Raw genomic sequence first — 72,089 nt, forward strand, 5'->3', positions numbered from 1 at the left:
TCCCATGCTCCTCGATTGGCAGGATTAACTTAGAAAAATAGCCATCTTGCCAAAAGCAATCTACAAATTCAATTCAATCCCCATCAAAATTCCAAATCAATTCTTCATAGAGATAGAAAGAGCAATTTGCAAATTCATTTGGAACAACAAAAAACCCAGGATAGAGAGAACAATTCTCAACAATAAAAGAATTTTTTGGGAAAATCACTATCCCTGACCTCAAACTGTACTACAGAGCAATAGTGATAAAAACTGCATGGTATTGGTACAGAGACAGACACAAAGATCAATGGAATAGAATTGAAAATCCAGAAATGAACACTATAGTCACTTGATCTTTAACAAAGTAGCTAAAACCATCCAGTGGAAAAATGACAGCATTTTCAACAAACTGTGCTGGCTCAACTGGAGATCAGCATGTAGAAGAATGCAAATCAATCCATCCCTATCCCCTTGTACAAAGCTCAAGTGCAAGTGGATAAAGGACCTTCACATAAAGCCAGAGGAATGAATAAAAAATGCTGTACATTTACACGATAGAGTACTACTTAGCTATTAAATGTAATGAATTTGAGAAATTCTTATGTAAATGGATGGAACTAGAAAATGTCATCCTGAGTGTGTTAACCCAATCACAAAAGAACACACATGGTATTTACTCATTGATAAGGGCATGTTAGCCCAAAAGATTGGAATAGCAAAGACTCAACCCACAGACCACATGAAGCTCATGAAGAAGGAAGACCAAGAGGGGATGCCTCAGTTCTACTTAGAAAGAGAAACAAAAATACTCAAGGGAGCAAATATGGAAACAAAACATGGGACATAAACTGAAGAAGGGGCCATCTGGAGACCATTCCACCTGAGTATCCATCCCATGTACAGTCACCTAAGCTAGACACTGATGTGGATGGCTGGAAGTGCATGCTGTCAAGAATATGATATAGCTGTCTCCTTAGAGATCTACCAGAGACTTATACATTCAGAGGATGATGCTCAAAGCTAACCACTGATCTGATCAAGGATTTTCCTAAAAGAGAAGATAGAGAAAAGACTCAAGTAGCAGAAAGGGTTTGCGACCCCAGGAGGAAAGCAACAATACCAAACAACCAGAGCCCCCTAGGGTCTAAACTACCAGCGTGGGAGCACACAGGGCAGGACCCATAACTTCAGCGTTATATGTAGGGGAGGATGGCCTTGTCTGGCATAGGTGGGAGAGGAGATTCTTGGTCCCATAAAAAACGATCACATAGTCGGGGGGATGTGAGGGTGGAGAGGGGGTAGTGGGGGCTTGGGGTAGATGGGAGCACAGCATCATACAAGCATGAGGAGGGATGATGGAATAGGAGGTTTCTGGGTGGTGGGAGGACATGGGGTAAGGGAATAAAATCTGAAATGTAAATATAATACCCAATTTTGAAAAAAGATGAAAAAGGGGAAAAAGAAAGAAAAAAGGATGATTTAATAACACAAAGGGAAGGATTTAGAAATTTAGGAGACAGCTTATATTAACGGAAACAGCATCATAGAAACAGGAAAATCACACCCTCATAGAACCAAAAGGAGGGGATAAGGGGTTCATTTGTGGTGGGGGGAATTGGGTAAGGGGATAAAATTTGAAATGTAAATATTATAACTAATTTTATAAAAGGGAAAAAAAGAGAAAAGTTGTTAGAACCAACATCTTTAATAAAATGTCAGCCCTCTAAAAAATTATCTTGATACTGAAACTTGTTTTGAGAAGAGTATATTGCAGAATACACAGCCTTGGTATATCTACTCAACAAGCAAACTGAGCAGACCTGCTCAGAACTCTGATGTCCTGGAATTCCATCTGGAAGCAGTCAAGACACAACCTCAGAGGCCTATCAATTTACTCTTTCATCCACTGCTCTTCTAATATCTCAATGCCCAGAATTAGCTTGAAGAAGTTAAAGATGAGTCAGTGCCCCTATTCCCTGGGCATGGGGACTAAGGTGATTAATATTGGGCAGTCTTTCTAGGAAAAAGTAGTGGTTTTGTTGGAACAGGGAGGATTAGCTAGGAATTATTGCATAGTCATAACCTATTGGTAGAAATCTGTATAATTATTACCAAGACAAAGTTATAATTTTTTAAATAGTACAAAATTTACTTTGATTTTGAATTTAAGGATTTCATTGCTACAAGCTTCTTATTTATATAAAAGTGAGATGAATATTGATACTCTCATGGGCATTGTGCCGGTATAACACATTTAGGAATGCAAGGCTTAGACCCAGTCCTTCTTTAACTTTTTAAAACAGATTTGAGATGGTTAGCCTGTGAGTTAAGAACCTATAGAAAATTTATGGCTCTGAGTTTATTGTTAGGGTGTTTTCTATATTTTCTTTAGAAATAGCTGAGAGGAGAAAACAGACAACATTCCAGATTGCCTTACATGGATAGGTGGTTTTCAAAACGTCAGAAGTCCACAGAATTGACTTTACAAACATTTCTATATTAATGTTCATTTTGATTAGAGACCTGTTTGCTCCTGACAGCTTCCTGTCTTGGATTCTAATAAGAAATTGAGCATCTTTGGAGTTACTCCAGCTGTGGGGAAACAGCCACTAGGCAAAAATTGCCTCTTTCCATCTACAGACAGATTACTGTCCAGAAAAAGACACACTTGCAGAATAGTTGACTGATTATATCTGCCTAGACAGAGTAATCAGCCCTTAATGATTCTGCATCACTAAGGTCTGTCAGATGATTCTGGGCCAGATGGCTGAAAATTGGATGCTCCAATGTTCTGTAGTATAGGGAGTGTCCAAGTGTTCAGTGGTCTCTATAAATTTGCTAAGTTTTATAAGCTATGCTTTGTGCTTCCCATAATTTCAGTTAATTTAGTCATTCTGAATTTCTGATGGGACTGAAAACCTATAGTCTTATAGGCAATCATAACTATTCACTTTGAGAGAAAAGATTTGAGTGGATGATTTTCAGCTGACATTCATTCTAAAGACAAGGAAAAAGCCAGGTTCAGAACTAAGTGTTTTAGTTAGGAGAGACGACAGAGGTTCTGGTTAGTCAACAAAATAATGGACTGTGTATTAGGACTATCTTGTACCTCACTGATACAAATAGGCATGATTATGCTCTAATTGTATTTATAGAGAAAAGTTTTATTTTAACAGGAAGGGTTATATGTTGAAGAAGCCAAGGGGGGAGGAGTACCTAGAGGAAGAGAAGAAGTAAGGAGAAGAAGGAGAAGGAGAAGGAGAAGGAGAAGGAGAAGGAGAAGGAGAAGGAGAAGGAGAAGGAGAAGGAGAAGGAGAAGGAGAAGGAGAAGGAGAAGGAGAAGGAGAAGGAGAAGGAGAAGGAGAAGGAGAAGGAGGAGAAGGAGGAGAAGGAGAAGGAGAAAAGGAGAAGGAGCAGGAGCAGGAGAAGGAAGAAGAAGAAGAAGAAGAAGAAGAAGAAGAAGAAGAAGAAGAAGAAGAAGAAGAAGAAGAAGAAGAAGAAGAAGAGGAGGAGGAGGAGGAGGAGGAGGAGGAGGAGGAGGAGGAGGAGGAGGAGGAGGAGGAGGAGGAAGAGGAAGAGGAAGAAGAAGAGGAAGAAGAAGAGGAGGAGGAGGAGGAAGAGAGGAGGAGGAGGAGGAGGAGGAGGAGGAGGAGGAGGAGAGGGAGAAGCTTGGTGATGAGAGAGAGAAAGAGAGAGAGAGAAAGAGGAGGAGGCATAGAGGCAGATGTTCACATGGCTCCACCAGTCAAAGATAGTTATATATCTAGGTTGGGTATTGGGATACACTTCTGATTGAACAATACCAAACTTATAAAGCATGATTAACATTTTAAAAAATTGTATAAAAGCAAAAAGAAAAAGGGGGCATGGGATAGGGGTTTTTAGGGAGGGGAAATGGGGAAAAGGGATGGCATCTGAAATGTAAATAAAATATCCAAGAAAATAAAAAGGCTGGAAACAAATTTTCAAGCAAATGGTCCCAGGAAAGAAGCTGGAATAGGCATTCTAATACGGAATAAAATCAAGTTTCAACCAGAAGTTATCAAGAAAGAGAAGAATAAATACTTCATACTCATTAAATGAAGAATTAACTGAGATAAAATCTCAGTTCAAAACATCTATGCACAAAATGCAAAGGCACCCACATTCATAAAAGAAACTTTACTAAATCTTAAAGCACACATTGCACCTCACACAATAGTAGTGGGAGACTTCAACACCCCACTCTGAACAATGGACAGATTATGGAAACAGAAACTAAACAGAGATACAGTGAAACTAAAAGAAGTTATAAACCAAATCAATTTAGCAGATATTTGTAGAACATTTCTTTTGAACACAAAAGAATATACCTTCTTCTGATCACCTCATGGTGCACATTCTCCAAAATTGACCATATATTTGGTCACAAAACAGGCCTTAACAGGTACAAGAAATTGAAATAATTCCATGCATCCTATCAGATCACCACACACGAAAGCTGGTCTTCAATAATGATAAAATCAATGGAAAGCCCACATACACATGCAAACTGCATAATGCTCTACTCAATGATAATGTGGTCAGGGAAGAAACAAAGAAATTAAAGACTTTAGAATTTAATGAAAATGAAGACACATCATACCAATACTTGTGGAACACAATCAAAGTAGTGCTAAGAGGAAAACTCAAAGCTCCAAGTGTCTACAAAAGATACTGGAGATAGCACACTGTAGCAGCTTGACAGCACACCTGAAAGCTCTTGAATAAAAAGATCAAATGCACCCAAGAGGAGTAGACAGCAGTAAAAAATCAAACTCTGTAGGTCTAGTAATAGGTAAATTCAACCAAGTAGAAATAAAAAGATATATACAAAGAATCAAAAAACCCAAGAGCTGGGATTTGAGAAAATCAACAAGATAGATAAACCATTAGCCAGACTAACCAGAGGGCACAGAGACAGTATCCAAATTAATAAAATCAGAACTGAAAAGGCAGACATATCAACAGAAATTGAGAAAATGCAAAAAATCATCAGACCCTACTACAAAACTATAGTGAACAAAACTGAATTACTCATTCCATTCACACAAAACAAATAGTTTTATTCAACTTATTTTTTATGGAGAACAAATTCCAAGACTAAGTGGAAAAAGTAGGTAAAAAATTAGTTTTTCCAGGACACACACACACAATCACACACATACACACACACACACACACACACACAATCACACACATACACACACACATACACACACAGAGTAAGAGAAGAGAGAGAGAGACAGAGAGACAGAGACACAGACAGATACAGAGACAGATAATTTAGGTATGTATACTGTATATGTATAATTATATGTATATATAATTGTACAACACATGACATATATGCTTATAAACCTGCAAGATCACATGCATTACCTCCCAATTAAAACACATAAAACTTTTTCTATATAAATTGATAAAATACCATTCTATTGCTAGCTAATAGGAGGTCTGTGCTCACCTCTTTGTTCCTCAAGAAAGTTAATGTATTCTGCTCCTTAGTGCTTCCCCTCCACTAACTATGCCTGAAAGGATGTGGAGAAAGAGGATGGCTCTGCCGTTGTTGGTGGGATTGTAAGCTGGTACAAACACTCTGTAGATCAGGCTTGTGGTTCCACAGAAAATATTACCTGCAGATCCAGCAATACCTCTTTTAGGCATATACTCAAATGATGCTCCAATATCTAGCAAGGATGCATGCTCCACTATGTTCATAGCTGCCTTATTTATAATAGCCAGAAGCTGGAAACAACCCAGATGTTCTTCAACACAGGAATGGATACAGAAAATGTAGTACATTTACACAATGGAGTATTATCCAGCTATTAAACCAATGAATTTGTGAAACCCTTAGGCAAATGGATGGAACTAGAAAATATCATCCTAAGTTAGGTAACCCAATCACAAAAGGACAGACATTGTATGCACTCACTGATAAGTGAATATTAGCTCAAAATCACACAATACCTAAGACATAACTCACAGATCACATGAAGCCCATGAAAAAGAATTCTGAAGTGTCAGTGCTCCTTTAGAAGAAGAACAAAATACTCATAGGATCAAATATGAGACAATCTGTGGGGCAGAACCTGGAAGAGAGACCATTCAGAGACTGTCCCAACTGGAGATCCATTTCAGTTTCAATCACCATATGCAAACACTGTTGTAGATGTCCAGGAGTGCATGGTGACAGGAGCCAGATATACTTGTCTCCTAAGAGCCACTGCCAGAGCCTGCCATATTCAGAGATGTATGCTCAAAGCTAACCATCAAAGTGAACACAGGATTAACTGTGGTGGAGTTAGAGTAAATACAAAAGGAGTTGAAGGGTTTTGTGGTGCCATGGAGAGTGACAGTACCAACCAACTAGAGCTCCTGGGTCTAAAGAGCTATTCTGGGAACACACATGGAGGGACCCATGCCTCTATCTCTATTTGTAGAGGAGGATAGTCTTGTTGAACATCACTGAGAGGGAAGGGCCTTGCAGAAGCAAGAGAATAGTAGGCTAGATTATTGCTGTTATAATAGCTTTAATTACATTAATTGCTAGCACCACTGCTTCTGGAATTGCTGTTACACAAGAAGTTAATACAGCTACTTTTGTTAATCATTTAGCAAAAAAAAGTTATTAAAGTCTTGTATATACAGAGGGTTTAGATAGGCATATGAAAGAATGGATTTATGCTCTTTATCCTATTCAATTTATTGGAAAGAGGTTTAGAATTTAAGGGAAAGGATCCATCTCAAATGTCATCACAAATATCTTTGGAGTAGTGTTACTTCTACAATGATCTACAATGATCTTAGTTATAATTAGAAAAAAGTTTAAAGACATGTAAGGTATTTGGCATAATCCTAACACCTCTCTGAGTGTTTTAAATTTGCATAGTGAGATTAAGATTTAAAGAATGCTGCTCTGTTGACCTTTGATCCTGCAAATAAGGCTATAAAATTATTCATGGTCTGAGGTCAGTATTTCCATTTTGTTCAAGCTTCAAGTGTGGCATATGTAGCTTTACCATGCTAGCTATTTTTGTCCTGGGAAAACTGTTATTTCTGCCCATTGTGTTAAAGCTTGTCTTTAACAACATAAACATTTTGACAGCCAAAGCACATTGCTTGAAACTGAAAGTGGGCAGCAAGAAAGAGTTATTAAATTAACAGGCTGGCAAGCCAAAAACAGGTAAGATGCTGCCCAGAGCCTTACCAACCCAAAACAGAAGTGCATTGCTTTAGATAATGGATATTCCATGATGGATAAGGAAGGCACTCTTGTCAGAATGACCTAAGATTGGCTCATTCTTGTTAATTAAATGAAAAAAAAGGGGTGATGGAGAGCTGTTGGGCCTGCTTGGCAAGATTCTGACATAGCTGAAGGAGAAGGCAATGGGCTGCTTCACATAAATATGACATTGGCCAAGAATAAGGAAGTAGGCTTCAGGGAGGAATCTGACATTAGGCTAGAACAAAGACGTAATTTCAGAAAAAAATCTAAATCTTAGGCTAGAACAGAGAAGTAATCTCAGGCAGGAAACTAAATTATTAGGCTAGAACAAAGAAGTAATTTAGACAGGAATCTAAATTTTAGGCTAGAACAAGGAAGTGGGCTTCAGACATGAAAATGACCTTGGACTAGGACAGGGAATAGGCTCAGATACTTTGGTCATCCTGATAAGCTTCTAGAAGCAGTGAGCATGGAAGTGTTCATGTAATTCTTTTTAATGCCTTGCTGTTTCTTTTAATACTTGTGTTTATTGTATTGCTTGTTTTTTGACTATTTGAAATTATATTGCTAGATCCTCAAGCTAGAACTGACCTTAATACATGTGTGTAATCAAAATTTTATAAAAGCATAAAGGAGGAGGAGTAATGGAATAGGGTGCTCTAGCAAGGGGAAATGGGGTAAAAGGATGACATCTTTATTGTAATTAAATAAAATATCCAATAAAAATAGAAACTGGAGGAGGGAGCAATGAAAGACTATTAGAATGGTGACTGGAAATTTTGACCAAACTGAAAAGTAGATTAAAAAATAATAATTTAATAAAAACATATAAAATACAACCTAAGAAACCAGTATGTTCTTATTTGGCTTCCCAAAAGAAAGTATTCTATTATCTTTCCATGCCTATTATTGTTTATCCTAAATAGTATTATCCTCCAAATATTACCTTCATAGACAATTTATATAATGGTAAATAAAAAATGAGTTAAGCCTATTATAAGGAAGAGGCTATTTATTTTTCATCTTCAACAGAGGCCTGAGAAGGATAAAAAAGATCATCTGACTTTGCAGCTAGAAAAATGAAGAGTCTCCAAAAATGTAGAAGTGACAGATACAACTGTATAATCTCCAAAACTTTTTCTAACATTGTAGTTCCAATATATAGCCTAACAGCCCATAATATGAGACATATATTTTTGAAGCAGGGAAAATTATCAACTTGGTTATTTTGCATTGGCACAGTTTTGCAGTCCACTTTCCTGCATTTCAGGATGACATCATGTCTCCAGAAAAAGTTAAGGCATTGTTTTTTTTTCTGTACAGTATTTAGCTTCTCATAAACAAAGCAACTGTTTATGGAGGCTTTCCTAGGATCATAATATACTTCCAAATCAAATCTGTTTCCAGAACCTGTTGTGTCTCAATGATGAAAAAGACTGTAATTAATAAACTATATCTTTAAATGCCAAATTCTGTAAGTGTGTGAAGATTTGGAAGATATTTATATATTCAGAAAATATCTGAGCAAGCATATATTACCTGTTTCCAGTTATCAGGTCCTGTGAATTCCAGGATACATATTTCAGTGGTATTCCAAATCAGATCTAACATGAACCTGATTTTGTTTTACTGTCTGCTAATAGGTCTTAGTTAATTATCATAAACTGTTTTTACTACCATCCATTAAAAGAACTGCCATTAAGCCTTTTATTTAAAAAAAATGAATAGTCACAATGGCTATCTAAGAGTAACAAAAATAAATCCTAAACATGGTATCAAAGCACAAAGTTTTATACCAATAAAAATTTAATTTTCAAAGTTTTATTTTAACAGGAAGGGTGATATGTAGGAGGATCTAAGGGGGAAGGAGTACCGAGAGGAAGAGATGGAGTAGGAAGAAGAGAAGATGAAGGAGAGGAGAAGCTAGGTGATGAGAGAGAGAAAGAGAGAGAAAGAGAGGGGGTGCAAGAAGGCAGATATTCACAGGTTTCCACCAGTCAAAGATAGTTTATATATCTAGGTTGGGTATTGGGTTACACTTCTGATTGAGCATTATGAAACTTATAAAGCCTTTAACATTAAAAAAATTTGTATAAAAGCAAAAAGGAAAATGGGGCATGGGATAGGGGTTTTCTAGGGAGGGGAAATGTGGAAAGGGGATGGCATTTGAAATATAAAATATCCAATAAAAATTTAATTTTCATTAGAATGCAATATTCTGCATCAATATAAAAATAAAATCTCAACTATGAATCAAAATATTATAATTTATTAAAATGTATTATGGCTATAAAATGGATTTGTTTAAGAATATCACCATTTGTGGTTTAACTTCTTATATTATGATATCACACTTTTTGTCTTTTCATTATCCTTCCCAGAAAGAAAGAAAGAAAGAAAGAAAGGATAGATTTAATAAAAAACAATGTAAATTCTTGATTTTAAGCTCTCTGAATTGTTTTTTCCTCTCTAAGACAATAATTAGTATAAGTTGTTCTTCAAAATAAAAACATACCTATATTATATGACCAAAAAATGATTAGAATTATGTTCTTTTTATAAAGGCTTTTTGATGAATTGATGTGAAGAATTATTTTTAGGGTTCTAAAGGAAATTGGAAAAGATGTTTAAGTCAAAACAAAGCTATTTGGCATTATTTGTTGTCCAGTCTTAATGTTTTCAAAAAGGCCAGGGTTTAACTGAGGTCCTGACTGGAAGGCTAAAGAGGTGGAAGAAGCTTTGTCTTTGGAGATTAGCAATCTTTCCTGGAGCTGTTCTGGTAGCAAGTTTCTTGAAACAGACACTGTTGAGAAATATCATGCAGGAAGATGGACAGCAGTTCATTTCAGCATTCCCAAGGGAGAGTTTTCATAGGACTAAGTTCTTGTTCTTTATTTCTGTACTATATAAACCTTAGAACTAATATTGAAATTTCTAAAGAAATCAGTAATGTGTGTGCAATGTGCACAGCTCAATTAAGAATCATTTTTTTTTCTCTGGGAATTTTTGAATTTTGTTGAAGGGAGTGGCACATGTGTCTTAATTTATTCTATGAACCATATAATTTTACATGCCAAATTAGTGATTATTTTCCATAGTGTAAATCCTGCAAGACTATGAGAAATACCATGCTGTTTCAGCTTCCTCCAAAGCCAGCTTTACTAAGAAAATATTTATCCCATCCTGCTCTTAAAAGAACCAGGTTTTTGTGTCTGTTCCAGATCCTGAAATTATTTATAATGAATCTGAGATGCCAAATAATCTAATGTTGAGGTGCAAACCTGTTGTAGAAAGTTTTATTTCTATTTCAAGTTTTGGACCCTGCCTCATTCATTTAGTTTCCAAAAGAAAGACATATTTATTATTATTTTCAATAAGCCTCAAATGTTAAAGTATTTAGCTATAAATCCTCCCTCTCTGCCATTATTCTTTCCTATTATTAAGGCTTTTCTACAATATCCCAGTGTTACGACTATTTGTTTTTCACCTGGTGTTACCTTATATGTAACTGGACAGCATCAAGTCCACATTCCTTTGAGTTCTAACCCATGGCATCTTTTTCTTCTCTCCCAGAATTTTTGTCCTCTGCTTCTTCAACTGGGTAATTTTAAGCACACATACCTATATGCTGTCAAGTAACTGGCTATAGCCAATTTAATTTAACTAATATTTTAATTAATTAGCAAGATGAACATAACAAAAAATATAAAAGTGTGAATTCTTAGTAAATCTAAACTTGTCATTTGAGTATAGAATTTTACATTATGAACCAATTTATAATTAGTATAAATTGCAAAATAAAACAGCAATAGATCAAACCTCAACATGGATACTTCCTGACTGTTTGTAAGACTGGTTCATTTTGTTGGAGACGAAGAGAACAAGGAGGGATAGCATACCAACCAAAATGTGATGAAATGTCACAGACTTTAAATTCATCTATCATAGATATTTTGAAAAAACTGTTAGTCTGATTTTTCTATTTAAAGATGCTTGCATTTGATGCAAACTCCATCATTCACCTGAAGAAACATACTTAGTGTTTCTCTCTCTCTCTCTCTCTCTCTCTCTCTCTCTCTCTCTCTCTCTCTCTCTCTCTCTCTCTGTGTGTGTGTGTGTGTGTGTGTGTGTGTGTGTGTAAATTATACATGCAATAAAAATCAGAAAGCTCCTTCTTAATGGGCTGAATATATGAAGGTGAATACTCTTTTTGAGAAGAAAAGGTTGATTGAAGGAAAGGGAATGTTGAGAAGGAGTTAAAATGAGCAGGGTATGAATGGAAATACCATGAGTAAACACAAGGAAAACATCATGCCAAATCAAGGCTAAAATTTTAATAACATTAGGCCTTGGCTTGGAAATAGATATGTGGGTTACAATAGATGGATATCTTCACATTAGTAATGCTAACAGCCTATGTCTTTGTGTCAATTTTTGGGACCAACACTATGAACATTTAGTAATATCATCTTTAAATTAATGCTCAAAGGGGAACATTGTGTACAAGCTAGAATTTGAGTACAATGGAAATTCCCAAGAATATATGACTTTGACCTTGATTAATAGTTTTTGAGTGGTGACAAAAGTTTTATCTTCTTTCTGAAATCAAGGTAATGCCTCCACTGGATGAACTGCTAAACCAATTTTTGATATACTTTAAATGACTCTTTGTCATTTTTATAAGATGATTTAGGCTAAATGCAGGTAACATTATGAGAGTGTCAAACCAATAGCTCGTCCAGCTAAAAGGTACATATCTGAAAAATACTATGAACATACCTAAAACTGCCTGTATAGCAATGAACCAGACATGGATTTCCCAATGTTCTTGTTATAACCAAAAAAAAAAAAAAAAAAGCCAGTGAAATGAATCCCATTATTATAATGTTCATTACTCAAACAGGAACCTAGTGTATTTTTCATCAAAGAAGGTATATTAACTTATTAAGAAAATTGATAGAGACTCAAAGTAGAAATGAGGAATTTCTGAAACAGAATGAAAGAAAAAAGCCAGATGTGTGAAGTTCACTGAATGAAAACGCACAGAATAGCTTGAACTTGGCTCTTATTGTCCAACAGAGGCTCAACAGACAATGAGGGAGAAGGTCTCTCTCTCTCTTTCTCTCCTCTTTCACTTTCTCTTTCTCCATCTCTCTCTCTGTAAATATATCTATAACTACATTATGCACACATATTTGGATATATATATTTATAAATATATGTATATATACACATATATACATTTATGTATGTATACATATATGTATACATACATAAGTATATACATATGTGCACATTTACTTATGTATATGTACATATATATAAATGCATAGAGAGACAGAGAGAGAGAGAGAGAGAGAGAGAGAGAGAGAGCAAGACTGAGAGAGGAAGATAATTGAAACTGGTGAAGACAGAGAGACAGAGAGAGACACACAGAGAGATAGAAGCAAGCAATTTAAAAATAGAAACTATAGTAATGTGATGTTTTACATAAATGGTTCAATCTCAAATCATTGAGTCATGGGAAAAGTTGCCACAGCCACTGTGTTGTGGTGAGGCAAATAAGCAATGCTTAATGTAGAAATAGTCAGTAGTTCAGAATACAGAATAAGGTGGTTAGCAGCACAGTATTTGTTACCTACTCTTCAAAAAGCAATGGATACACCCTATTTGCTGAGAATAATAATTGGTAAGTTAAGGAATCTCTTACAAAAAAGGTATAATTTTAAAAGAATACATTACACATAGCTTCAAATCAAGTCATGATTTTTAAAGTTTAAAAGAATTTCATAATAAAATCTCAAAAAATAAAACAAACAACATGAATTATTATATATATTAATATATATATGAATGGACATATGAATAATATATACTACATTAATATTTAATTATTGTATAATTATATACATGAATAACTATATAATTAATATATAATAAATATAAGCATTAATATATAATGAATATATATTCATTCATGTTTGTTTTATTTTTGAGATTTTATTATTACATTAACATATATATACATAAATATAATATATAATAATGCAACAAACAGAAAATAATATATAAAAATTCACCAATGAGGTCATTGGTTGCATTTCATTTATTCTTTTTGTGTAATATTTGAAAGTTATAGATAGACTCCTAAGGTAGAATATAGAAACATAATAAAATTTGAAAATAATACAATTATTTACATTAAAGATAATATAAACCCACAATTCAAATAACATAAATTACACAAGATCTGATTAATATCTGATAAAAAGGATTTCCTAATGAAGCAGGATATAAAATCAGCATTTTTTAGTCTTAAGTCTAAATTTTTAGTAATTTATAATTTATGTATTTATTAGTTTATTTACTTTATTTTAAAAGCATTTTAATATTTATTTAATTTAAGTTTCAGTGTGTGTGTGTGTGTGTGTGTGTGTGTGTGCACGTGTGTGTGTATGTATATATAGTTTGCATGTATTTGTGCAATCCAGAATGGTTGGAGGCACCTCACAATTGCTGATAATAGAACGCTAGACGCATGCAAGAGTTGTCAGTATGTTAAAAACACTCAACAATTCCACCAGCACTCAGCAATACTAATAGCAAACATGCTAGAAAAAAAAATATGTTGTTGTCATTTCTAGTGCTTACAATGTAGGTTTATCTTCAATAGAAGTGTCTTTCCTCTTGCCACAATAAAAGCAACATAATTTTATGGTTGGTGGTCTGGGATCAGCTATAAAAGTTTTGCATGCATCCAGGTAGGTTCCAGTTGTTACTATAAAGGTTAATGAAATTTCTATTAATGTATTTGCTTAGTAAACCCATAAATAGTCATTATTTTTAGGTAATGATAGCTCTAGATGTTCAGCTTTGTTCTAAGAAGCACATCACTTAGTGAAGTATTTCTTTTTTTTTTTCTTTTTTGTTTTTTCTAGACAGGATTTCTCTGTGTAGCCCTGGCTGTCCTGGAACTCACTCTGTAGACCAGGCTGGCCTTGAACTCAGAAATTCACCTGCCTCTGCCTCCCAAGTGCTGGGATTAAAGGTGTGCGCCACCACTGCCCAGCATGAAGTATTTCAAGAATTATACCTGTACTCATTTTGTTATCTATTTCCTGTGTGAAAATGAATACAGAGTTAGCTATATTCTTATTCTTTCCCATCCATTAAAATTTCTATTTTTCTTAAATTGAAAATTTAAGTAACTGTTTTTCTTTATTTCATGTTTGTATATTTGAACACAGGATAATAAAAATATACTAATATAGAAAAAATGCCTAAGAAGTGTATTTCTTACAATAAATTTGAGCAAGTTGATCTGCTGTGGCATGGACACCACTTAACTCTACTGTCTTATCTGTAAAATCTATTCCAAAATGGTTGTTTAAACTGTCAGTCTATACTGGCATGGAGCCAGAATACTGGGTTCCAACAAGGTGTATAAGTTTCTGTTTGAAATATAGCTTTCTGCATCTACAAGCTGAGCAATACCCTATGGTAGTTTCTCAGGGAGGGCCAGAGTTATAATATCTTTTACAGAAAGAAGTGCTTGGTAATGAATTGTGCCCTTCCCCCAGGCCTGAGCAGACCTGCTAGGCATTTACCACAATAGACCAAGCAACAGTAGGTCCTGAGATGCATTGCATTACCAGCCTTGGTGCCTTGGAGTCTGCTACCTGAGCTAAGAAGAATGGACTGCCTGCTTAGTTAGACTTGACACCTTCTGGACTGCCATTTCCTTACCCAGACCCTGGGCTGATCCAAGAAGAGAGGGCTGGGGCTTCCCCTTTATATGTGATAGCAAAATATTAAACTTCGGGCCTTGATCAGAATACTTTGTCTTGGCCCCACGTTTCTCTCACCCTCAATTTCTGTTAATTCCCAGGCTTCCTCTCAGGAGAATCCAGTTATCCATAGCTGCAGGAAGCTACAATGAATGCTTAATTGGCTAAACCTTTCTGTTCTTTAAGTTTTTCATTAATTTGGAGATCATTTTGAGGGTACATGGCCTGTAGTCATTTCCTCTACTTCTTGGAGAGCTAGGGCCATTGTCACCTTATGACAGAATGACACAAATCTATGGAGGCCTCTTGTCAGGAACCATGAGTCTGAGAGCATGGCAAAATACCTGCCATCTGTCAGGGTCACCACATTCATAGGGTTTTCCAGCTTATGTTCCAACTGAAACCGGTCTGCCTCTCCCAATCCTACATATGTAGATGAGTAAAATATGTATGAGTAAATATGTATGAGTAAATATGTATGAGTAAATATGTATGAGTAAAATATGTATGAGCAAGTATGTTTATTAACTGTTTGTATATTGAAGACTATCTCATATCTTGGTACATTTTCTAGGCATCATTGATATGTTCTTCATATAAATGGGCATTTTTTTGGAATTTCAAAAGAGTGAGGTGTCCAAAATTTTTTATATATTCATTCATTCTTTCATTCATTCACTCACACATTTGTTCATGTGCCTTACTTTCCAATAAAAGAATGATTCCTACAGCACATGGCCACTTTCCCTATTTGGCACTTTCACCTATGAGATAGGGGCCCACCTATTTTACAACACACCTTTCATTTGACATCACTGCTTTCCTTGGCACATCATCACAGACTAAAGCCACACAGGCCTTCAAGTTAGAGCTGGAGTACCTACATGCAGACATAAGAGACATAATTCAAACAAAAGGTATTCAGGGGCCAAAACTAAGCTTTACTTTTCTCATATCTTATGGGTACATGGTCATATCTTTGTATGCTTCCTTGTTGTGAATTTAATCTTTGTTTGGAATCAAAGTCTAGATTATTGTATGCTATTTGTTTTTCTTTAAGAGTCTTTCTCTTGGGAGACTTCTGCAACCCTTCACATAACTCTTTATGACTTTATGAAACCGTGCCTTTGGCATTGGCTCTCCAAATATATTTTATACAAGAGCTCAGTGCATACTCACTAAGATCACATTTAAACAAATGAATGTATCCTGTGAGGCTTCAATGAAGGCAGGCAAGCCTCCAGTATGCCTTTATGGTTCCTCTGAGGCAGATGGACATATTTCTTTTAGATTGCACTTTTATAGGGTATTCATATGCTATATGAATGATCTGACACATAGTAAATCATTACAAATATATAATTAATTTGTCTTAATTTGAAACACAGGTACCTTTTTTTACAATGTGACCACAAATGAAGTTAGAAACTCATTTAATTAGATTGAGATGATTAAACACATATATGTATGTATATATATATATATATATATATATATATATCACATATATGTATGTGTATACATATATGTATGTGTAATATATATACATATATATATGTATATATGTATACATATATATATGTATATATATATATGGAGTATCAGAGTAAACTTTGTCTTCTAAATAATACCCATTTACAAAAAAGAAATGGTGTGAGTTAATTCAATATTTTACTGTCTGGTTTTGCTGGCATTGTCTGTTACACAATTTATAGTCTGTATCTCCCAAATCTTAACTTGGCCAAATAGCTTTCTCATAGAAAGAAATAATTTCATTTGAGCCAGTTGCCATTTAATGAAGTGTTGATAAACTAACATGTACTTATATATGACTATTGAATGTGGGAATGCAATCATCATAACATGGTTGAAATCATGGCATATCGTTGTTCTTGTTTGACTGAGGAGTTGTTCTTGGCTTTATAGTAGAGGTAAACTTTGATGGCTTTCATATGAACTTATCTGTAAAATAAATTTTAACTCTATTTTTGGAGCCTAGAATAACTTCCTTCTTATTTCTTCTTTATGATAATGGGAAAAATTACCACAAGCAGTGCAGATGGAATGTGTGGAAGGGTATCACACATATAAAGTGAGAAAACATGGAAACCGTTTTTTTAATGTCTTACCTTGAGAAGTTCAGTGGTATCCTCCAGCAATGTTTGTGATTCTTATGGTAAAGTATCCTCCATTTGCTTTTCAGTTAAAACAAACAAACAAAACATAAATTGACAAGAAAATTTGATTTGCAAATAATTGGAAATAACCCAAATTTCCAAACCATGGTGATAATAAAGTAAAAAAGAAATAGCTCAAATTAGAGTTATAGTTGCCAGAAAAAGGAAACATATATGGAAAGTGACAGATTTTTGAAATGATTTATTATTTGTAATGTGGGCATTTCTGTACATTAAGGTCATTTTTTTTCCAGCAAGGTCAATGTCAATGGAAAATATTTCAAGATTACAATTCTAGAAAGGGCTTCTTAAAACAGAACTCCAATATATTTAGAAAGTACCTCAATCAGAATATAAAACCACTTGATACTATTTTTTTATATATACAAAACAGGGAAATTATCAGGATACACACAACCTACAACTTATGAACAAATCATAAGTATGTTTTAGAGAAGCAAAGATATAAGATAAAATCATGTTTGTTTCCTGGTAAAGCCAAGTTCTGTTTTTCACAAGACCTATTTATATTATCTGCAATTCATCATTGATTCTATTGTGAAATTATTACAATTATGACTTTAAGCCAATATCAAGGAACTCTGTTTTAGATCAAAATCTATCATAGTAAAGAGAGAATTCAAGATAAAATACCCACTTACAACATGATGCACCCTTGGAAAATGGGTATTTTCAGTTCTCATGTTAACTCATGCTGACTGATACATTCCCTAAAGACTTCCACATATTGTTAGTGAGCTATACTTGTTTTCTACCCAAGAACAACTCTTTAAGTCTTAATAAAAAGTTAAATTTTAGTCAAGGAATATATCAGGTGTCAGAAAACTGTAGGGCATGTGGGTACCACATTGAATACATCCAGTAGTTTTTCAAAGTTTCCATAGTCATACAAAACTATACCCACCCATTTACTGTTCTAACATGGCCAGAAATGTAGGTGAGTAAGCTGTACTATGACCCCCTCTTGGAATAATTTGTTACCCACTGGGACTCACAAACTTTTTCAAGGGTACTGGCACAGGACCCTTCATATCTGTGCCTGCACCTGGTGCAGCCCTAAGGCTCCAGCTCTGTACTGAACCCCCCAAAACCCAGAGGAGGCTAGACTTCCAAAAGCTGTAACACATAAGAATATAGAATAATAGTATCACAGGATCTCAGGAACTTAGGCACACCAGGATTTCAGGAGGTAAGAAGTAGCCTGACTCCCAGAAGCTATCACAACCAGGGTCTAGGGATCACAGGATCACAGGATCACAGAGACAGCTGGACTCAGAAGACTTCTGACACAAGCAAGATAACAAGAAAGACAGGCTCCAGTCTGAGATAGTGAGTGAAGGTAGCTGTAGAAATAATCACATGGCAAAAGGCAAGTGCAAGAACATAAGCAACAGAAACCAAGATGACTTGGCATCATCATAACCTAGTTATCCCACAACAGAAGTCCTGAACACCCGGTGACACCAGAAAAACAAGATTCAGGTTTAAAATTACTTCACATGATAATGATGAAAGACATAAAGGACATAAATAAGCACCTCAAAGAAATACAGGAGACCACATGAAAACACGTAGAAACCCTTAAAGAAGAAAGAAAAAAATCGCTTAGAAAATTAGAAGAAAGCACAACCAAACAGGTGAAGGAATTGAACAAAATGGTACAGAACATAAAACCTGAAATATAAACAATAAAGAAATCACAAAGGGAGACTACCCAGAAGATACAAAAACTAGAAAAGAAATCAAAAGTCATGGATGCAAGCATCACCAGCAGAATACAAGAGACAGAAAAGAGAATACTAGGTGCAATAGATATCATGAAAAACAAGGACACAACTATCAAAGAAATACAAAATGCAAAAAACTTCTAACCCAAAACATCCAAAAAACTTAGGACACAATGAAAGACCAAACCTAAGGTTAACCAGAATAGAAGAAAGCAAAGATTCCCAATTTAAAGGGCCAGTAAATATCTTCCACAAAATTATAGAAGAAAAACTTCTTTAACCTAAAGAAAGAAATGCCTATGAACATACAAGAAGCCTTCAGAATGCCAAATAGACCAGATTAAAAAACAAATTTACCCACCACATAATAATCAAAACACCAAATGCACAAAACAAAGAAAAATTATCAAAAGCAATAAAGAGAAAAGTCAAGTCGCATGTAAAAGCAGACCTACCAGAATTACACCGGACTTCTCACAAGAGAGACAAAAAAAGCCAGAAGATATTGGACAGATGTCATGCAGACAATAAGAGAACACAAATGCCAGTTCAGGGCACTATAACCAGCATAACTCTCAATTACCATAGATGAAGAAACCAAGATATTCCATGACAAAGACAAATTTACACAATATCTTTCCACAAATCCAGCCCTATAAAGAATAATAGAGGAAAACTGCCAATACAAGGAGGGAAATTATATACTAAAAAAGCAAGAAAGTAGTCTTCCAAGACACCAAAAAGAAGATAGGGCAACAAACAAAATACTGCAGCTAATAACAAAAATATTAAAAGGCAACAATCACTCATTGTTAATATCTCCTAACATCAATGGACACAATTTCCTAATCAAAAGACAGAGACTAAAGGACTGATTATGAAACCAGAACCCAGCATTTTGCTGCATACAGGAAACACACTTTCATGACAAAGACAGACACTATCTCAGAGTAAAAGGTTGGAAAACAATTTTTCAAGCAAGTGGCATCAAGAAACAAGCTGGAGTAGCCATTCTAATATCAAATGAAACCAATTTTCAACCAGAAGTTATCAAGAAAATTAAGAATAAACACTTCATACACATTAAATGAAGAATCAACCAAGATGAAATCTCAATTCTGAATGTCTATACACCAAATGCAAGGGTACCATATTCAATAAAGCTCAACAGAACACCTTAAAGCTTTAGAATAAAAAGATCAAATGCACCAAAGAGGAGTAGATGGCAGGAAAAAAAATCAAGCTCAGAGCTAAAATCAACCAAGTAGGAACAAAAACATATATATATATATATATATATATATATATATATATATATATATATATATATATATATATATATAAAGAATCAATAAAACCAAGAGTTGGTACTTTAAGAAAATCAACAAAATAGATAAACAATTAGCCAGACTTATTAGAGGGCAGAGACAATATCCAAATTAGTAAATTCAGAACTGAAAATAGAGACATTATAACAAAAACTGAGGAAATTCAAAAAGTCATCAAAACCTACTACAAAACTATAATGAACAAAACTGAAACATATGGATAAAATTGACAATTTCCTAGATTGATAGTAGACACCAAAGTTCAGTCAGAATCAGATAAATCATCTAAATAGTCCTATACCCACTAAAGAAATAGCAGCAGTCATTAAAAGACTCAAAACAACAAAGCCCAGTACCAGATGCTTTTAGTGTAGATTAATATTACATCCTCCAAGAAGACCTTATACCCATTCTCTATAACATATTCCACAAAATAGAAACCAAAGGAACACTACTCAATTCATTTGATGAAACCATAATTACACTCATACCTAAACCACACAGAGACCCAGCAATGAAAGAGAACTTCAGACCACTCTATCTTCTGAATATTGATGCAAAAATACTCAATAAAATTCTTTCAAACCATATCCACAAAAACAAAAAAAAGAGTTGTCCACCATGATCAAGTAGGTTACATCTCAGGCATGCAGAGATGGTTCAATATATGGAAATTCATCAACTTAAACTACTATATAAACAAACTCAAAGGAAAAACACCACATGATTATATCACTAGATTTTGAGAGTGCATTTGATAAAATTCAAAACCCCCTCAGTGTAAAAGTCCTAGCAAGGTCCATACCTAAACATAGTGAAAGCAATATTCAGCAAAGCAGTAGACAACATCAAACAACCAAAACAAACAAACAAACAAAAAAAAAAAAACCTAAGAGACAACTTAATACAAAATCAAATTAGGGCAAAAACTTGAAGGAATCCCACTAAAATTAGGGACTACACAAGGCTGCCCACTCTTTCTGTATCTATTCAATAAAGTACTCAAAGATGTAGTCAGAGCAATTAGACAATAAAAGGAGATCAAAGGGATAAAAATTGTAAAGAAAGAAGTGAAAATAGCACTATTTGCAGATATGATAGTATACTTTAGTGACCGCAAATTTTCCACAAGAGAACTTCTAACCATGATAAACAAATTCAGCAATGTGGTTGGATATAAAATTAACCCAAAGAAATCAGTAGCCATCTTCTACTTAAAGAATAAGTAGGTAGAGAAAGAAATTTGGGAAATGACACCCTCCCAGCACTTGGGAGGCAGAGGCAGGTGGATTTCTGAGTTTGAGGCCAGCCTGGTCTACAGAGTGAGCTCCAGGACAGCCAGGGCTACACAGAGAAATCCTGTCTCAAAAAAAAAAAAAAAAAAAAAAAGCCAAACAAAACAAAACAAAAAAAAAAAACAAAGAAAAAAACAAGAACAACAAAAGAAAAGAAATAAGTCTATAAAATAACTTACTAGCAGTTCAGACACTGAAAAAAAAAAAAAAAAAAAAAAAAGAAAGAAATCCAAGAAGATCTTAAAAGATGGGAAGATCTCCCATGCTCACGGAATGGAAGGATTTATATAGTAAAAATGTTTATTTTGCCAAGAGCAATCTACAGATTTAATGCAATTCCCATTAAAATTACAACTCAATTCTTCACTGAGATTGAAAGAGCAATTCTAAAATTCCTTTGGAATAACAAAAAAACCAACCAACCAACCAAACAACAACAACAACAAAAAACAGGACAGTGAAACCTATTCTCAACAGTAAAAGAACATATGGGGGAATCACCATCCCTGACTTCAAGCTCTACTACAGAGCAGAAGTAATAAAGACTGAAAGGTATTGGTACAGAGATAGGCAAGAAGATCAATGGAGTAGAATAGAAGATCCAGAAATGAACCCATGTACCTACAGTCACTTGATTATTGACAAATGAGCTAATACCATGCAGTGGAAAAAAGACAGCATTTTTAACTGGTGGGCCGATTGAACTGGACATAAAGTACAATATTCAAGTTCAAGTGAATCAAGATCTTCAAAGGAAACTGGACATACTGAAACTAACAAAAAAGAAAGTGCAAAAGAGCCTTCAACATATGAGCACAGGGAAAAAAATCCTGAAAAAGACACCAATGTTTTATGCTCTAAGTCCAAGAATTAACAAATGGGACCTCAGAAAATTTCAAAGCTTCTGTAAGTTGAATGACACTGTCAATAGGACACAATGGCCACCCAAAGACTAGAAAAATATATTTACCAATCCTACACCTAATACAGGGTTAATATCCAATGTTTACAAAGAATTCAAGAAATTAGACTACAGAAAATCAAATGACCCTATTAAAAATGGGTAACAGATCTCAACAAAGAATTTTTACCTGAGGAATGTTGAATGGCTGTGAAACACCTAAAGAAATGTCCAACATCCTTACTCACCAGGGAAATGCAAATCAAAACAACCCTGAAATTCTACCTCACACCAGTCAGAATGAGCAAGTTTAAAATCTCAGAAGACAACTAATGCCTGCAAGGATGTGGAGGAAGAGGAACACTCAACCATTGTTGGTGGGATTGTAAGCTACTACAACCACTCAAAAAATCAGTCGGGCAGTTCCTCAGAATATTGGACATAATATTACTTGCTGATCCAGAAATACCACTTTTTGGCACATACCCAAATGATGCTCCAACACCTAGCAAGGATTTATACTCCACTATGTTCATAGGTGCCTTATATATATTAACCAGAACCTGGAAACAACCCTGATGTTCTTCAATACAGGAATGGATACAGAAAATGTGGAACATTTACACAATGGAGTATTACTCACCTATTGAAACAATGAATTCCTGAATCTCTTAGGCAAATGGATAGAACTCCTAAGTGAGGTTACCCAATCACTACGGACACACATCATATGCACTCATTGATAAGTGACTATTAGCCCAAAATCTCCCAATACCTAAGACATAACTCACAGATCACATGAAGCCCACAAAAAGACCAAAGTGTCAGTTCTCCTTTAGAAGGAGTAACAAAATACTCACAGGATTAAATATTAGACAATATGTGGGGCAGAAACTAGAAAAGATACCACTCAGAGACTGCCCAACCTTGAGATCCCTCCCATTTCTTGTTAAAATCACCATATGAAAACACTCTCGTGGATGTTCAGAAGGGCATGGTGACAGGGGCCTGATATACTTGTCTCCTGAGAGCCACTGCCAGAGCCTGCCATATTCAGAGGCAGATGCTCAAAGGTAACCATTGAAGTGAACATAGGGTTACCTGTGGAGGAGTTAGCCAATAGACTGAAGAAGTTGAAGGGACTTGTGTCCCCTTGAAGAGAGCAACAGTACCAACCAACCAGAGCTCCTGGGTCTGAACAGCTAGCCTGAGTCAACACACATGGAGGAACTCATGCCTCTATATCTATTTGTAGAGGAGGATAGTCTTGTTGGACATCAGTGGGAGGGAAGGGCCTTGCAGAAGCAAGGGGATAGTAGGCATGATTATTCCTGTTATAACAGCTTTAATTACATTAAATGCTAGCAGCACTGCTTCTGCAATTGCTGTGACACAAAAAGTTAAGACAGCTACTTTTGTTACTCATTCAGCCAAAAACAATTATTAATGTGTTGAATACACAGAGATTTTAGATAGGAATTTGGAAGAATGGATTTATGCTTTTTATCCTCTTCAAATTATTGGAAGAAGGTTTAGAATTTAAGGGTAAGGAGCCATCTCAAGTGTCATCACAAATATTGGAGTGTCATTGGAGTAGTGTTACTTGTAAAATCTACAATAACTGTCATTATAATTAGAACAAAGTTTAAAGACACCTGTAAGGCATTTGGCATAATCCTCCCACCTCTTTGACTGTTTTTACTTTGCATAGTGAGATTGTGAATTTAAAGAATGCTGCTTTGTTGAGCTTTGATGCTGCAGATAATGTCAATAAAATTATTCATGGCCTGAGGTCAGTATTTCCATTTTGGTCAAGCTTCAAGAGTGGCATATATAGCTTGATCACGTAACTCATTTTGTCCTGGAAATATTGTTATTCTTGCTTATTGTGGTAAAGATTGTCTTTAACAACATCAACATGTTTGCAGTCAAAGAAAATGGCTTGACACAGAAAATGGACCTCTAGACAGTTATTAAATAAACAGGGTGGCAAGCTAAGGTCAGGTAAAATTCTACGCAGTGCCTTACCAACCTAAGAAAGAAATGCATTGCTTTGGATAATGCATATTCCATGATGGGTAAAAAAGGCATTCTTGTCAGGATGAACTAAGACAGGCTCAGTCTTGTTAATGAAATAAGAAAAGGCAGAAAGTCAGAGAACCTTTGGGGCTGCTTGGCAAGTATCTCACATGGGCCAAGGACAAGGAAATGGGCTGCTTCACGGGAATATGACATTGGCCAAAAATAAAGAAATAGGCTTCAGGGAGGAATCTGACATTAGGCTAGAGCAAAGACGTATTTTTCAGGAAGAAATCCAAATATTACATCAGAACAAAGAGGTAATTTCAGACAGGAATCTAAATTTTAGGCTAGGACAAGGAAGTAGCCTTCAGACATGAAAATGAGGTTGGGCTAGGACAGAAAAGTACGCTCACATACTTTGATAAGCCTCTAGAAACAGTGATCATGGAAATGTTCATGTAATTTTTTTTAATGGTTTGTTGTTTCTTTTACTATTTGTGTTTATTGTATTGCTTGTTCCTTGACTATTTGAAACTGTTGTATTGCTACATCCTCAACCTAGAACTGACCTTAATACATGCATATAATCAAAATGATAGAAAAGCATAAAGAAAAAGGGGTAATGGGATAGGTGGCCCTAGGAGAGGGAAATGGGGAAAAGGATGACATTTCTATTGTAAATAAATATAATATCCATAAAAATACAAATTGGAGGAGGGGCAATGAAGGACTATTAGAATGCTGACTGGGAAGTTGGACCAAACTGAAAAGAAAGTTAAAAAATAATAATTTAATAAAAACATAGAAATTACAACCTAAGAAACCATATGTTCTTATTTGGCTTCCCAAAAGAAAGTATTCTATTATCTTTCCAGCCTGCTAGTGTTTATCCTAAATAGTATTATCCTCCAAATATTACCTTCATAGACTATTTATATAATGATAAATACAAAATGAGTTAAGCCTATAATAAGAAAGAGTATTTACATTACATCTTCAACAGAGGCCTGAGAAGGTTAAAAAAAGATTATCTGACTTTGCAGCATAAATAATAAAGACTTCAAAAAAATTAGAAGTGGCAGATACAGCTGATTACCTGTATACACTCCAAAATTTTTTCTAACATGGAAGCCCCAATATATAGTCCAAAATCCCATAATAAAAGACATATATTTTGTGAAGCAGGGAAAATGATAGACTTGGTTATTTCGCATTGGCATAGTTTTGAAGTCCACTTTCCTGCATTTCAAGATGGCATTATGTCTGCAAAAATATTAAAGCATTGTTTCTTCCTGTCCAGAATTTAGCTTTTCAGAGTCAAAGCAACGGTAAATGGAGGCTTTCCTATGATCATCACATTCTTCCAAATCAAATCTCTGCTTCCAGAACCTGTTATGTGTCAATGATGAAAAAGTGTGAAATTAATATAATATATCTTTAAATGCCATATTCTGTAAGTGTGTGAAGATTTGGAAGACATTATCTATTCATAAATTAGCTAAGAAAGCAAATATTACCTGTTTCTAGTTACTAGGTCCCTGGAAATTCCAGGATAATTATTTCAGTGATCCAACAAGTGATTCCAGTGATTCCAAATCAGATCCAACAAGAACATGATTTTGATTTGCTGCCTAGTAATGATTTTTAGTTAATTATCTTAAACAGTTTTTATTACTATCCATTAAAATGACTTATTAAGCCTTTTATTTTTAAAAGAATTGAATAGTCACAGTAGCTACTTAATAGTAACAAGAATAAATCCTAAACATGTATCAAAACACAAAGTTTTATAACAATAAAAAATTAATTTTCATTAGAATACAAACTTCTGTATCAATATAAAAATATATTTCAAATCTGAATCAAAATATAAATATTTATTAAAATATATTATGGCTATAAAATGGTTTTATTTAAGAATACCACCATTTGTTGTTTAACTTCTCATATTATGATATCACATTTTTAGTCTTTTCAATATCCTTCCCAGAAATAAAGAATGAAAGGATAAATAAAAAATAAACCAATATAAATCCCTGATTCCAAGCTCCCTGAATTATTTCTTTCCTCTTTAAGACAATAATTAGTATAAACTGTTCTTCAAAATAAAAACATATCTATAATTTATAGCCAAAAAGTGGTTGGGATTATGTTCTTCTTATAATGGCTTTTTGATGAATTGGTGTGAAGAATTATTTTCAGAGTTCTAAAGAAAATTGGGAAAAAATGGTCAAGTCAAAACAAAGCTATTTGGCATTATTTCTTGTCCAGTCTTAATGTTTTAAAAAATGTCAGGGTTTAATTGAGGTCCTGAATGCAAGTTTAAAGAGGAGGAGATTAGAAATCTTTCCTGGAGCTGTTCTGGTAGCAAGTCTCTTGAAACAAACACTGTTGAGAAATATCATGCAGGAAGCTTAAACAGCAGGTCATTTCAGCATTCCCAAGGGAGAGTTTTCATAGGCCTAAATTCCTGTTCTTTATTTCTATAGTACATAAACCTTAAAGCCAGTATTGATTTTTTTTAAAGACATTAGTATAGATTATGCAAGGTGCACAGCTCAATTAAGGGTCAATTTTTTTTCTCTGAGATTTTTGTAGGATGGAGTAGCACATGTGTCTTAGTTTATTCTATGAACCCCATAATTTTACATGCCAAATTTGTGATTATTTTCCCTAGTATCAATCCTGCAAAGACAGGAGAAAAGCCCTGCATTGACAGCTTCCTCCAAACCCAGCTTTACTAATAAAATATTTATCCTGACATCCTGATCTTAAAAGAAGCAGGTTTTTGTGTCTGTCCCAGATCCTGAAATTATTTTTAATGAATCTGAGGTGCCAAATAATCTAATGTTGAGGTGCAAACCTGTTGTAGAAAATTTTATGTCCAATTTAAATTTTTGACCCTGTCTGATTCATTCAGTTCCCAGAAGAAAGCCATATTTATTTATATATTTAATAAGCCTCAAAATCATAGGAGCTGGCTATAAATCTACCCACTCTGCCGTTTTCCATTCCTATTATTAAGCATTTTCTATCAATATCCCCAGTGTTATTACTATTTGTCTTTCACCAGGGATTAACTTATACACAACTGGACTGCATCAAATTCACATTCCTTTGAGTTCTAATCCATGCCATCATTCTCTTGCCTCCCAGAATTTTTTTTCTGTTTTCTGCTTTTTTAACTAGGCAATTTTATGCCCACATACCTCTAATCAGTCCAGTAATTGGTTATAGCCAATTTAATTTAACTGATATTTTTAATGAACTGGAAAAATTAAGATAACAAAAATATAAAGGTGTAAATTCGTTAGTAAAACTAGCCTTGCCATTTGAGTATAAAATTTTACATTATAAATCACACCAATAGACCAAACCTCAACATGGATACTTCCTGATTGTAAAACTGGTTCATTTTGTTGAAGACCAAGAGAACAAGGTGGGATGGCATACTAACCAAAAGGTGCTGAAATGCCACAGATTTTACATTCATCCATCAAAGACGTGATATATTAATCTGATTTTTTTCCTTAAAGATGCTTGTGTTTGATGCAAACTCCATCATTCACCTGAAGAAACGTATTGTGTGTGTGTGTGTGTGTGTGTGTGTGTGTGTGTGTGTGTGTGTGTGTAAGTTATACATGCAGTAAATATCAGGATCCTCCTTCTTACTGGGCCGCATGTATGAAGGTGAATAGTCTTCTGAGAAGGAAAGGTTGATTGAAAGAAAGTGAATGTTGAGAAGGAGTTATTATTAGCAGGGTGTGAATGAAAAATACCATGAATCAATACAAGGAAAACTTCATGCCAAAGCAAGGCTAAAATTTCAATAGCCTTAGGATGGGAAATAGATATGTGGGTTACAACAGATATCTGCACAGTTGTAATACTAACAGCCTATGTCTTTGTGTCAATTATTTGGGACCTACACTATGAACATTTAATAATTTCATGTTTAAATTTATGCCCAAAAGGGAACACAGTGGATAAACTAGAATTTGAGTATGATGGAAAACAAGAATATATGAAGGTGACATTGATTAACAGTTTTTGAGTGGTGATAATTGTTTTATCATCCTATCTTCTGAAATCAAGGTAAGGCTTCCACTGAATGAATTGCAAAACCAAATTTTTAATATATTTTAAATTACTCTTTGTCATTTCCATAAGATGACTTAGGCTAAATGCAGGTAATATTATGGGAGTGCCAAACCAATGATTGGTCCAGCTAAAAGGCACATAACTGAAAAAGACTGGAAACGTACCTGAAACTGACTATATAGCCATGAACCAGATATGGGATTGCCCAATGTTCTTGTTATAACGAAAAAAAAAAAAAAAAAAAAAAAAAAAAAAGCCAGTGAAATGAATCCTAATATTATAATGTTCTTCATTCAAACAGGAACCTAGCATATTATTCATTACAGAAGATATATCAAGTTATTAAGAAAACTGATAGAAACTCAAAGTAGAGATCAGAATTTCTGAAAAGAGAAGAATGAGACCAGAGGTGTGAAGTCCACTGAAAGAAAACTCACAGAATCACCTGAACTAGGCTCTTATTGTCCAACAAAGGCTGAACAGACAATGATGGAGAAGCTCTCTCTCTCTCTTTCTCTCTCTCTCTCTCTCTCTCTCTCTCTCTATCTCTATCTCTCTGTCTCTCACTCTCTGTCTCTCTCTTTTTCTCTCTCTTTAACGCTCTTTCTGTCTCTATAAATATATCTATAACTACATTTGGCACACATATTTGTGTATATATGTATACATGTATGAATATATGTGTATGTATACATATCTACACATTTACATATTTATATGTACATAGATATACAAATATGTATATATAATATATAATATATATATATATATATATATATATATATATATATATATAGAGAGAGAGAGAGAGAGAGAGAGAAGTAAAAGAGTTAGAGAAGAAAGGCAGAGACACACAGAGAGATAGAAACAAGCAATTTAAAAATAGAAAATATAGTAATGTGATGATTTATATAAATAATTTAACCTCAAGTCATGGAATCATGGGAAAAGTTGTCACAGCCTCTGTGTTGTGGAGAGGCAAATAAGCAATGCTTAATGTAGAAATAGTAGTTCTGAATACAGATTAAGGTGGTTTAGAGCACAGTATTTGCCACCTGCTCTTCAAATAGCAATGGATACAGTCCATTTGCAAAGAATGATAATTGATAAGTTAAGAAATCTACTACAGAAAAATGGTATAATTTTAAAAGAATACATTACACATAGCTTCAAATCAAGACAAGCTTCATAAAGTTCAAAATAATTTCATAATAAAATCTCAAAAAATAAAACAAACAATATGAATGAATATAAATATATATGAATATATATAAATAATATATTTTACTTAATATATAATGAACATATACATTAATGTTTAATGAATATATACTTTTATAAGATTAATTATATATTAAATATATTATGAATATATATATATACATGGTTGTTTTAGTTTTTGAAACTAAACAAAATATTGAAAATTATTATTTTATTTAAATAATAATTTTAATAATAGTTTATTATTGAAAATAAACTATTTTATTTTGATATATATATTTATTATATATATGACATATATATCATATATTACATACATATTGTATATGATATATATACATACATATTAGTATATATATGTATATGTAAATACATATATATATATATATCACTGACTGTAACTGATAATGAAACAAACTGAAAATAATATATAAAATACACCAATGAGGCTACTGATTCAATTCCATTTATTCTTTTTCTGTAATATTTGAAAGTATAGACTACTAAAGTAGAATATTGAAACTCATAGAAAGTCATAATAAAATTTGAATGTTATACAATAACTTACATTAGAGATGATATAAACCACAATCCAAATAACATAAATTATACAAGATCTGAATAATATCTGTTAAAAAGCATTTCCCAAGGAAGCAGAATGTCAAATCAGCATTCCTTTTTCTTCAGTCTAACTTTTTAGTAATTTATAATCTTTGTATTTATTAGTTCATCTATTTTATTTTAAAAGCATTTTAATATTTATTAAATTAACTTTTACTGTGTGTGTGTGTGTGTGTCTGTGAGTGTATAGTCTTCATGTATACATACATTCCAGAATGGTTGGAGGCACCTCACTATTTCTGATAAAGAACTCTAGACCTATGCAAGAGTTGTCAGTATGCTAAAACACTCAACAATTCCATCTGCACCCAGCAATACTAATACCAAATACACTAGAATAAATACATTGTTGTCATTCCCAGTACTTACAATGTAGGCTTATCTTCAATAGAAGTGTCTTTATATTGCCACATAAGACCATTATAATTCCATAGTTGGTGGCCTATAATCAGCTATAACAGTTTTGCATGCATCCAGGTAGGTCCCAATTGTTACTATAAAGGTGAATGAAATTTCTATTAATGTATTTGCTCAGTAAACCACTAAATAGTCATTATTTTCAGGAAATGTTAGCTCTAGATGTTCAGCTTTGTGCTAAGAAGGACATCACTTAGTGAAGTATTTCAAGAATTATACCTGTACCCATTTTTGTTATCTATTTCCTGTGTGAAAATGAATATAGAATTAGCTATATTCTTATTCTTTCCCATTCATTATAATTTCTATATCTTTTGAATTGAAATTTTAAATAACTTTTTCTCCTTTAAATTATTTTATGTTTGTATATTTTAACACAGGAAAATAAAAATATACTACTATAAAAAATGGCCAAGAAGTGTATTTCTTACAATAAATTTGAGCATGTTGATCTGCTGTGGCATGGACATCCCTTGACTCTCTACATACTTACCTGTAAAATCTATTCCAAAATGGTGGTTGAAAGTGTCAGTCTATACTGGCACAGAGCCAGAATACTGCGTTCCAACAAGATGTATCAGTTTCTGTTTGAAATATAGCTTTCTGTATCTACAAGTTGAGTAAAATCCTAAGCTGGTTTCCCAGGGAGGGCCTAAGTTATAATACCTTTTACAGAGAGGACTGTCTGGTAATGAATGCTTAATTGACTAAACCCTCCTGTCTTTTAAGTGTTTCATTATTTGGAGATCATTTTGAGGCTACATGGCCTGTGGTCATTTCCTCTACCTCTGGAGGGGCTAGGGCCATTGTCACCTTATGACAGAATGACACAAATCTATGGAGGCCTCTTGTCAGGAACCATGAGTCTGAGAGCATGGCAAAATACCTGCCATCTGTCAGGGTCACCACATTCATAGGGTTTTCCAGCTTATGTTCCAACTGAAACCAGGCTGCCTCTCCCAATCCTACATATGTAGATGAGTAAAGTATAAGTATGTTTATTAACTGTTTGTCTACTGAAGAATATTTCATATCTTGGTACATTTTCTTGGTATCATGGATGTTTTCTTTATATAGATGGGCATTTTCTTTTTTTTTTTAATTTCAAAGGAGTGAGGAATCCAATGCTTTTTACACATTCATTCATTTGTTCATTCTTTCACACATTTGTTCACCTGCCTTACTTTCCAATAAAAGAAGGATTTCTCCAGCACATGGCCACTTTTCCCATCTGGCACTTTCACCTATGAGAATAGGGGGCCCACCTATTTCACAACACCCCTTTCCTTTTGAAATCACTACATTTCTTGGCACATCATCACTGACTAAAGCCACACACGGCTATCAAGTTGGAGCAGGAGTACCTACATGCAGACATAAGAGACATATTAATTCCAACAAAAGGTATTCAGGGGCCAAAACCAAGCTTTATTTTTCTCATATATTATGGGTGCATGGTCCTGTCCTTGTATGCTTCCATATTGTAGATTTAATCTTTGTTTGGGCTCAAGGTCTAGATTATTGTACACTATTTGTAGTTTATTAGAGTTCCTCTCTTGGGAGACTTCCACAACCTTTCATATAACTCTTTCCAAAGACATTATGAAACCATGCCTTTGGCATTGGCTCTCTGGATCTATTGATACAAGAGCTCAGTGCATAATCACTAGAATCTCATTTCGACAAATGAATGCATCCTGTGAGGATTCAAGGAAGTTGAAATAAGCAGGCAATCCTTCAGTATGCATTTATGATTTCTCTGAGGCAGATAAATATATTTCACAGAAATTGCACTTTTATAGGCTATTCATATGCTACAGGAATGATTCTGACACATAGTAAATCATTACAAATGCATAACTAATCTGTATTAATTTGACACACGGGTACCTTTTTTCAAAATGTGACCACAAGTGAAGTTACAGACTTGTATATTTAGATTGAGATGATTATATACATATATATGTATGTATGTGTACATGTATATGTGTATACATGTGTATTATGTGTATATGTATATATACATACATGTATATACATGTGTACATACATATATGTGTATATACATATACACATACATACATATATATGTATAAATACACCTATATTATATATTATATATGTGTACATATGTATATATAATATTATGTATCTGTGTATATATAGGTGTATATATAGAGAGAGAGACAGACAGAGAGACTGAGTGACAGAGAGACAAAGAGTAGAAAGAGAGATAGATATATAACCTATTTTTAGAAATTCATTAATTTTATAAAAGGGTAGCTCTTACTAAAAATTCATGGATTAAATATGTTACTTTTTCTAATTAAAAAAGTTCATGTAATTCCTGTCACTTTAATAAACATTGTAGACAGTAATAATTTCATGCTATAATTCTTACATGAAATTTTGAAATTTATATTCAGTGTGATTGTGGCATTTCAGTTATAAAATTTAACTGGATCTAACTGATAAATACTAAACAATTTGAATTGAATTTTTTATTGTGATTTTAAATGTTATTTCATGCAATATGATTTAGCAAATACACATAATTAATTATTTGAATATAATTTACAATATGTATAAGGAGTATCAGAGTGGACTTTGTCTCATAAATAATACTCATTTACAAAAATAATGATTTGAATTAATTCAATATTTTATTGGCTGGTTCTGCTGGTACTGCCTGTTGCAACATTCATAGTCTGTATCTCCCAAATCTTAATGTTGCCAAATAGATTTCTGAAAGACAGGAAATTTTTCATTTGAGGCATTTGCCATTGTATGAGTTCTTGATCAACTAGCATGTGCTTATATATGACTACTGACTGTGGGAATGCAATCATCACAACATGGTTGAAATCATTGACAGAAAGATGCACATCATTGTTCTTGTTTGACTGAGGAGTTGTTCTTAGCTTTATAGTAGATGTAAACTTTGATGGCTTTCATTTGACGTTATCTGCAAAATAAATTTCAACTCTTTACTTTTCTAGAAATTGGAATAACTTCCTCCTTATTTCTTCTTTATGATAATGGGCAAAATTACCACAAGCAATGCTGATGGCATGGTGTGCTAGAGTATCACAGATACAAAGTGAGAAAAAATGAAAACCATTTTTATCGTCTTACCTTGAGAAGCTATGTGGTATCCTCCAGCAGTGTCTGTGATTCTTATGGCAAAGTGTCCTCCATTTGCTTTTCAGTTAAAACAAACAAACAAACAAACAAACAAAACATCAACTCACACAGAAAATTGGATTTGGGAATAATTGAAAATAACCCAAATTTTTCAAATCAAGATGGTCATAAAGTGAAAAATGGCTCAAATTAGAGATATAGCAGGCAGTGAAAGAAGATATAAGTGGAAAAGTGACAGATGTTTAAAATAATTCATTATTTGTAAGGTGGGCATTTCCTGTACATTAAACTCACTTTTTCAGCAAAGTCAATGTCAATGGAAAATATTACAAGATTGCAAGTCTAGAAAGGGCTTCTTAAAACATGACTCTAATATATTTAGAAAGAACCTCAATCAATATAGGAAACCAATTGAGACTATCTATCTCTATCTATATATCATCTATATCTATCATCTATATCTACAGAAAGAGAACGAGACAGACAGAAGGAGAGACAGAGAGAGAGACAGAGAGAGAGACCAGAAATTTTCAGGGAACACACAATCTACAACTTATGAAGAAATCATAAATATATTTTGGAGAGTCAAAGATACAAGATAAAATCATGATTTTTTTTTTTGACAAAGCCAAGTTCTGTTTTTAGCAAGACCTACCTATATTATCTATAATTCATCATTGATTCTATTATATAAACATTTACACTTATGATTTTAGTCCTATAGCAAGGAACTTTGTTTTAGACAAAAAATTATCATAGTAAAGAGAGAATTCAAGAGTAAAATACCCATTTTTAACATGATGTACTGTTGGGAAATGGGTATTTTCATTACTCGTGTTAATTCATGTCAAATGAGAGGTTTGCTAAAGACTTCAACACATTGTTAGTGAACTATATTGTTTTCTAACCAACAGTAACTGTTTAAGCCTTAATAAAATCAAAAAATGTGTCAGGTGTCAGAAATCTGTAGGGCATTAAGGTACCACATTAAATACATCCAGTATCCAGTAGTCTTTTCAGTGTTTCCATAGTCATACAAAACTATACCCACCCATTTACTGTGTCATGTTAATGTTAATACAATCACCTATAGACAACTTACCTGTAATAAAAATTTTATGATGAAGAAAATGAATGCAAACACAATGCTCCCAAGGAGGATAAACTCAAGGTTCATGGCAGCTCACTATTATCTATATTAATTTGAAATCTGGCAAGAGAAGTTAGATCAATCAAACTGGAACAGTCTTTTGTAATATATTTTCTCTACCCTGCCTGATGATAACTGGTGTGAGCTGCTTGCTGCCTGGCCTTATATACCAGACTAGTGAGGTCATAATATACCATTGTGTACACAAGTGTGACCTCGTAATTACCCTAAGACCAACCCTGGTCCACAGGAAGGCAGATGAGTCCTGGTTGTCATCTTAAACAATGTAGGACAGGTTCAATATGATGGAAAGGGAGTAAAGTGTTATGGGATACCATGTGAAAGATGCTTAAAATGGCACAAATCATAAACACATGGATTGAATGTATCATATATAATTACTAAGTCCCTTTTGCTCTTTCAAAATTCTTTTCATTTCTGCAATATCCAGCATTCATTTGAAGAAACAGACACACAAACACAGATCCGTATATATACCAACACCAAACACACACACACACACACACACACACACACATTCACACATGTACACAAACATATTTGGAGTTGGAGTTACAGTTATACTTTTATAGGTATAGATATAGTTATATTTTTAAAGTTATATTCAGGTCCATTTGTTTCCAAGAATCAGTGTTAGTGATTTATGGGTCTGGAGAAAATGATGAATGGATCAGTGTAAATTCAGCTTGTCATAAAAGGAGGCAATTGCAAGCTAACAAGTGACTGAGCTACTTTTGAACTGACCCTGTGCTCAGGGACAAGCTTTCATGTTTTCTCTATGATTCTTTGAGTTCAAATTATTCTTTTAGGGGTTAGAGTATTCTTTGTCATATATAATACATAATCGAATATGGTATTTTTCTTCAAATCCTTTATTTTTCCAAAGAACTTTCAGGAATGTCAATCATCAAGAAAAAAAATGCAAAAAAAAAAAAAAAAAAGTTACAGCTGAGTGTTCTACAAAGGTAAAAACCTGTGTTTACAGAATTTACATGAAAACAGAAATGTGATAAACAGGTTAGGAAAATGATGAGAATTTTCCTTGACTATTTTTAAACAATTTTTTCCTCCTATTTATTGATTTCATCTGAATACGTTTCTATTGTTTTTTTCCAAAACTTTTTTGTGCAATGAGCAGTATTATTTACTTCTGCAGGTTTTTTTTTTTTTTTTTTTTTTTTTTTTTTTTTTTTTTTTTGCCAGTGCTATGCCAAAATCCCTAATTCATTTACATAAAAATTATACACTACATTCCTTTAGTAATGGATTCCAAGTGGTCAAATCTGTATTCTAATCCTCAGACCCCATTGTTGAGTAAAAACTTGTTTACCCTTCCTAATCCAGTAGACACAGCTATTCATCTATTTTGTCCTTTATATTTTTTATATGCATAACCCATTCCTTAGTAGCAAAGACCAGAGTTCCTATACTTTCAACTATTTTAGTCTCTAAAGGAACAAATCTTGAGTTTTTTGAAACTTATGTTTCAAATACATTGTGTAACAAATTAATCATTCTAAACATGCTATAATTTCTAAGCGATCAGTTACTGCATTTTGGCAAAGTATTCCATCATTTGCATTGTATAATGCATTCAGGGAGACTATGTTCTCAAAGTAAAATCTGTGTCATGCAGTAGAGTACACACTTATTTTATATATGACACATTTTTCATTGACATAAAACTACAGAGATGTTTTGTCCTACAATCCTCACTAATTTTATTTTTTCCCCACTGTACACTATTTTCTTGATGAGTTTTATTTTTTCAAATTTAAAACTGCAGTTTATTCCTAAAAACAGAGATGTAGGTCTTAATTACATACTTTGTTCCCCTCCCAGTCATACACATCTCCTTGTTCCGCTTTCATAGTATTTGGTGAGCATCACTTCTTTTGTATTTTTCATCATTTAGATATATATCTTTTAAATAATCATTTTTATTTGTTTACAATTTAAATGATATTCCCCTTTCCAGTTACCCTTCCATAATCCCCCTTCATTCCATGCATGCCTTTCCCCATCCCCTTTGTCTCTTTGAAAGTGTTCTTCCATCCACTCCTACCTCTACTCTATCACCCCTACCATTCTCTGGCATCTAACCACTGCAGACCAAGGGCCTCTTCTAACATTGATGTGAGATACACATTTTTGGCTACATATGTATCTGGAGACATGGAGTTCTCTATGCATACTCTTTGGTTAGTGGGTTTACTCTCTGAGTGCTCTGGGTCTTCTGGTTAGTTAATATTGTTCATTCTATGGAGTTGCAATTCCCTTCAGCTAACACAGTCCTTCCCCTTATACTTCCATTGGGATCCCTATGCTCAGTCAAAGGATGGCTATGCGTATCTGCATGTGTGTTTGTCAGACTCTGGCAGAGATGCTCATGGGACATCTATAACAGACTGTTGACAGGAAGTGCTTCTTGGCATCATCTATATTATCACCACATCAACTGCAGAATTTGTTATCTATTCATCACTACATCTTAGTCATTCTTACTGGGGCAACATAAACTTTTTTGTTAGGTTTCATTTCAGTTTACTTATTATTAAGGGTGTTTATTAATTTTTTGTCTGCAAATGGGATAGATCCCTAAGCGAGGGGGTTCCCTGGATGCCCCTTTCTTCAGTTTCTGTTCCACTTTTCTCCCTGTCTTTCCTTTGTGCATGAACATTTCTGGGTTTAAATTCCTAAGATGAGTTCATAGCCACATCCCTCAACTAGGGGCCATGACTATCTACTAGAAATCGTCTCTTACTGATTCTATTTTTCTTCTATTGTGAATTTTTCTATATTTTTTATTAATTTAAATTTTATTTAATCTATTTTTACAGTCCAGATTCTATCACCTCCTCATCCACTCTGTAACTATTCTACATTCCATACATCTTTATCTCCCCCATCTCCATGATGATGTTTCCATTCCCACCCCTCCACTCACCATACCTCCCCTCTCCCTGAGGCCTCCAATTTCTTCAGGTTTAGGCACAGCTTCTCCACAAAACCAGGACCCAGCAGTCCTCTGCTGTATATGTGTTGGGGTCCTCATATCAGCTGGTGTATGCTGCCTCATTTCTCTAGTGTATAAGAAATCTTTACTTTCCAGGTTAATTGAGACTCTTGATCCTTGTAAATGGTCACCCTCCCCTTCAACTTCTTCCAGGTTTTTCCCAATTCAACCAAAGTGTTCACCATCATTTGTCCATTGGTTGGGTATAAATATCTGCATGTGACTCAGCTGATTGTTGGGCTTTCAGAGCCCAGTCATTATAAGCCCAGTTTTGTGAGCACTCTATAGCCTCAGTAGTAGTGTCAGGCCTGAGGACCTTCCCTTGAGCTAGATCTCACGTTGGAGCTGTTGCTGGACCTCATTTTCCTACTAATATTTATAATTATAGTAGAAATGTAAATGAAAAATATGTTTTTAGTAATTAGTCTGCTCTTTACTCAGTTTATTCCTTGCTGTACATGAGTTTTTCAGTTTCATATTGCAATTATAATCTTTACTAAAGTTGTTATACATATCACTTTCTGGTCTCTATCAATGAGTTTTCTACCAATTTCAAATATTTTTGCCTGAAATGGAAGGTTCCTATGTTGTTTTTTAACTCAATATTTTATTTACATTTCAGATGCCATCTCCCTTCCCCATTCTCCACCTCCAGTTAATCCCCTATCCCATCCCTTCCCCCCCCCCTTTTTGACTTTCTACTGTTTAAATTATATGCAAGGATTAGGGTTGAGGAACTAGCAATTCAGTAAATGCAAATAGTCAAGGAACAAGCATGACAATAAACCCAGAAAGTCCAAGAACATTCATGGCACTAACCAGAATTCTGTGATTATTCCTTTGATCACTATTTCTAATGGCTTATCAGGTATTTTGGTCAAAACATCTGAGCCTAGTTTTCTGTCTTATCCCAGGGTCATTTTCATACCTGAAGCCTGCTTCTTTGTTCTAGCTTAAGATTTAGATTTCTGCCTGAAATTTCATCTTTGTTCTAGGATAGAATTTAGATTTCTGCCTGAAATTTCTTCTTTGTTCTAGGCTAGAATTTATATTTAAGCCTGAAATTATGTCCTTGTTTTAGCCTAATGTCAGATCTCTGTCTGAAGTACATTTCCTTGTACTTGGCCTATGTCAGATTTCTTCTAAGCAGTCTATTTTCCTGTCCTTGGCTAATGTCAGATTATTGCCAGGCAGCCCCAGAAGCTTTCCACATCTCTTCCTTTTTATTGCATAAACCAGACTGAGCTGGTATTAAGTCATTCTGACATGAAAGCTTCCTTTACTTATCATAGAATATACATTATCTAAAGCAACACACTTCTGTCTTAAGTTAATAAGGCTCTGTGTAGACTCTTACCCATCCTTGGCTTGCCAGCCTGTTAAGTTAATAGCTCTGTCTAGAAGTCTATTTTCAATTTCAAGTCATTTACTTTGGCTGCCAGCCTGTTGATGTAGTTAGAGACAACCTTTACCAAGATGGGCAGGAGAAACAGTATTCCCAAGACAAAAAGGGCTAACATGATTAAGCTATATATGCCATTCCTGAAGTTTGACCAAAATGGAAATACTGACCTCAGGCCATGGATAATTTTATCAGCATTATCTGAAGCATCAAAGCTCAACAGAGCAGCATTGCTTAAATTCACAATCTCACTATGCAAAGTTAAAACAGGCAAAGAGGTGTGAGGATTATGCCAAACACCTTACAGGTGTCCTTAAACTTTTTTCTAATTATAATGACAATCATTGTAGATTTTACAAGTAACACTACTCCAATGATATTCATGATAACACTTGAGATGGATTTAAACTCTTGAACCCTGAACAACTTTCAGATAATTTAAACAGGTTATAGACCATCAATCAATATTTCTAGACATGTACATAATTTTTTTGTCTACTCATTACATTAGTAACATTTTAATTTGCTGGATAGTTAACAAAAATAGCTGTCTTAACTCCTTGTGTCAATGCTATTGTAGAAGCAGGGGTGCTAGCAATTAATAAAATTAAAGCTGTTATACCAGCAATACTCAAGCCCACTACCCTCTTGCTTCTGCTTAAAGCCTAATTCACTTCTTCAGCACTTTCAAGCTTTTTTCAGAGAATCAATGTTTTCTAATCCTCAGGGCAGTAAGACAAAAGCTGGTTGATAGACCCCCATAACAGACATGCATTTCTTTAACACACTAACACAATTAGAAATTATACAGTCAATAAAACTTACAATAAATATTATAGAAGGGACAATTTTAACTTGACAATTAAAAGAACATGAAAACATGCACTAACCATTGTTTGAAATCCAGATCATGTCCCAACTTTATGTTGCTATGATAATATCATAGGGAACTGCCACTAAATTCCAGATATGTCTCTGAAAATGTCAAGATCCAGCCTCTCAAATGTAGACTGTTATTGCCAATATTGGATTCATTTCTAGACCAGTACATGATTGAGTCCTATCAATAGATGGTCCCCTTTAAGAAAAATACAAGAGACATTATAATTTCTCTTGTTGATTGTCCGTCCCACAAGGTCTAAAAACTTGAGCCAAGGCAGCTCATCCCATCTGGGATTTAGGAAGGCAAAGGTGGGTCAGGAACATATGTCCAATACAGCTTCCCAATCACGTTTGTCAAGGCAGTCAACTAGGTCACCGGTGAGCATCATTCTTTGTCTCAGCATCACCATATCTCAACAATCATTCTGGCAGCCACCATGTTTCTATAGCATCCTACAAAAAAAAAAAAAATGCCCTCTTCCTCATATTAGATACCTGGTCAAGATCATGCCATTTGTCTGTAAGTGGATCCTTTCTTTTCACCTAGGCAAAGTATGGCTAGATGAATGGTGCCATAGACACTCAGCAGAAAGTTCCTTGGCATTAATCTTTTTAAATTTATTATAAAAAGACTTTGATTTAAAAAATATGTGGTGTTCAGATATTTACCTTCCTCTTTTTTATTTTATGAAGATTGTTTTAAAGTTTTATGGGCCCTTTTCTCAATACCTTGTTTTAGAGTATTATACAAAATCCCCATAATGGATTATTGAAAAAAGTCTCAACTGCTTTACTACAATTGCCAGAACTATTAATTGATTTTTTAAATTTGATATGTTATTTATTTACTTTCAAATGTTGTACCCTCTCCCACTTCCCCCACCCCAAACCCCTTGTATCATCTTCCTCCTTCTCCTACTTTTATGAGTGTGTGCCCCCACCCAAAAACCCATTCACACCTTCCTGCTCTCAAATTGTTTAACACTAGGTAATCTAAAATTTCATGGACCCAGGCTCTGCTCTTCCACTGATTGTTGACATGGCCATCCTCAAATACCAATATAGGTGGAGCTCTGAGTGCCTTCCTTTGGTTTCCAGGCTAGAGGTTTAGACCTGGGAAATCTGGTTAAGTATTTTGTTATTCATTAAAAGTAGGACCACCACACCTACACTTTGGTCTTTCCTTTTTTTTTTTTTCTTCATTTTGAGCTTCATGTTTTCTATGCTTGTTTCTCAGGTATTGTGAGCTTTGGGGCTAATATCCACTTATTACTGAGTACATATCATGTGTGTTATTTTGTAATTTGTTACCTCACTCAGGATGCTATTTTCCCATTCTATCCATTTGCCTAAGAATTTCATGAACTCATCATTTTAATAGGTGGCAATACTCCATTGTGTATATGTACCACATTTTCTGTACCCATTCCTCTCTTGAAGGACATCTGGGTTCTTTACAGATTCTGCCTATTATAAATAAGGCTGCTATGAACATAGTGGAACATACGTCCTTGTTATAATTTGGAGCATCTTCTGGGTATATGCCCCTGAGTGGTACAGCTGGGTCCTCTGGTAATGCTATGTCCAATTTTCTGAGGAGCCATCTCAGCCATTCAAGTTTCCTCACTTGAGAATTCTCTGTTTAGCTCTGTACCCCATTTTTAATAGGGTTATTTGGTTGTTTGGGGTCTAATTTCTTGAGTTCTTTTTATATGTTCGATATTAGTATTATGGGATGTAGAATTGATAATGATCTTTCCCATTCTGTTGGTTGCCATTTTGTCTTATTGACAGTGTCCTTTCCTAATACAAGCTTTGCAATTTGATGAGGTCCCATTTGTCAACTTCTGATCTTAGAGCATAAGCCATTGGTGTTCTGTTCAGAAACTTTTCCCCAGTGCCTAGGTATTCGAGGGTCTTCCCCAACTTTTCTTCTATTAGTTTCAGTGTATCTGGTTTTATGTGAAGGTCCTTTATCTCTTTATCTACTTGGACTTGAGCTTTGTACAAAAGGATAAGAATGGATTAATTTGCATTCTTTTACATGCTGACCATTTGCTGAAAATGGTGACCTTTTTCCACTTGATTGTTTTAGCTCCTTTTTCAAAGCTCAAGTGAACATAGGTATGTGGGTTCATTTCTGGATCTTCAATTCTTTTCCATTGACCTTCCTGCCTGTCTCTGTATCAATACCATGCAGTTTTTATCACTACTGCTCTGTAGTACACTTTGAGGTCAGGGATGGTGATTCCCTTAGAAGTTCTTTTATTATTGAGAATAGTTCTCACTATCCTGGGTTTTTTTGTTATTCCAAATGAATTTGCAAACTGCTCTTTCCATCTCTGTGAAGAATTGATTTGGAATTTTGATGGGGATTTTCTTGAATCTGTAGATTGCTTTTGGCAAGATGGCCATTTTTACTAAGTTAATCCTGCCAATCCAGGAGCATGGGAGATCTTTTCATCTTCTGAGATCTTCTTCAATTTCTTTCTTCAGAGACTTGAAGTTCTTGTCATACAGATCTTTCACTTGCTTGGTTTGATTCACATCCAGTTATTTCATATTATTTGTGACTATTGTGAAGGGTGTCATTTCTCTCATGTTTTTCTTGGCCTGTTTATCTTTTGAGTAGAGGAAGGCTACTGATTTATTTGAGTTGATTTTATAACCAGCCACTTTGCTGAAGTTGTTTATCAGTTTCAGGAGTTCTCGGGTGGAAGGTTTATTGTCACTTATGTATATTATTATATTATCTGCAAATAGTGATATTTTGACTTCTTTCTTTCTTAGTTTTATCCCTCTGACATTCTTTGGTTGTTTAATTGCTCTGGTTAGGACATTCAGTACTATGTTGAATAGGTAGGGTGAGAGCAGGTAGCCTTGTCTAGTCCCTGATCTTAGTGGGATTGCTTCAAGTTTCTCTCCATTTAGTTTGATGGTGGCTACTGGCTTGCTACATATTGCTTTTACTCTGTTTAGGTATGGGCCTTGAATTCCTGATCTTTTTAGTACTTTTACCATTAAGGAGTGTTGAATTCTGTCAAATGCTTTCTAATCGTCTATTGAAATGATCATGTGGTTTTTCTCTTTGAGTGTCTTTATGTATTGGGTTACATTGATGAATTTCCAAATATTGAACCATCCCTGCATGCCAGGGATAAATCCTCTCTCTCTCATCAAATTTCAACATGTTTCTTCAGAGATATGGAGAGAGCAATGCTTATATTGTAAAACAAACAAACAAACAAACAAACAAACAAACCAAACAAAAAAAACAATGGTAGATAAAACTGTTCTTAACAATAAAAGAACTTTTGGTGAATCACCATCCCTGACTTCAAGATATGATGCAGAGCAATAGTGATAAAAGTGGCATGGCATTCTTACAGTGACAGATAGGTTAATCAATAGAATCTAACTGAAAACTTATGAAAATTTTTGATGGGGGATTGCATTGAATCTGTACATTGCTTTTGGTAGACTTCCCATTTTCACTATGTGACTCCTACCATCCCATGAGCATGTGAGATCTGTACATCTTCTGAGATCTTCTTCTATTTCTTTCTTGAGAGGCTTAAAATTATTGTTATACAGATTTTTCACCTGTTTGGTTAGGGTTACCTCAAGGACATTTATATCATTTGTGACTCCTGGAAGAGCGTTGTTTCCCTACTTTATCTTTTAGCCAACAAAGTAACAAAAGTAACAAAGTAACTAAGTAACTAAGTAATAAAGGTTACTAATTTGTTTAAATTAAATTTTTTATCGTGCCACTTTGCTGAAATTGTTTATCAGCTGTAAATTTAGAATTTTGAATTTCCTTGTGTATACTATCAAATCATCTACAAATGCTAACACCCTGACTTCTTTGCCAATTTTTATTTACTTGGTTACCTAATGTCTTATTGCTATAGCTAGAACTTCAAGTTCTATAAAGAATAGACACAGGGACAATGTGCATTGTCTTTTCCCTGATTCCTTCAAGTATATCTCCTTTTAATTTTACATTGGCTGTTGGTTAGCTGTATATTTTTTTTTTTTAATTTTTAGATATGAGGCATGAATTCCAAACTTCTGCAATACTTTTAACATAAAGGGGTGCTTTTTTATGATTTTCACTATCTAATGAGAATATCATGTCATTTTTTCTTTAAGGGGTTTGGTATATTGACACAACGTTGCTCTCCTGTGATAAAGCATAATTGATCCTGGTAAATGATGATTGTAGTGTGTTATTAGATAAGTTTGCAAAAACTATATTTAGTATTTTTCCATTGATATACATAAGCCTAGTTGGTCTGAAGTTCTGTTTTTGCATTGGGTTCTCTGTATGTAATTTTGACTTCAGAAGATGAGTTAGGTAGTGCTCCTTCTATTTCTATTTTATTGAATATTTTGGGAAGTGTTGGTATAAGCTCATATTTGACTGTTAGAATTTTGCACAAAAACCATCTGGCCATTGGCTTTTTTTGGTTAGAAGATTTTAATAACTCCTTCTATTTATTTTGTGCATATGGTAATGAATAGATAGTTGACTTATTATTGATTCTAGTTTAGTATTTGGTATCTGTCTACAAAATCATTTTTTTTCAATCAAGATTTTCCAGATTAGATGAGAATATGCTTCTCTAGTAAGATGTGGTGGTTTTCTTTAAAGTTTCCTCAATCTCTCTTGATATATACCTCTTATAATTTCTAAATCTGTTATTTTGGAGTCTGTCTGTGTGCCAGTTAGTTTTGATAGAGGTGTATTTATGTTGATAATTTTCTCAAATAATTATCTTTTTATTGTTGATTCATTTTATCATTATCTTTTTTACTATTTGCTTGTTTTCCTTCCTGAGTTTGACTATGACCTGCCTTCTACTCCTGGATGAGTTTGCCTTTTGTTCTAAGACATTCAGGTGTGTCCTTAAATTTCTGGTGTAGGATATTTCTATTTTCTTAATGAAAGCATTACTCTCATTGTGTCCAGTAAGTTTGGGTATGCTGTGTCTTTATTTTTATTGAACTACAAGAAGTCTCTAATTTCTTCTTTTCTTTCTTAACCAAGTTATCATTGATTAGTGATAGGTTAAGTTTCCAAAAGTAATGTGGGTTCTTGATTTTGCTACTATTGAAGTCTAGCCATTTTCTGTGATGATCTGATAGAAGTTATGGAATTATTTTAATCTTCTTGTATCAGTTGAGGCTTGCTTTGTGACAGATTAAATAGTCTGTATTGGAGAAGGTACCATGTGGTGCTAAGAAGTTATGTTGTTTTGCTTTAAGGCAAATTGTTCAGTACATATCTGTTAAATCCATTTGGTTTATAACCTTTATTAGTTTTAGTCTGTCTCTGTTTAGTTTCTGCTTCAATGAACTGTATGTTGGTTAGAGTGTGGTGTTGAAGTCTCCCACTATTATTCTCTGGGCTTCAATTAGTGTTTTGAGCTTTAATAAAGTTTCTTCTATGAATGTGCATTTGAGGTACAGATGTTCAGAATTGAGACTCTTGGAAGATTCTTTCCACTGAAAGTATGTATTTATTCTTATGCTTGAGATATTGACATGATTATATTTTTCATCACACTTTTCTCACATTTACCTTCCATTTCTCATTTTCTTTCAATTATATTCTTCTTCAACTTTATTTCTTTTATTATTTGGTTCACTTTCTTTATTAATTCTTTTCTTTCTTTTTAAACTTTCTTTCTATTTACTTCTTTTTTGATATTTTTAAAGATGTATAAAAATATTTATGCAAGTTAATGATATACTTCTTAAAATTATTTTTTGTGAACTATCTACTATTGTATGCAAATTAGGTATTACATGTAGTTATAGATATGTAGTATGAATTACCTGAAGTCCCTGTCTTTTTTAAAGGTTGTAATAAAAAATATGAAGAGATCCTTATGTGGGATTGACATGTTAAATAATATTGGTGAAATAGTTTAAGGCTCAAATTTCCAACTTCCATTTTCTTTGAGATTTGCCTCTAAAACAGACATCCTGTAATAGCTGCAGTTTTTGAAATATAGTCTCACTGCTATCCACATTAGTAACAACTCTCTGGAATACTTTCTATAGCACAAATGAGAAATGCAAGCATTCATCATTTCCATGTCTAGGTAGCTCTACTTTTGAATTATTTTTTTGATCACATATGGAAGAATGATTTGCATTACACTAAAAACTGCTTGTATTCAGAGTGCTCATGAAGTGGTGAGAAGAATGTATTTTGTGTTTTTACTTAATGAGGAATTAAAGTTTAAAAGGTCAAGATGACTTAAATAAGTATTATGCTAATGAAAATCTTTGAGTTTCCAAATCATGAGAGAAAAATTTAGAGACAAGTTGAGAGGCTTTTTAAAAAATTGTTTATGTATTTTATCCTGATAAAGTAAATACACTGTGCAACATTATATAAATAAATAATGATTGATTTTCTTTTTAAATGTATAAAAATATTTATTCAAGGTAATGACACACTTGTTAATAATAAATGTTTTTTGAACTACCTACTATGGTATGCAAATTAGATATCACATGTAATTATATATAGGAATATGTTTTTGATGCACAGAATCAAATCGTTGTTTTTTTTAGAGTACCCCACTGCTGTCATTAGGTTAGTTCATCACATGAGCTACAGTCTGTGGACATGTTGCTCAGAGTTTTAGTGCCCATAGTCCTCTAACCTAAGAACTTGGACTCAATTCTGAGAAAGTCACTATCAGATATATCTATCTTTATCTCTATCAATATCAACATAGATATAGATGTGTGCATGTGTGTATGTGTGTGTGTATGTGTGTGTGTGTGTAGGAAGATCATATTTCTTTAATTAGTGGTGCATGGATATCTACATAATTCTATATTTAAATATTTAAATAAGCAATTTCTTAACATCTTACTAAAAGCAGGTATGTAATAAAAAAAATTCAACCTCTCTTCTGACCAACTTACAGAAATTTCTATTTAATTATTTTTTCAATAATCTCCTTTTTGTCCTTTACTGTTTCATCTTTCTTCTTTTAGTTTTATTCATTCCTATCTTTCATTTTTCTTTTTTACATTCTTCACTTTTTTCCTGATTTCTTACTTTCTTTCTTCAACTACTAGCAAACTAATTCTGCAAATTAAGCATATTGTCATTACCTGTACAATGTATTATCATCATTGAGCATGGTAGTACATTGAGGCATCACATATAATTAGAGGTGTGTAGAAAAAAGTCTCAGAAGACTGTTTCTTTCCTCTGGGTTTAATGAACAGAAACAGAAAACACCATGTGGGAGTAAAGTGTATATTATCCCACAAAACCAAATCATGTAATAAGAATCTTATTTTTCTGTGGTGCTAAGTCACTTCATCTTGAATATAGTCTGAATATAGTAAAACTGTCTTGATGAGGAAGAGAAAGATTTTAAGCCATATGTTGTATACATCCTTAATATATTTATAAAGTCCTTCTTGCCAAGATAATCTCACATAAAAGACTGATGTGTGGTTTTAATAAATCTTTTCTCTGTTATTCCTAACAGTAACCTAGGTCAATGTAGAATCTACAAATGGTTGTCCTGTATGGGGAGCCCATGTTAGACCAATCTTGCCATATGTTCCATGCTACAATTCATGAATTCATAGCACATTTTAGCTGTAATTCAAAACCAAGAATACATTTTTCTTCAACATTTCCTGGAATTTCTGGCCCCTAACCCCTAATTCTAATGCATGTAGGGCCTATTTCTCAGTTATACAATAATACAATGGAACCTCTTTCCTTTGGGGAGTATAAAGCCAACAGTACACATTTCTCTAAAAATCTACAGCCTTTAGTTTTGTCAATAGTTGTTACAGAAACTGATGTATATGTATATGTATTTTTTAAAAAAATATGTACTTACCGGTCTATATACTAGACAATATCCTCAGACATCTGTGGGGCTTTGGACTGTTTGGCACAGCCAAGGAGTTACAGTCTCTTAGAGAGGGGAGTCTGATCCACGCAGCTACTGCTTTCTTCAAAAGCTAGAAAAAACAGGGTTGGGAAGTACACTTACTGCTCCTGGTCAAGCAGGGAGGGGGAAGTGTGATCACATTATCTGTCCTAGAGTCAATGTATAACAGATAGATGAATAAACCTTGGGAAGACCAGCAGCAAATTTTTAGTATGCTCAGGCAGGTACTAGAGGCAAAAGCACTGGAAAAGAACTGTCTTCCCGAGAAAGTGTTTAAGCTCTTATATGACAAAAGGTCTCAGAAGACCCTTGATAAAGGCATTCTGACACCTTTACTTCTGCATAAGATCTTATATACATTTTGGGTAAGTTGGGCTCTGATAGAAGATGTTATCTCTTGGCATGGTCTAAAATGTTAGAGCTGTCCTTTCTGATATGAGGAATCTTCATGTTCTGCCCATATGTCACTGATTGTCAGGATCCCCCTCTATGAGGTACAATGGTCACATGGCTGTCACCTGACTGTGAGAGGTGCAATACCTGCCATCTTCTGGTATGAGGTGCTGGGGTTTCCAAAATCACTGAACACTATTAAGTTTTCTGGCATGGTCAAATGGCCCATATATTCCTGGTTATCTGTCCTTCCTATATTTTTGTCTTTTATCCATAGCTTATTCCTTCCTATATAGCATCTTTCCTGGCTATTTCAGAAATTTTAATCCAATTACACATTCTTATAAATTCACTTCATCCTCACTTTTTTCCGACCTCATTTCTCTGTGCTTTTCTTTTTTTTATTATTATTCTTTATTTTTGTATGTTGGTTTTTAAGTGCCAGTCAGTGATTCTAAAAGAGAAAGACATCTCCTTTATAAAAGCAAGTTATAGTGACCATTATATAGGTATGTAGGTTAAATATTATGTATATATAAGCAATATGTGGCATTGAGTAACAGAATTTCTGGACATCATTAATTGTGAATATAACTGAGACTCTTCTTTTGTCTATATTATATAAGATTGTGAATTGCCACCCATTGAACATTCTTTTAGGCAGAAATATGGGCAGTGTGTTGGTGTTTCTTTCCTAATGTAACAACTGGTACTTTCAAAAGTAGCTTAGTTCCTCTTCCATATTACTACCCTATTACAGAATTATATATGATATATGACATATGATGATGTACAATATACTATATATGATATATGTTATATGATATACAATATATGATATATGATATATGTAAATTATATATTATATACATATTATATATATACACATATATTATTTTAAATTTGTTTCTTCTTCATAGAAATTCTTTTCATCATTTCTTCATTCATCTCCATTCTTTCTACTTTATACATATGAGACAATATTTCTGCTGGTATGCAGATCAGGTATCAAATACATCTATTTTAGTAATTGAATTTTTAATAATTTTCATTATTGATTTGGTGTGCAGCTGTAGCCGCCTGCGGACACAAGTCAACTGGATTCACCTGAAAGGGGGCTGGGAATGAAAGGGGGCGGAGGGCGAGAAGAGATGAAGCCAAGACAAAGTTCTCTGATCAAGGCTCAAAGATTTAATGTTCAGATATCAATTTAGAGGGGAAGACCCAACCCACAACCCCTCCTGGTCTCAGCTGGAAATGGGTGGGATAATCCATAATCCATTCTAGGTCACGGCCAGAGATGTCTCAAGGCAAGCCCAGGGCCAGTTCTGTTTCTGTGTTCTGTGCAGCCAAGGTGGGTAACTCCACCTAGATCCTATCACTTGGTCTGTTGTGGTAAACAAGGTTTCTCAGGCCTGCTCAAGGCTTGGGGGGAAGGTCACTGTTCCCCCTTTTTTAGTTTATAAAAATGAGCAGTGCCAGCAGCTGGATGGGGTACATGATTTCATCCCATCTGGGGTACAGAGTGGCCAGGCTTGCTGAGAGAGATCTTGTGTGAAGGCAACTTATCTGCTTGAGACACAAGGTTCAAAAGTTAACAGCAACATGATTATCTAAGCCATGTAGGAAATAAGGTTGAAAGTGGAAATGTTTTAGTATATAATCTAACTGCTGGTTGACAGGGATCAAATACAAGGTCTATGACTACTCAGGCTGGTAGATTTCAACAAAAGCTGTCTATTTACAATAGTTTATAGTCTTCTGTTTCAGTGTTTTTTCATAGAGACCCGAGACTTTGTGTTAGAGGCAAGTAAGCCAGGCCTATTGCTGATTTTAGGCTTATAGCTGATTTTAGGCCTTCAGTGTTAAGCAGGGCTGTCCCTGAAGTCTCCTCTCTTTTCCAAGTATAGAAGGACCTTGGCAATTCTAATCTTGCCAAGGTGGGGATAGAGGCCTGACCTCCAGTAATTAAAGGGGACCTTGTAATGGCTCCAGTCCTCCTGTTGTTGTCCAGTGAGGCATAAGGGCCATACCCATCCCGATGTCTTTTTCCTGAAGAGGGGATACTTTTGACATTAACCCCTATGCAGTCAGGCTTCTCTCTCAGGAAACCCAAAAACATATTTTTAACTTTTATTTATATTCCCTTGCAGTGCTTAGCCTTGCAGCCTTAGCAAGAATTCAGATCACCAAACACAGGGGGTTCTGGGTGGCCCCTCTCTGCTTGGTCTAGTGGCAGAAGTCCCCTCTTTTAGGTTGGGTGGAGATGAGACTTGGGAACACCCTGGATAAAGTAACAACCTTATCTAGAGTCTTGTGGTCCTCCATGGCTAACATATGACAATGTATCTGACTAGATTTTGTTATCAGATTCTTCATCATCAGAATCATAAATATTAGGCTCAAGATCTGTGTCCACTTGATGGACCAATCTTTTAGGCAGCCATTGGGCTCCATTTTCTTTTTTCTGAAAAGATACAGACTGAGCCACGACCCCAAATTAAAACAGGGTTGGGACCATTCCAAGTATTAGTTAGGGGGTCTCTCCATTAGAGCCTAGAAGTGACTAGATGCCAGTGGCGATCTGCTGCAGACTGACCTTTAACATCAGTTTGCAGAAAATTTAAAACAAATAACACAAAAGCAAGATGTGCTTTTGGTGATTTTGGAGGGTATAATTCTCTCCCCCTCCCCCCCTTTTAGTTTAAAACGCCAACCTTTTAGACTTTTTGTAAAATCAGGAAAGAAGCACCAATAGCTGCTTTTCCCACACTCAGAGAGTTATAAAGATATTAAAATTTCATAATCTCTCTTTCACAATTTTTTATCCTTGAGGATAATAAGGAATCCTGGTAATAAAGTTGTCAACAAAACATCTCAAATGTTTGACTGTAGTCAAATAACTGTAATAGCCATTTCCATTACCTATCTTAGTCTGGTATGGAGCCCCAAGCACAGGAAAATAATATAGGCAATAACTAATTATATGTTTAGTTGCTTCTCTTGTTGAAGTAGTTGCAACTAAAAAGCCTAAAAAGTGTCAAGTCATGTGTACATATTTCAATTTTTTAAAGTAAAAAAATGAGTAACATCTATTTGCCAAAATTGATAATTTTTGCAATTTAACTTGTACATAATCTGTTCTATATCAAGGTCAGAGATATCTCAAGGCAAGCCCAGGGGCAGTTTTGCTTCTGTGTTCTGTGCAGCCAAGGTGGGTAACTCCACCTAGATCCTATCACTTGGTCTGTTGTGGTAAACAAGGTCTCTCAGGCCTGCTCAAGGCTTGGGGGGAAGGGCACATGCAGCATGTAAAAGCAGAACCCCATAACCTTGAAAAAAGCAACAAGAAGCTGATAACCATAAGTGGGAGTAGAACACTGATAAAATGAATGGAATGAAAAGGATTTCATAAGTACAGATTTACTACCTTAAATTTTTCTTTGCAAAACAATGTCCTGTAATATCACTGATATTTTTTACATATAGTAGTACATCATAACTATATTTTCAGGAATGCTTGAAAATATTCCTTTAGTAATTTCTTCATTGCTTTCTTTACTTGGCTTTTAATGCACCAACCTTGCAGTACTTATTTTTCTTTTACATTTGCATTCTTTTCTTTTTTTCTTGTTTCTCATATATAACTTTTTTATTGGATATTTCATTTACATTTCAGATGCCATCCCATTTCCTCATTTCTCCTCCCCTTTAGAAAACCCCTATCCCATTCCCCTTTTCCTTTTTGCATTTATACAGTTTTTAAAAATGTTAATCAAAGGCGTTATAAGTTTGGTAATGCTCAATCAGAAGTGTAACCCAATACACAACCTAGATATATCAACTATATATCTTTGACCGGTGGAGACACGTGAACATCTGCCTTCCTGTCTCCCCCACTTTCACTCTCTTTCTTTCATCACCTAGCTTTTCCTCTCCTGCTTCTCCTCCTCTCCTTACTCCTTCACTTCCTCTCAGTACTCCTCCCACCTTAGCTCCTCCTACATATCACCCTTCCTGTTAAAATAAATCTTTTCTCTCAAAATACAATTAGAGCATAATTATGCCACTTTGTACCAGTGAGGTAAAAGATAGTCCTCATACCGAGTCCATCATTTTCTTGACTAACTAGAACCTCTGTCATCTCTCCTAACTAAAACACTTAGTTCTGAACCTGGCTTTTTCCTTGGCTTTAGAATGAATGTCAGCTGAAACCATCCACTCAAATCTTTTCTCTCAAGGTAAATAGCCAGGATAGGCTATGAGACTATAAGTTTTGAACCATGTCAGAAATCCAGAATGACTGAGTTTACTGAAATCCTGGGAAGCACAAAGCATAGCTTCTAAAACTTAGCCAATTTATAGAGACCACTGCACACCTGGACACTCCCTCTACTACAAAATGTTGAAGCATCTGTTCTTCCGCCTTCTGGCCAAGGATCATCTGACAGACCTTAGTGCTGCAGAATTATTAAGGGCTGATTACTCTGTCTACACAGATATAATCAGTCGACTATTCTGCAAGTGTGTCCTTTTCTGGACAATAATTTGTCTGTAGATGGAAAGAGGCTATTTTTGCCTAGTGGCTGTCTCACCACAACTGGAGTAGTTCCAAAGATGCTCAATTTCTTCTTAGAATTCAATACAGGAAGCTGTCAGGAGCAGGCACATCTCTAATCAAAATAAACATTAATATAGAAATGTTTGTAACATCAATTCTGTGGACTTCTAATGTTTTGAAAACCAACTATCCATGTAAGGTAATCTAGACTGTTGTCTGTTAACTCCACTCAGCTAATTCTAAATAAAACACAGAAAGCACCCTAACAATAATCTCCAAGCCATGAAATCTGCTATAGCCACTTAACTCACAGGTTAACCATCTCAAATCTGTTAAAAAATTTAAAGAATGACTAGGCTAAGCCTTGTATTCCTAAATGTGTTATACTGGTACAATGCCTATGAGAGTATCAATATTCATCTCACTTTTATATCAATAAGAAGCTCGTACCAATGAAAACCTTAAAATTTTAATCAAATAAATTGGTGCTATTTAAGAAATTATATTTTGGCTGGGCAGTGGTGGCACACGCCTTTAATCCCAGCACTTGGGAGGCAGAGGCAGGTGGATTTCTGTGTTCAAGGCCAGCCTGGTCAACAGAGTGAGTTTCAGGACAGCCAGGGCTATACAGAGAAACCCTGTCTTGAAAAAACAAACAAACAAACAAACAAACAAACAAATTATATCTTCATCTTGATAATAATTGTACAGATTTCTACTAATAGCTTATGGCTATGCAATAAATCCTAGACAATCCTCTCTATTCCCACAAAGCCACTACTTTTCCCTAGAAAGGCAGCCCAACATTTACACCTTAGTCTCCAAGCCCAGGGAATAGTGGCACTGACTCTTCATTAGCTTCTTCAAGCTGACTATGGTCGTTGAGATATTAGAAGAGGAGTGGGGGAAGGGCAAATTGACAAGCCTCTGATGCTGTGTCTTCACTGCCTCCAGATGGAATTCCCGGACCTCAGAGTTTTGAGCAGGTCTGCCCAGCTTGCTTGTTGAGTAGATACACCAAGGCTGATCATTCTGCAATATACAATTCTCAAAACAAATTTTAGTACCAAGATAATTTTAAGAGGGCTGACATTTTATTAAAAAGGTTGGTTCTAACAGCTTTTCTTTGTTTTTCCCCCTCTTTTATTGGATATAATATTTACATTTCAAATTTTATTTCCTTACCCCATTAACCCCACCATCCAGGAACCCATTACCCCATCCCTCCTCCTCCTCCTGCTTGTATGAGGGTGTGCACCCTCCCCACCCTCAGATTCCCCCCCCACACACTCATTGTTCAACCTTCATGGGATCAAAGATTTCCTCTCCCACCTATGCCCAACAAGGCCCAACAAGGCTCCTAAGGTGGTGGTTTAGACCCTGGGGAGCTCTGGCTGGTTGGTATTGTTACTCTCCTCATGGGGCCACCAACCCTTTCCGCTTTTTCAGTCTACTCTCTAACTTTTCCATTGGGAATCCTTTATCAGATTAATGGTTAGCTACAAGTATCTGCCTACAGGTATGTCAGACTCTGGTAGACCTCTAAGGAAACAGTCTTATCAGGCTGCTGTCAGCATTCCCTTCCAGTCATCAGCTTCTATTTTTGGTGACTGCACATGGGATGAATACCCAGGTGGAATGGTCTCCATAGAACCTCTCCTTCAGTTTCTGTCCCACATTTTGTCTCCATATTTGCTCCCTTGGGTGTTTAGTTACTCCTTCTAAGAAAGACCTAGGCATCCACACTTGTTCTTCCTTCTTCATGAGCTTCACATGGTCTGTTAGTTGAATCTTTGTTGTTTCAAACTTTTAGGCTAATCTCAGCTTATCAGTGAGTAAACACCATGTGTATTCTTTTGTGATTGGGTTACCTCACTCAGGATGATATTTTCTAGTTTCCTCCATTTACCTAAGAATTTCTCAAATTCATTATTTTTAATAGCTGAGTAAATATTCCATTGTGTAAATGCACTACATTTTTTGTATCCATTCCTCTGTTGAAGGGCATCTGGGTTCTTTTCAGCTTCTGGCTATTATTATATGTAAGGCTGCTATGAACATAGTGGAGCATATGTCTTTGTTATATGTTGGGGCATTTTCTGGGTATATGCCCAGGAGTGAAATAGTTGGGTCATCAGGTACTGCTATGTCCAATTTTCTGAGGAACAGCCAGACTGACTTCCAGAGTGCTTCTACCAGCTTGCAACCCCACCAACAATGGAGGAGTGTTCCTCTTTTTCCACATCCTCACCAGCATCTACTATCACCTGAGTTTTTGATCTTAGCCATTCTGACTGGTGTGAGGTGGTATCTCAGTGTTGTTTTGATTTGCATTTCCCTGATGACTAAGGATGTTGAGCATTTCTTGAGGTGCTACTTGGCCATTTGTGTTTCTGCAGTTGAGAATTCTGATTAGCTCTGTACCACATTTTCAATGGGATTATTATTATTATTATTATTATTATTATTATTATTATTATTATTATTATTATTATTATTATTATTTGGTTTGGCATCTAATTTCTTGAGTTCTTTGTATATATTCCATATTAGCCCTCTATTGGTTATAGGATTGGTAATGATCTTTTGCCAATCTGTTGGTTGCCATTTTGTCTTATTGACAGTGACCTTTGCTTTACAGAAGCTTTGAAATTTCATAAGGTCCCATTTGTCAATTCTTGATCTTAGAGCACAAGCCAATAGTGTTCATTTCAGGAACTTTCCCCCTGTGCCTAGGTATTTGAGCGTTTTCCCCAACTTGTCTTCTATTAGTTTCAGTGTATCTGGCTTCATGTGAAGGTTCTTTATCCACTGGAAGTGGAGCTTTGTACAAGGGGATAAGAATGGATTAATTTGCATTCTTCTACATGCTGACCTCCAGTTGAGCCAGCACCACTTGTTGAAAATGCTGACCTTTTTTTACTGGATGGTTTTAGCTCCCTTGTCAAAGATCAGGTGACCATAGGTGTATGGGTTCTTTTCTGGGTTTTCAATTTTTATTCCATTGATCTTCCTGCCTGTCTTTGAAACAACATCATGAAGTTTTTATCACTACTGCTCTGTAGTACAGTTTGAGGTCAGGGATTCCCCAGAAGTTCTTTTATTATTGAGAATAGTTCTCGCTATCCTAGGTTTTTTGTTATTCCAAATGAATTTGTAAATTGCTCTTTCTATCTCTATGAAGAATTGATTTGAAATTTTGATGGGTATTGCCTTGAATCTGTAGATCGCTTTTGGCAGGATGGCCATTTTTACTAAGTTTATCCTTCCAATCCAGGAGCATGGGAGATCTTTCCATCTTCTGAGATCTTCTTCAATTTCTTTCTTCAGAGACTTGAAGTTCTTGTCATACAGATCTTTCACTTGCTTGGTTTGATTCACATCCAGTTATTTTATATTATTTGTGAGTACTGTGAAGGGTGTCATTTTCCTAATTTTTTTCTCGGCCTGTTTATCTTTTGAGTAGAGGAAGGCTACTGATTTTTTTGAGTAGATTTTTTTATCCAGCCAGGTTGCTAAAGTTGTTTATCAGGTTTAGCAGTTCTCTGGTGGAAGTTTTAGGGTCACTTAAGTATATTATCATATCATCTGCGAATAGTGAAATTTTGACTTCTTCCTTTCCTCTTTGTATCCCTTTGACTTCCTTTTGTTGTCTAATCACTCTAGCTAGGATTTCCAGTACTATATTGAATAGGTAGGGTGAGAGTGGGCAGCCTTGTCTGGTCCCTGATCTTAGTGGGATTGCTTCAAGTTTCTCTCCATTTAGTTTGATGTTGGCTACTGGCTTGCTGTATATTGCTTTAACTATGTTTAGGTATGGGGTTGGATTCCTCATCTTTCTAAGACTTTTTAACATGAAGGGATGTTGTATTTTGTCAAATGCTTTCTCAGCATTTACTGAGATGACCATGTGGGTTTTTGTTTTTTTTTTTTTTTTTTTTTTTTTTTTTGAGTTTATTTCTGTAGTGGAGTACATTGATGGATTTCTGAATATTGAACCATCCCTGCATTCCTGGGATAAAGCCTACTTGATCTTGATGGGTAATTGTTTTTGATGTGTTGTTGGATTTGGTTTGCAAGAATTTTATTGAGTGTTTTTGCATCAATATTCATAAGAGAGATTGATCTGTATTTCTCTTTTTTTGTTGGGTCTTTGTGAGGTTTAGGTATGAGTATAATGGTAGCTTCATAAAACGAATTGGGTAGTGTTCCTTCTGTTCCTATTTGATGGAAACGCTTGAAGAGGATTGGTATTAGGTCTTCCTTGAATGTCTAATAAAATTCTGCTTTAAAACCAACTGGCCCCAGACATTTTTTAGTGGGGAGATTTTTAATGACTGCTTCTATTTCTTTAGGAGTTATGTGATTGTTTAGATGGTTTATCTGCTCCTTCTTTAACTTTGGTACCTAGTATCTATCTAGAAAATTTTCCATTTCATCCAGATTTTCCAATTTTGTTGAGTATAGGCCTTTGTAGTAGGATCTGATGATTTTTTAAATTTCCTCTGTTTCTGTTGTTATGTCTCCCTTTTCAGTTCTGATTTTATTAATTTGAATGCTGTCTCTGTGCCCTTTGGTTAGTCTGGCTATGTGTTTGTCTATCTTGTTGATTTCTCAAAGAACCAGCTCCTGGTTTTGTTGATATTTTGTATAGTACTTTCTGTTTCAACTTGGTTGATTTCAGCCCTGAGTTTATTTCCTGCTGTCTACTCCTCTTGGGTATATTTGCTTCTTTTTGTTTTTATGCTTTCAGTTGTGCTGTCAAGTTGTTAATGTATGCTCTTTCCATTTTCTTTTTGTGGGCAGTTAGAGCTATGATTTTTCCTCTTAGTACTGCTTTCAGGGAGTCTCACAAGTTTTGATATGATGTGTCCTCATTTTCATTTAATTCTAAAAACTCTTTAATTTATTTCTTTATTTCTTCTTTTACCAAGTTATCCTTGAGTAGAGCATTGTTCAGTTTCCAAGTGTATGTCGGCTTTCTGTTGTTTTTGTCCATGTCAAAGACAAGTCTTAGTAGTCCATAGTGGTCTGATAGGGTACAAGGGATTATTTCATTTTTTTTGTATCTGTTGAGGCCTGTTTTGTGACCAATTATATGGTCTATTTTGGAGAAGGTACCATGAGGTGCTGAGAAGAAGGTATATTCTTTTGTTTCAGAATGAAATGTTCTATAGATGTCAGTTAAGACCAATTGGTTCATAACTTCTGTTAGTTTCTTTGTGTCTTGGTTTATTTTCTGTTTCCATGATATGTCCATAGCTGAGAGTGGGGTGTTGAAATCTCCCACTATTATTGTGTGAGGTGCAATGTATGCTTTAAGCTTTAGTAACGTTTCTTTTATGTATGTGAGTGCCCTTGCATTAGAGGAATAGATGTTCAGAATTGCAAGTTCCTCTTGGTACATTTTTCCTTTGATGAATATGAAGTATCCTTCTTTATCTTTTTTGATTACATTTGGTTGAAAAATAACTTTATTTGATATTAAAATCGCTACTCCTGCTTTTTTTCTTGGGGCTATTTGCTAGGTAGATTGTTTTCTAGCCTTTTACTCTGAGGTAGTGTCTGTCTTTCTCACAGAGGTGCATTTCCTGTATGCAGCAAAATATTGGGTCCTGTTTACATATCCAGTCAGATAGTCTATGTCTTTTTACTGGAGAATTGAGTCCATTGATATTAAGAAATATTAAGGGAAAATGAATGTTGTTTCTTATTATTTTTCTTATTGGCAGTAGAGCTATGATTGTATAGCTACCTTTTTTTAGGGTTGTTGAAAGATTATGTTCTTGCTTTTTTGAAGTTGTAGTTTCCATCCTTGTGTTGGAGTTTTCCACCAATTATCCTTTGAAGTGCAGGATTTCTGGTAAGATATTATGTAAATTTGGATTTGTCATGGAATATTTTGGTTTCTCCATCAATATTGATTGAGAGTTTTGCTGGGTATAGTAATCTGGGCTGGCATTTGTGTTCTCTTAGAGTCTGTATGATAGCTGGCCAGGATCTTCTGGCTTTTATGGTCTATGGTAAGAAGTCTTGTGTAATTCTTATAGATCTGCCTTTATATGTTACTTTACCTTTTTCCCTTACTGCTTTTAGTATTTTTTCTTTGTTTTGTACATTTAATGTTTTGATTATTATGTGGCGGGAAGTATTTCTTTTCTGTTCTAAACTATTTGGAGTTCTGTAGGCTTCTTGTATATTTATGGACATCTCTTTCTTTAGGTTAGGGAAGTTTTCCTCTATAATTTTGTTGAGGATATTTACTGGTCCTTTAAGTTGAAAGTCGTCCCCCTCAAACCTATTATCCTTAGGTTTGGCCTTCTCATTGAGTCTTGGATTTCCTGTATGTTTTGGGTTAATAGCTTTTTGTATTTTGCATTTTCTTTGACAGTTGTGTCAATCTTTTCCATGGTATATTCTGCACATGACATTCTCTCATCTAACTCTTGTATTCTGTTGGTGATGCTTGTGTCTATGACTCCTGATCTTTTTTTTTTTTTTACATTTTCTATTTCAAGGGTAGTCTCCCTTTGTGATTTCTTTATTGTTTCAACTTCCAATTTTAGATCTTGGATGGTTTTGTTTAATTCCTTCTCCTGTTTGGTTGTGTTTTCTTGCAATTCCTTAGGGGATTTTTTGTTTCTTCTCTATGGGCTTCTATCTGTCTACCAGTGTTCTCCTTAAGTTCTTTGAGATGTTATTTATGTCTTTCTTAAAGTCCTCTATCATTGTCATGAGAAGTGATTTTAATTCTGAATCCTGCTTTTCTGGTGTGATGGGGTGTTCAGGGCTTGCTATGATGGAGAGACTGGGTTCTGATGATGCCATGTAACTTTGGATTCTTTTGCTTATGTTCTTGTGCTTGCCTTTTGCCTCTGGATAACTCTAGTGCTGCCTGTACTTTCTGTCTCTAACTGAAGCCTGCCTTTCCACTTATCTTGCTAGTGTCTGATATTTTTGGGGTCCAGATGTCTCTGTGATCTTCTCCAGCTGTACTGAGTACAGTGGTACATCTAGGATGCCTCAGGATATGGTGCCTTCAAGGTAGCAGACCAGCTAGGTGTCTGCTGTTCTGGGTGCAGTGTCTCCTCTAAGATGTCTCAGGATAAGGTGCCCACTGATCTCAGTGCAGTGGCTCCTCGAGGATATCTCATGATATGTTGTCTGATGCTCTGAGTTCAGTTGTTTTTCTGACTCTGGGTTGAGTGGACCTTCCAGAATATCTTGGGTGGAATCTGGGGTCCACACAAGAGCAGGCTGGGCAGAGGTCTGCTCCAGGCCTTAGATCCAGGAGAGGGGTCAAAGGGGAGTGTTATTCTGCAGAAGTGGGGGTTTGGATATCTGCTGAAATCTGAGGGCTCCTGGCACCCAGCTATGTGCTTAGGGCAGTGTGTGTGTCTTCCTACCTTAGGCTGTGGGATCCACGGAGCCTCCAGGATGTCTCTGGTGAAATCAGGGGTCCACACAAGAGCAGACAAGGCAGAGGTCTGATCCAGGCCTCAGATCTGGGAGAGGAGTGGAAGTGCATTTTTTTCTTTTCATTGATATCCAACTTTCTTTCTTTCTTTCTTTCTTTCTTTCTTTCTTTCTTTTTTTTTTTTTTTTTGATTCAGATTTTCTAATTTCTATCCTTCAAGTTTCTTTGTAGTTTTTAGATGGTTTCTTCAAAGTAAACATATCCATATTATTAATACAAGACATTTTGAACCCGCTTCTATGGTATATACTTTAGACATTATGTGTAGCTATTATGTATACACAATCCTTTTGGAAACACTTTTTTTGTCTTTTATCATGATGAAAATGACAAGGATATAGGTCTACATGCATACATAGAATACTACTTAAATCTAAAGTAATACAAACTTTTTCATAACTCCACCTTTGAGATGATACTTTAGGAATCTCACAATATGAGGAATGAAAACTACCCACCCATCCCTCTTCATATGTACCCATCTATTTAGTACAAGTTAATTACTGATCCTAAGTAATAGAATTGATTAAAAGGAGCCTAGTTTCATCCTTGATAAAGGCACAGGGGCAAAAACTTCTTTAAATGTGGCAAGAACATTTTTCTGTTTGTAGTCTTGGGAGAAAACCAACAGTAAATATATGGAAAACTACACAAACTGTTTGTCAGAGAGAGAGCGAGAGCGAGAGAGAGAGAGAGAGAGAGAGAGAGAGAGAGACAAAGGTAGATAGATAAACAGATGATAGTTGATAGAGTTAGATAGAGACATAGAGACAGACACAGAGACAGAGATAGATGTAGGAATAGCTAATATGCTTATTGTTCTCTCCAAGTTCAATCAAGAAAAAAAGATTTTTCAGTAGTGGCACACTAAATGGGCTCTCTTATAAACACAAGCCTCATATCTATATCAGGATTACAGCCCTGCATACAATACCACAAAACCCAGAGAAGGGAGGGGCTCCCTGAAACTCTAAACCTGGCGGTATATTAGGTAAGGAGACAGCAACACCTTCCCCAAACAGGAAGTAACTGGAACCTACTGGGACCCAGGAATTCAATTCTGGCCAGGACCAGTGGTTTCTTCTGGTCTGCACTGGAGCACTGAGCAAATCTTAGGTTTCTGCTCTAACCCCAGCAGCAACACCGATACCAAACAGTTCTGACAAAATCAAGATAATAAGAAAGACATGACAAGTCAGATAAAGTGTAAGTAGCACTGAAGATAACCAGATGATGAAAGGCAAGCACAAAAACATAAGCATCAGCAACCCAGGGTACTTCACGTAATCAGAACCTAGTTTTCCCAAAAGAGAATGTCATGAATACCCTATCACATTATGATGGTGAAATTCAGGATTAAAATGACTCTTAATGATGATTATAAAGGACTTTAAGAAGGACATAAATAACACTCTTTAAAAAAATTGAGAACACAGGTAAACAGGTAGAAGCTGTTGAAGAGAAAACACAAAAATCCCCTAAAGAATTATACCACACAATGAAACATGTGAAAGAATTCAACAACACCATCCAGAATATAAAACTGAAAGTAGAAACAATAAAGATATCACAAAGGAAGGCTAACCTGGAGATTAAAAAAAAAAAAAAAAAAAAAACTAGGAAAAAAATTTGGAGTCATTGATGCAAGCATCAACAACAGAATATAAGAGATAAAAGAGAGAATCTCAGGAGCAGAAGATACCATAGAAAACATCGACACAACTACCAAGAAAATACACAGTGCAGAACATTCCTAACCCAAAACATTCAGGAAATCCAGGACACAATAAGAAGACCAAATCTAAGAATATTAGGTATATAAGAGAGTGAAGATACATAATTTAAAGGACCAAAAAGTATCTTCAACAAAATTGTAGAAGAAAACTTTTCTAACATTGAAAGGCTAGGAAACCCCCCAAAGGGAACCACACTCAAGTCACAGGATGTCACTCACCCAAAGGACACATGAGAGACCAACTTGCTGCAAGAACAAGAAGTAGTTTAATGGCGGAACTTTCAGGGCCAACACGTGTCTCAATGTAGGAGACAGGGTCACGGGCCCAGTGGCTCTGGGATTTAGGATTAATATAAGCTTGGGGTGGGGAAAAGGAGAAACTTTCATGCAGGTGCACACGATTGATTGTTTTTCAATTTTTAAACATCAGGCCGAACTGGTCCATGGGGCCAGGGTGCAGTTCCTGCAGGCGGATGTTTATCTCTTATCATCATTCATGGGATGACTCAGCAGCCCTTTGTCCTGTAACTCTGCATTCTTTGTTAACAGATTAACTGGGCCTCTGGTTGTCAAACCCTGAAGATGGCAGCTTTAGCTACTCAGGTTAGGGAGAAGGAATCTACAGGACCCTTTTCTTTTATATAAGTTTTTCGTGGGACCCATTAAATTTTCTTTAACATAAAGAACGAGATGCCCATAAACACACAAGAAGCCTACAGAATGCCAAGTAGGCTAGACCAGGAAAGAAATACCTCTAGTCACATAATAATTAAGCCACAAAATGCATAAAACAAAGAAAAATGTTAAAAGCAATAAGAGTAAAAGGGCAAGTAACATATAAATGTACACCTATAAAAATTACACCAGAATTCTCACCAGATACTGTAAAAGTGGGAAGATCCTGGACAAATGTCATACAGAGCCTAAAAGAACACAAATGCCAATCCAGGGTACTATGCCCAGCAAAACTCTCAATTACAATGAATAAACTGTAGAGTGAAAAATTATAAAGGCCATTTTATGAAATATGTGTAGATTTCTTTGCCCTTAGACCTGGGCAGAAAAATACAGATCCCAGAATGCAGAACTGAAAATAAGATTTCAGGCCTTCATACCCCAGGGCACTTGCTGGATGAATTAAATTCCTCAAGCCTCAAGTAGTAGGCCCACCTGTGGGTGGGAGAGGCCCAAGGCAGGAAGGCATTCCTGACTACAGATAAAGATGCTGCCACCTAGGTGGGGCTATAGCCGGAAAAAGTAAAGATAGTGAATCTGAAATAGTTGGTAAATGACAGGGTGGGACACAGTGACATGGATGGCTATTAACCTTTCAGGGTGGGTTTCTCTAAAATGTTTAACTATTCTTTCTTATGTTATGTATCCTTGGCAACCCCTCACTCCCTCCCCACTCCTCTGGTTTGTGGTTTTTCCCTTTAAAACCCTCCATGGACTGGATGTTGGGGTCAAAGCCCACTCCTGTGCGAGTGAGTGGTGAGACTGCTGGCTGCCAGTTTTTGTTGCGTGCACCTCTTGTGTTCCCCCTGCCTGTGGAAGAGAGTACACATGAGGCAGTGATCGGGTAGTTACTACAAACGAGGCTTTATTCTGTATCAGCAAACGTGGAAAGACGCAGAAGGGCTGAAGACAGGAAGAGGCACTGCTTAAATACACCCTAGAGTGACATATTCACTTCTGATTGGATGTTCACTCACCACCCAATATTACGCCTCAGGATTGGCCAGTGACTTTGGTGGGCTTTCTGCCTTTGCAGCTGCGCAGTTACTTGTTTACTAGTAGAGACACGATGTCCGCACCATCTTGGAATGGCGGACACTGACTGCGGCTCCCAACATCTCTCCCTGTTTAAATTATTAATATGAAACAGCCTTTTGCCTATTAAGTGCAGCACCAATCAAGATTCGAACTCAAGCCCGATCAAGCAAACTCCATCTTGGGGGAATAAGCAATCAAGAGCTTATAGCCCGAAGATTCTCCCTTACCCTACCAGGTGCAATGGAAACAAGTCCTCTGGGTGCAAGGGCTAAGGGGATGTAAAGAGAAATTGACACCCATCCCTGTGCAATGGAGTATAGCTCCCAGGAGTGCAAGGGCTGTCAACCTACTATTCAGGTACCACAGCTATTCAGGCAAGGGCTGGCTGGACTTAGACCTCTCATCGACCCAGTGCAATGGGCTGAACCCTTGGGGGGCATCGACTGAGGGTCTCAGTCATCGGCTACTTTCTCAGCCTAGATAATCAAATTTCAGGGAGAGAAGCTTGCTCCAAGACTTCGAGTGCTGGGGCAATAGCAGCCTTGTCACGTTTTTGTTGGGATCTGAGCTTACAGACCAACCATCCTGAACACCAATCCACGACATAGGGCTGCATCAAACAGGCCTATCCCCCCTTTTAGAAAGAAAGAAAGAAAATGCAGAAGAAATTCAAGAAGTAAAATTGCCAGGGGTAACGGGGTCCATCTGTGTTCCATCAAGGCTCGAAATCTGGATTTGCAATTGCTGCTGCACCAGGTCCAGCTCCCCAGTCCAATTCTCTTTTAAATAAGCAGAAGATTATGGCTTTGAATAAATGTATCATTCACAAATCTCAGAGGTGTAATACCTGGATGTGGGGTTGCTGACACTCAGATCATTTGAACCACATCCGTAAGCTGCTCCACATGGGCTTGGAGCCAATCAACTCTCTGATTGACCAACAGGATGTCTGATATGCATCCACTTTCTGTGGAATGGTTAAAGCCTCAGAAGTCTTTTCTGAAATTTGATTAACAACAGTAGCTGCTGTAACTTGATTAACCATGGCTAGGTCTAGTGATCCATTCCAACATTGTGCTAAAAAGCACGTAACATTCTTACAATCCAAGATATCAGAATTATTCTGAAAGTTGGATAACATAAAGAAAAATGGAGGATCTACACACACTGACACCGGTTGTGCAGATGTATTCTTGAACACCTTATTAATTTTAATGTTATTCAAATGGCTAGAGATATTAGATCATGTAGCCGAAACATTCTGCACTTCATGAAGCACACCATTCAACAAGACAAAGGCAGATACACTCTTTTTAACATTCTAAACAGTGGCTACAACACATAATTTAATTGTGTTGAAGCAGGATAAACTCAAGAAGATACACATATGATTTAATTTAGGACTTGCATCCTTTTGAAAACATCAAACAGAGGTTTAAATCCTCCTATGGTAAGCTTAAGATGAGGTTTTAGCCAAATAATATCTCTTAACTTTTAAAAATCACTAAGAGCAAATCAAGATTAAAAGTAAACCACTTTCCTTTTGCATGTACACTCACAAGTCAGAAGATGGCGTTAGATCCCCACCACAAATGGTTGTGAACCACCATGTGGTTGCTGGGAGTTCAGCCTTTATATTTTAAATTAAGTCCAGCCTTTAATGGCTGAGCCATTTCTCTAGCCCCATCTGATTAGGATATAACTGAGGTCTCAAATATTGAGAGACACTGTCTTTGAATCCTTTTTTGGAGTAACAAGTACTCTAAAAATTTTTAAAGCTCGTTATATTGGAGCAATGGCTTGTAGAAAACTTCTGTAGAGAAATCCACTAGTAAAGTATCACACAATGAATAATACACACCAAAAGATTTAACCTCTTAATTTTTTTGTATTAAAGCAGCAACAATATTTATATATATAAAATGTAAAACGATTAACCATTTTCTGAAGCAATTTTTTTTTTTAACAAATATCACTTCATGGGCTCTTAAAAATTATGAATAAATTTACTAACTGTAAATCTCACCTTTACCAGAAAGGTAAAGGGATGGTATAAAAAATCTTTTATATAAGCATTTACTGAAATGGCAGCTGGAGTAGGCAAGTTAGGCTGTATAAATCTTAAATTTGAACTTTATTTTGGATTAATTTAATAACCAATCTTTTTTGTTCAATGAATATATCGGATAAAAGCCAACCTTATTCTCTAATAATTGTTACATACATTAGAGGAATCCAAAGCATCTCATCTTTAACAACTTTGAATATAAAGAAATTAGAACAATTTGAACCATATTTTATCAGCAAGTATAGCTATACTCATGGAGGGGAGCAGGCATAATTTTAATTTCTCCAGCATAATCATAACTTTTAGCCCACAGACTGTTGTAAAGTCTTTGAGTTTTAGGTTTACCCCTCCTCTCACAAGAAACAGTGAGGACAAAAGACAGATTCCCTTAAGCACATTTCTAGGGCCAGGTCTGAAGACCCAGAACAAAAGGGATGCTTTGCACTTGGGCTTCTGTAGTTCACTCTGCATTGTCTTAATTCAAATGTAAATGTAACCTCCCTCCAGCCTGTTTTCTGAGGCTTGGCTACGCCGAATTGTGTGGTTTTGATTTTAACTTAAAACCTTAAATTTAAACTGTGAACCTTAAAAGACACGTGTTGTATCTTTTCTCTATCTAAAATCAACACCAAGTAGATTACCTTTATGCTATAAAATTTTGCTGCCACAAAACCAAGTGTAAAATCTAATGGAAAACTTGTAGCATTTATGACCCAGGCTGTCGGCAGATGCGCCTGAGGCCAGGGCAACCAAGTAACTCTCAATAGCTGTAAACAATAGGCAATACTTCAGCATTTGAATGTACTGGCAAGGGAACAGGCCAAGATCTAATTATGTCCCACAGTAGTATACTTATCGCCAAATCGAACTTCAGTATCAGGAGACTCAGAGCTGTAATCTTGCAACCTAGCTTCATTCTTCACAATCTGCACCAGCCGCGTAGGGACCCAAATTGAATTGTTTTCACCTGTGGAATAAGCACAAACAGCTTCCCTTCCCAGGCCACAGCAGGCCCTTAGCCAATCTTGTAGCCTCTTATTCCTACAAAGGACAATGGCTGTATGGCATTCAGCTGTGGCATTTTCAAAGATCATCTGTTCTATCACTGGCATTGCTCGCTCTAAGCTTGCGAGGCACTCCCCATGTGTCTGCCGGTGGTATGCCGTTTCACAGAGCAAATTGTCTCTCTCCTCTGCCTGTCTTTTGCTCCACGCTCCCTTGCTCTGGCTCTGCCTTGTTGCAAGCTGCTGCAGGTAGCAGAGCATAGACGCCTTTGCAACTGGTCTGACCCAGGCCCTGTCACAGCATCTCTGTTCCCACAGCCCGAGCCAGGAAGCACAGCAGGGGACCCTCGAGCCCGATCGAGCCGCTGGCACTGGAACTGAGTGACTTAAGATCTTTCTTAGTATTATCTCAGAACGGCTATCCTTTGCACAAGCGGCTACTTTCTCCTCTATGCTCTCCTCCTCGGAGCTGCCCAGTTCTATGGAGTCAGGCTCCTTAATGGGGTGCAGGGGGGTCCCCCCGAATTCCACTCTCTCTCCACCAACCGGTGGAGGTTCCATAAGCTTAATGGACTCTGAAGTAGCCCTTGTTCCTTTTGAGTACTCTATCTCCTCAGGCTCTTTGGCCTGACCCCAGACCCTTTGGCCTGATGCCGACTAACACGCTCTGGTTCTGATAGCCTGGAGTGGACCAGTCTTGAAACCTCTTGACTTTCCCTAATAGCTGAAAGCAATGCAAACAAGAGGCTAGCTATTGCTGCGGTGGCAATGGGTGAATATCCACCTGCAACGAAGGTTTCTACCCCAAGCATACCTTCCAGAGACGTACCTTGAATCCTGTAGTCTTTTAACCTGCCCCAAAACTTGGGGGCCTCCGTGTCACCTTGAAACTCTCAGGTTTCGGCTCCAGTTGTTGCACGCACCTCCCATGTCCTCCCTCGCCCGTGGAAGAGAGTACATGTGAGGCAGTGATTGGGGAGTTACTATAAACGAGGCTTTACTCTGTATCAGCAAACGTGGAAAGACGCGGAAGGGCTGAAGACAGGAAGAGGCACTGCTTAAATACACCCTAGAGTGACGTATTCACTTCTGATTGGCTGTTCACTCACCACCCAATATTACGCCTCGGGATTGGCCAGTAACTTTGGTGGGCTTTCTGCCTTTGCAGCTGTGCAGTTACTTGTTTACAAGTGGAGACACGATGTCCGTGCCATCTTGGAATGGCGGACACTGACCGCGGCTCCCAACAAGTTTTATTCCCTAATAAAGCTTCTGCTGATTGCATCCAGGTATGGTTTCTTGTGATCTTTGGGTGGTCGTGATTTCCTGAGACTTGAGGAGGGTCTCCCGAGTGTGGGGGTCTTCAAAACCAAATGACAAAACCAAATTACACAATATCTTTCCACTAAACTGGCACTAAAAAAAGAAGGAAAACTTCAATACAAAAAGGCAAATTATATTTTTAGAAAGAGCAAGAAATTAATTTTCTTCCAACAAATCCAAAAGAAGATAGCCACACAAACATAATGCCACAGCTAATAACAATAATAACAGGAAGAAGCTCCTCTCCTTAATATCGCTTAACATCAATAAACTCAATTCCCCTATAAAAAGACAGAGACTAACAGACTAGATACATAAACAGGACCCAGCATTTTGCTGCATACTGGAAATGCCCCTCATTGACAAAGACAGACACTACCTTAGGGTAAAACCTAGAAAAAATTTCTAAAGAAAATGGTCCTAAGAAACAAGCTGAAGTGGCCATTCTAATGTCAAATAAAATTGACTTTCAACTTAAAGTTATCAAAAAGAACAAGAAAAAACATTTCATACTTGTCAATGGAAAAGTCAACCAAGATAAACTCACAATTCTGTACATCTTGTACCAAATTCAAGAGAAACCAATTTCATTAAAGAAACCTTAGTAAGTTTAAAGCACACATTGCACCTCCCACAATAATAGTGGAAGACTTCACCACCCCACTCTCACCAATGGGCAAATCCTGGTAACAGAAACTAAAAAGAGAAACAGTAAAACTAAGAGAAGTTATGAACCAAATGGATTTAACAGATATCTGTGGAACATTTCATCATAAAAGAATATACCCTGTTATCAACACCTCATGGTACCTTCTCCAAAATAGACCGTATAATTGGCCACAAAATAGCCATAAACTTATACAAAAAAATTGAAATACTGCTTTACTTACTATCAGATCACCATGGACTAAGGCTGATCTTCAATAACAACAAAAACAATGAAAATCCCACATATAAGTGGAAACGGAACAGTACTCTTCTCAATGATAATATGGTCAGGAAAGAAATAAAGAAAGTAATTAAAGACTTTTCAGTACTTAATGAAAATGAAGACACACCATTCCAAAACTTATGGAAAACAATGAAAGCAGTGCTAAGAGGAAAACTCATAGCTCTAAGTGGCTACAAAAGAAACAAACAAAACAACAACAAAAAAACAAAACTGGAGAGAGCATACACAAGCAACTTGACAACATACCTGAAAGCTCTAAAACAAAAAGAAGCAAACACAAAAAAGAGGAGTACAAGTCAAAAAATAATAAAACCCTGAGCTGAAATGAACCAAATCCAAATAAAAAGAATTATACAAATAATTAATTAAATCAGGAGCTGATTCTTTGAGAAAATCAACAAGATAGATAAATCCTTAGCCACATTAATCAGAGCGCACAGACACAGTATCCAAATTAATAAAATCAGAACTGAAAAGAGTGACATAACAACAGAAACTGAGGAAATTTAAAAAAATCACCAGATCTTACTACAAAATCCTATCCTCAAAAAATGGGAAAATATGGATGCAATGGACAATTTTCTAGACAAATACCAGTTACCAAAGATAATCAGGCACAGATAAGCCATCTAAACAGTCCCATAACCACGAAAGAAATAGAAGCAGTCATTAAAAGTCTCTCCACCAAAAAAAAAAAAAAAAAAAAAAATTCAAGACCAAAAGTTTTTGTGCAGAGTTCTTTCAGACCTTCAAAGAAGACCTAATACCAATTCCCTATAAACTATTCCACAAAATAGAAACAGAAGGAAAATAGAAACTATTCTATTTGTTCTATTAAGCCATAATTTTGATCAAACTTGAATCATAAAAAGACCCAACAGGCCGGGCAGTGGTGGTGCATGCCTTTAATCCCAGCACTTGGGAGGCAGAGGCAGACAGATTTCTGAGTTGGAGGACAGCCTGGTCTACAGGGTGAGTTCCAGGACAGCCAGAACTATACAGAGAATCCCTGTCTCGAAAAACAAAACAAAACAAAACAAAACAAAACAAAACAAAACAAAACACCCAACAATGAAAGAGGACTTCAGTCCAATCTACCTTATGAATATCAATGCAAAAAGACTTAATAAAATTCTTGCAAAAAAAAATGCCACAAGACAGCAAAACAATTATTCTTCATGATAAAGTAAGATTTATCCCATGAAATTAATCCCATGAAAGCTCAAATGGCTGAAAAAGCATCTAAAGAAGTGTTCAACATCTTTAGTTGTCAGGGAAATGCAAATCAAATCAACCATGAGATTTCAGGTCACACACGTCAGAATGGCTAAAATCAAATCCTCGGGTGACAGCAGATGTTGGTGAGGATGTGGAGAAAGAGGAACACTCCTTCACTGTTGGTGGGATTGTAAGCTGGTACAATCACTATGAAAATCAGTCTGGTGGTTCCTAAAAATATTTAACATAGTATTGCCTGAGGAACCAGAAGCTATACCACTCCTGGGAATGTACCCATAAGATGTTCCAACATATAACAAGAACACATGTTCCACTATGTTCATAGCAGCCTTATTTATAATAGGCAGAATCTGTAAAGAAACCAGATGTCCTTCAAGAGAGGAATGGGTTCAGAAAATGTGGTACATATACACAATGGAGTATTGCCACCTATTAAAATGATGAGTTCATGAAATTCTTAGGCAAATGGACAGAATGGGAAAATAGCATCCTGAGTGAGGTAACAAATTACAAAATAACACACATGATATGTACTCAGTAATAAGTGGATATTAGCCCCAAAGCTCACAATACCTGAGAAACAAGCATAGAAAACATGAAGCTCAAAAAGAAGAAAAAAAAAAAAAAAAAGGAAAGACCAAAGTGTAGGTGTGGTGGTCCTACTTTTAATGAATAACAAAATACTTAACCAGATTTCCCAGGTCTAAACCTCTAGCCTGGAAACCAAAGGAAGGCACTCAGAGCTCCACCTATATTGGTATTTGAGGATGGCCATGTCAACAATCAGTGGAAGAGCAGAGCCTGGGTCCATGAAATTTTAGATTACCTAGTGTTAAACAATTTGAGAGCAGGAAGGTGTGAATGGGTTTTTGGGTGGGGGCACACACTCATAAAAGTAGGAGAAGGAGGAAGATGATACAAGGGGTTTGGGGTGGGGGAAGTGGGAGAGGGTACAACATTTGAAAGTAAATAAATAACATATCAAATTTAAAAAATCAATTAATAGTTCTGGCAATTGTAGTAAAGCAGTTGAGACTTTTTTCAATAATCCATTATGGGGATTTTGTATAATACTCTAAAACAAGGTATTGAGAAAAGGGCCCATAAAACTTTAAAACAATCTTCATAAAATAAAAAAGAGGAAGGTAAATATC

General features: G+C 35.6%; 1 long non-coding RNA gene across 1 annotated transcript; it reads right to left on the reverse strand.

Annotated features, from left to right (window-relative positions):
* Positions 1-33,524: 33,524 nt before the first annotated feature.
* Positions 33,525-35,251, reverse strand: LOC143433925 (uncharacterized). The gene is made up of 3 exons (XR_013070059.1): positions 35,096-35,251; positions 33,985-34,050; positions 33,525-33,814 (listed from the first exon to the last, which is right to left on the reverse strand). It is a non-coding gene; the product is annotated as an uncharacterized LOC143433925 (long non-coding RNA).
* Between the last annotated feature and the right edge of the window lie 36,838 nt (positions 35,252-72,089).

The sequence above is a fragment of the Arvicanthis niloticus genome (genome assembly GCF_011762505.2).
Source record: "Arvicanthis niloticus isolate mArvNil1 chromosome Y unlocalized genomic scaffold, mArvNil1.pat.X SUPER_Y_unloc_1, whole genome shotgun sequence".
NCBI classification, from domain to species: Eukaryota; Metazoa; Chordata; class Mammalia; order Rodentia; family Muridae; genus Arvicanthis; species Arvicanthis niloticus.